Source organism: Lygodium microphyllum, chromosome 2 (assembly GCF_053477565.2).
Source record: "Lygodium microphyllum isolate KBCC chromosome 2, Lygodium_microphyllum_v1.1.10, whole genome shotgun sequence".
Classification (NCBI taxonomy): domain Eukaryota; kingdom Viridiplantae; phylum Streptophyta; class Polypodiopsida; order Schizaeales; family Lygodiaceae; genus Lygodium; species Lygodium microphyllum.
Window position 1 is genome coordinate 40,729,600 of NC_141136.1, and position 72,089 is coordinate 40,801,688.

General features: G+C 39.6%; 1 protein-coding gene across 5 annotated transcripts; it reads left to right on the forward strand.

Moving 5' to 3' along the window:
- Positions 1–5,196: 5,196 nt before the first annotated feature.
- LOC148039650 (flowering time control protein FPA-like) lies at positions 5,197–36,121 on the forward strand. Of its 5 annotated transcripts, none has more exons than XR_015693046.1 (7): positions 5,197–5,524; positions 6,487–6,828; positions 15,528–15,773; positions 27,922–28,964; positions 29,383–30,478; positions 35,405–35,443; positions 35,849–36,121. XR_015693046.1 is itself a non-coding variant. In XM_087692383.1 (7 exons), exons 2-6 carry the CDS (start codon positions 6,590–6,592, stop codon positions 30,443–30,445), a joined length of 2,496 nt encoding a protein of 831 aa, XP_087548509.1. In that variant the 5' UTR covers positions 5,197–5,524; positions 6,487–6,589; the 3' UTR covers positions 30,446–30,478; positions 35,405–35,668. The 5 variants fall into 5 exon arrangements, 4 of the variants coding, with proteins under 4 accessions (XP_087548509.1, XP_087548517.1, XP_087548492.1 ...); XM_087692383.1 differs by lacking the exon at positions 35,849–36,121 and having other exon boundaries at positions 6,487–6,621; positions 6,717–6,828; positions 35,405–35,668; XM_087692391.1 differs by lacking the exon at positions 35,849–36,121 and having other exon boundaries at positions 6,491–6,621; positions 6,717–6,828; positions 35,405–35,668.
- The last annotated feature ends 35,968 nt before the right edge of the window (positions 36,122–72,089 follow it).

Sequence of the window (72,089 nt, forward strand, 5' to 3'; positions counted from 1 at the left end):
AAACTCGTGACCTGCTACTGTAAAAATAGGTATAGATTCTGCATAGACCTACGTCGGGTTATTCAGCACATGGCTAATCATCAAGGAGCCTAAGGGGGGCACCAATAAGGGCCAAAAATAGCCTACACAAGCCTCAACCAAGTCATGGTAGGCATCAAGTGTGGTAAGAGGGGAGGAGCTACTAATGGAGTTTGAGATCAAGCTAAAATAGACCTGCAAGCCATCATGTGATGAGGCCTAATGTAGATCATTGTCTTAGGGCTGTTGTAGGTGTTTGCCAAAGGTTGGGGGGTGTTGTCAAGAAGCCAAAGAAGGCTCCAAATCAAGCTAGGTACCCATACCTCATGTCGATGCTGGGAAGAGGCCGGGAAGTACTTGCGAAGGACCCACTTTGATACCAGTTGAAGGGGATGCAATGGTAGTGAAGAGGAAGATGCGGGAGAGAAGCACACACAATGTAGGTACTATCAAGAATGATATGACAGCCTTATTGCACTATCTCATATATATATGAATAAAGAATATGGGTGGTCACTATACACAGGCAGGCCCAAGGGCCTTTTACCCCAACACTTCAAAGGCTGATGCTTGTAGCCATATTGACTATAGTAAGGAGGAGTCTCCTCTACCATATCCCTTTCATTCAGTTCGAGCAAAGAGCTCCTTCCATACTTGAAAGACGAATTAGATTGTATCTAAGCCCATTATTCATTTACCATAGGACAGTGTAAGACTGTTGGCAAACCCCAAATCATTGAAGTTCGATAAACATCTAGCTTGACATACTAGATGATGCATATTTGGTGCGATGGTTGTTTGTAATCTATCTTTTGCAATAGTTTGAAGCCCAACTTTCTAACCTTGGAGACTAGTGACTCCAAATCCCATCCACCATCCTCTTTGGTGGCGGTAATCTAAGGCCACCCAACCATGTGCCACCTCCTTTGCTCTCCATATCTCAAGAGAAATGCTCGAAAGAATCTCTCTACCTTGTTCCAATTAGCCCTGCTAAAGGGAAATATGGCTCCCACTTATAAGGTGTAGGAGGACATGATGGATTGCAGGATGGTGGTTCTTCCTTCTACCCCTATTAGAGCCCTTCCCATTTCTTGAGCTTCCTTGTTAGTCTCTCAAAGAACCACTGAAACCTTTAATTGAGAGTGATGACTTATTGGGGACCCAAGATAGCGCAACACATGTCTGGCCTAGATTATGCTAAAGCCTAGGTTTAGCAACCCGTTTTGGGGGAGAGGGTCCCAGCTAAGATACATCGGCTCAGGCTTAGCCTCACTAATCTTGGACCCTGAGGCTACTGAGAAATCATTGTATACCTTAAGTAATTGGCCGACAAAACATTTTGAGGCCTCCATTACATTGGTGTTGTCATCAACAAATAGTTGCACTACAAAGATGCTCTCATCGGGTAGTTAGATCCCTTTGATTTGCCCTCTCTTTGCCTTCACTTGTAAGGCTCTCAACAACAATTGGGTTACTGCTACAAACAAAAGGGGAGCTAGTGGACACCCTTGTCAAATTGACCTTTTAAGCTCAAAATCCTAAGAGAGAACCCCATTAATTGACATTTTTGCAAGGGCATTTGAGAATAGTGCTAGGATCATTTTGTGCTAGTTCTCATTAAAGCCCATTGGCCTTGAAGACCTTGAGAATAAAATCCCAGGAGAGCTTGTCATAGGCCTTCTCAAAGTCCATGTTGATGACTACATAGTCCCCTTTGCCTTGCATGGCTTAATCTATCAGAGTAACCAAGTTTAAGATTGGATCCTAGATTCCCCTACCATCTATGAACCCATACTATTGGGGGTGTATTAAATGAGGAATCAAATATTTGATTTGGGATGCCATAGCCTTTGCCATTATTTTATACGATGTGTTCAACATGGTGAGTGGACAGCAATCAGTGGTGGGTAAAGCTCTTCGACTCGACTTGGGGATCAAGATTGATTGGTACTTTTGTCCATCTCTTCACTTCAATGGAAGGCATTTAGTAAATTGCATAAATCATCCTTGACTGCCTCCCAAAATCTTTGATAGAACTCTGTTGGGAGACCATTAGGGTTTGGTGACTTCCTCTTTTTCACCTTCTTGATGACACACTCAAGTTCCAATTGAGAGAAAGGCCTCTCCATGATATGCTTTTTCTCCATAGGAATTGTGGTATCTATGTGTCCTAGCAGCTAGTCCATCCTTTACTATGTAGCATCAGTTCTCTTAGAGGGGAGAGCCACAATTCCTACTAGGTAATGGTCAAATGCTTTAGTGATCTCGTTGTCTTATGTGCATTGCTCCCCTCTATCATTTTGAATTGCAACTACAGAGTCAAACCTTTACTTGTTTTTTAATGCATCATAGAACAGTTTGTGGGGTCCTTCCCCTTCTATTGTCCGTTTGGCTCTCAACTAGACTATTGCTACTTCGATTCTTTGAGCATATTGCCTCTCCAAAAAATCTTCACCCCTCAGTATTCTTTGTAGGATCTAGCTGTTTGGGGACCTTTCAAGAGCTTTTAATACTGCCTCTTTGGTCTTGGTTGTTGCTGCTTCCTTTGCTTGCTGCCTTCTCCTCGCCTTGTTGCAGTCGTAGCTTTGGCAAAGCTAATCATAACTAACATGCACATGTGCCAATTCATCACTAGATCATCTTGTGGAGTTGGATTCTCTCTCCATATTCCAGTGATTGCATTGTAGAATGGTTTTTCCTACAAGAAGAAGGCATCCAACTTGTAGGGAGGAGGACCTCCCTGGGCCTGCACACAACATACGATGTTATATTAAGAGACAATAGGTATGTGGTCAAATTGTATCACCCAGGCAGCTAAGTTGACTCCTCTCTTGGGGCTTAGCCAACATCCATCCCCATTGGCATATGCCTTGTTGCCTGCCACGTGGATCCCAAATGGTGGTTGTTCCATGTTAATGTTGGCTTCTTGTTGGAACCTTTTGATCTAGCTAGATCAAGGAGGCCATGTGAAGCCACTAATGCCTCCCAAGCACTTCATTCCCCTCCTAACATTCAATCACCCCTGTGGGAGCGATCTCCTTTATTTAGTGTCATGTTCTAGTCGCTCCTTATCAGGGTTGGTGAGTTGTCCAAGCTCTGTTGCAGCCAAGCCCATAGCTTGGTCCTCTTAGTCAATGAATTTGGGGCATATATTGAGGCTATCATAACCTGTTTACCATCTATGTGGAGTCCGAGTGCAATTACATGCCGCTTTGCCATCTTGCCATGCTACTTGTGGTTTGGAGTAGCTCTTGGCAAACATCAATGTACCTCCTTTTCCTTATAGTAGGAGCTTCAACAAAAACCATATATCCATTGGGGGGAGCCAATAGCTCGCTGTCTGGTTTGATTTTTATCTCATGCAAAGTTACCACAACATGCTTGCATTGCTTGATTAGCTCAAAAGAGTCTCTTTTTCTCTTCTCTCCATAGTATCCTCTCATGTTCCATGAAAGGACTTTGACCTTCCTTGTGAGCTTATTCATCCTCCAACGCAATGTATTCCTCCTCTTGGGTCTTGAGTGGTCGATAGTTGTTCTTCTCCATGAGGGGCTACCTCGCCAATTGCTTGAGCTTAGGTCGACACCTCCTTTTCTTCTCGGTGATCCAACCTCCCTTACATGGTGTCTGGTTCTCTTGTTGCACTCGAGGCCATCGACTTCCTTGATGCATTAGGCAAGGACACTGTGTTTTCCCTTCCCTTGCTTCTTTTCTACTTTCTTTGAGGGTCTTTCACCTTGCAAATCTCCCATGTCCATTTCCTTTGATTTCCTCAGTGCTTCACCCTTGGCGGTTTGCCCAATGGATTCACTGTTTTCTTTTTCCTCGAGTTCCACAAGTCCACTGCCCTACTTTGTAGCATCACTAGCTACCTCTCAGTTTTGCAATTGCCAAGACCATTAGACTGTGGTTGAGCACCTCCTCCTTCTTCATCTCTTATGGGGCACGGCTTGTCATACTGTCCTAGCTCTGCAGATGTAGGAAGGAGGCATCTGGGAAGGTCAAGAAGCGGACTTGGTATGCATATTTCGATTCCATTTGCATCGAATAGCTCCAAGAAGTCCAGAATGTTGTTTTTGCGATCCCACAGAATGCATGCAAGCTTTTGCGTTCTGATAGCTCTCGGGTACACCGGTGATATATAAAGTACCTGCCACCCTCAAGCATCTCCGTCATAACTCTAATTTCTCCTTCGAGCCAATTAGGTAGTGACAAAAATTGCACCCATACTGGGCATTTGTGATTGAGTGTTTCTTTTGGCACAGAGGATGGCGACCACAGAAGGACATGCACGAGATTGCCTGCATATCCAACAATGCTGGCTAGAACAAAGTCATGATTAATGTTGCTTTCTAGTAGACTAAAGTGAAATCCTCTCCCTATGAATTTGTATTGTAGAAGCTCCGCTTTGGCATGGAAGGTGCTTGAGAACCACTTGGAAAACTCTTGTTTCGTGGGGATTCTGCCCATGAAGAAGATATAAACTCCAGTTGTGGCATATTGTGCGTACTTTGCCTTGAGCTTATGTAGACTAAAGGCCATTGTTGCTGTGAGAACCTTACATCTATTCTCGGCCTGTTGCTTGCACTTCTCATTGTATACTTTGAGGGACTCGCATAGCTCCTTCTCTATCTCCACAAAGTTGATCTCATACTTTTGGGCTACTTGTGCATAATCCACCTCCATTGAGTTTAGGGGGTTGCATGGATGCATTGAGGGGGCTGCCACTTAGGTGGCGACCACAATAGTAATGGGAATTAATCAATAGTTATTCACCTCCCGCGCGAGAATCATTTGAGATTGAAACTTAATAATAATAATATAATACAATGAAATCTTGGTAAATTGGTAATACAACATATTAAAATCAATCTAAGCATGTGAATTGTGTAAGGAACATAGTACATGGAAGAGTTGCATAAGGGCACTCCTCCAAGTTAGACAAGACAACAAGGGCAGGGTACACACTCCCGGGAGGGGGGAGCTTGGAATATAATGATCGGACGGGAGGGATTAACTTTTTAAGGATAGGATGCATCGGACAGCAGGCTTACTAATTCTAGTCTGCGGCTTAGGTTTCCATTCAATGGTAGTTTGTTTATTATATAAATATATAAATATAAAGATGGATTAGTAAAACATATAAATCCTTTTTACACACGTATGCTACCTGGGCAGGCGACACGATGGAGGCCAAAAACGCAATCGATAGACGGGGCCCTTTCTCTCTCCGTTGAGTAGAGAGAGAATCTCAGTGCTGCGAGAAGATCCGCACAGAGAGAGAGAGAGAGAGAGAGAGAGAGAGGCCTGGTTTCCCCCCTTTTTCTGGCTATTGGAAATTTGTCTCGAGGTAAAAACATTTACACACCATGTTCTTCTGCCGGAAGCCATAGCCACAAAAGAGAGAGAGAGAGCTCGCTTCCTGCAGCTGCCTGTGGATGATCCCGGCTGCCCTATCATGGAACCAGGTCGTGGCTTAGATCCCCCTCACCCTTCTTCCTCGCCGGTAAGCCCCGTTTCCTTCTTTCGTGTCTCGTTCTTCTTACTTGTGCTTTGTTATGGATCGTAGATGTTGTATGGCTGCATTTGCAGGGTCCTTTTTTAGTTTGCTATCAATTCCAGATGTTGTGTCGTTGTATGGTTACACTCTGGCATGAGGTTGCATGCCCCGTGTTCTGCCTTTCCCTGTCCTGTGGTTCTTTTTGCAACTCTACTTGGCCCTAGAGCGTGCATTTTTCTTATCTCAATCCCTGATGTTGCATGTAGGGATGAGCTTTACCTAGAGGCTGCATGCAGTACATCCAACCCTTTGCTTTGAAATGCTTTCGTGGTGTCTGACTTTATAGTTGCCTAAGAGCTTGACACTGGGTTGCAGCGGTCATAAAAAGAAGCTTCCCTTTAATCTCGCAAGGCGGTGTGGGTATTTGTGGGGGCAGCTTGTTCCTTAGTTCCTGTAAGGTGTACAATTTTGAACAGCTTGCTTGTAGTATGCTTGCAGTGAATCAGGTCGTTAGTTCCATTGTGCTGTTTAGCGGGTGGCAGCTTGTCTGTCTCTTGAGTATTCGAATCCAGATCTCTAAATCAGGTTTCAACGCTAGAAGCAAGCTTCTTGCTTTTCCTCCTTGTCACTGTTTCGTATCCTAGTCACTGCGTTTGACCTCTTTTAAAGCGCATAGGGCAGTACTGTATTTTCATAGGTTTGTTGTCTGTATCCCAAGTCCCTAGGAGTTGCAGTTGAAGACAGACAATAGCCCTTTACAGATCATGCAGTTTGATAAACTTGTCCTTATCTATGTAGGTATCAGGTGGGCTATCCTTTGTCTGACGTGTATAGTACTGCATATGTGGGTTGCCTGCCGCCTGTTATCTCAAGCAATCTGTCTATTTGCAATCTGTGAGCAAGTGAATAAGTTTTTGAACAATCATCTATTTTTGAAAGATCTCATTAATCCTGTTTGTCTGCTGCAGACAGCTGCTCCTTTGGCTGGTGGTGTTCCCACAGACTATGGGCCTCGTGTAGGAGAGTCTTGGCACTTGAATGTAGTGTCGGCTACTAAAGGTCACATGCACAATGACGATAACGTTCCATCCAGATTGCTGTGGGTTGGTAACATATCTATTGACTCAACTGAAGCAATCTTAGCTGAAGTTTTTGAGAAGTTTGGAACCATTGAGAACATGTCTGTTTACCCTCAAAGGAGCTATGCTTTTATCGAGTTCAAGTCTCTAGAAGATGCCAAAGCAGCAAAAGCAGGTCTGCAAGGAAAAGCTGTAAAAGGCCAAGCCATTCGTATAGAATTTGCAAAGCCGGTATGTTAACATCTTGCAAATCTCAAAGGCAACCAACATTTGAGCTTTTGCACATGCTATGCTTATGTTTTTGGGTTGGATTAACTTTAGGTGGGGAGAGGGGTTTTGTATTCGATTGCAGGAGGAGATTATGGCTTAACCAAATGAGAAACCTTATCAAGGCAAGGGCCACAATTGTATGAAGACGAACGTGCATGGTCTTAGCTAAGGGTGTAATATTGGGGAGGTTGGAGAGCACAATGGGGCTTGAATTGCAAGGGAGCAAGCTTATAACAAGTGGTTGAAGACAATGTCACGATAAACCTTATCAAGGCAAGGGCCATAGGATGGGCCTTGTTATCAAGAGGAACATGCATGGTTTAAGGGTGTAAAATGGGGAAGGGTCATGTAGAGTGCGATGAGGCTTTAATTGAAAGAGCATAAAATATACTTGAAGTAGCAAAAGTACACCTCAAAAGGAAGTTGATATTTATATACTGAAGTCTGATACATGACTTTAAAGGTTTGGGGATTATGACTCATGAGAGAGTGAGTAGAAAGAGTCTATCCTTATGGTTGCAAGGTTTGGTGATAGGAGATATCAAGGTGGAGATGTTGCATAGTATGGTAGACTTAAAATCTAGCGTAAAGCAAATAAGAAGGTTACTTATAGATGAATTAGCATAAACAATGAATTAGTAATTGTAAGTTCTTGGTCACATGTGTCCTATGACTAATGGTCACAACATGTGCCCTATGACTAATGCTTAATGTGGGGCCTTTAGATTTGAAGGAATAAATAACATTTCAAGTGTATTTCATGAATTTAATTCTAAAGTTGGGTGGTAGCTTTTTTGAACAACTTTCTTAAGGAACTACAAACAACTTTCTAACAAAATTATGTGCATGTATGATAACTTTTGTAAGCTTGTGATATTGGAAATGAGAACAATAACATTAAGTTGACACCCCAAAGGTCACTTATTTTCATATTTGCAATCAACATAAAACATAGTGTTAAAGCTGCTTTTAGATCACACATGTTAGAGCTACACATAGATGCAACTTGAAAACTTCATATCTTCCTTACTTAAAAAGGTGGTCTATTCTCTTTGAATCAATAATCCCTAACTTTTGTCACCTATACAATGTAATAAGTGAATGATCACATTAATGAGTAACATGACCTATGCTTATCTATTGCTAGCACATCTATTTTCTAAAACCTAGTGGTAATGGGATGCATATTGTATGTATGACAACACTTCCAAATTTGTTTTAATGAAAATGGGAACAAATGTCTCAACCTTAATAATTTTTAAATTCCACTTATAACTCTGTAGTCAGCATACAACTCAGTTGTAATACAACAAAAGCATCCTCATGGATTCATGTCTATTATGTCGTCAAGATAGTCAATATTATGGCAAAATTATCCCTTTAGCCAAGAAACTTGTATTTAAAGTCAGGGCACAAGAACCTTATTGATCTAATAGCAATGATTCACCATCTAGTGGTAGGTTGAATTACATGATGACTTCGAGAAGAATGGACAATATTTCTTTTTCAAACCCATGGTTACGCTTATAGTAATGGCTTAGATAACAAGTACTCGTTAGTTCTTGATGAATCTAGATGTGATTGACTAGCTTATGGTTCTTGCACCACATAAAGAACTAACAAGGTTATTTACGGATGAATGAGTAAATGTAAGTTCTTAGTCATAACATGTGTCCAATGACTACTAGGCCACAACATGTACCCTATGACTAATGGTTTGATATGAGATTATTGGACTTGAAGGCTATTAGCACCTATTGTGCACAACTTTAGGAAATAGTAGATTAGCCTTTGATACTCAATTTGTATTGTGGGACTTCAGCTCTTGTACACTTTGTGGTAGGGACTAAGTTTGATAGGTTGCAAGGTTGGTCCATTTCTTGCTTAGTAGCTAGGAAAAGCTCCTTCATTTGTCTATATTTTGGAGTTTTGAGTATTACTTGAGATTTTGGTTGAATCCTAGGCCTTTTAGAATTTAGACTATGTTCAATGGAAACATGGGACATGGAACAACCAAAGCCAAGGAATAGGGATGTGAAGGTGGGACCACATTAAAAAAGTCATTTGAATCAATCTTTGTGTGTGAAAGAAAATGTGAGAGGCAATGTGTGTTGTGAATACCACCTAGTCGGCCCTTGGCCATCCCCTTTCTTGTTCATGATGAGGGGAAATAGTCCTTAGTTCCTTGGTCTACCCTTGTTAGGGTTAGCATAGAGGATCTTCCTCCCAATTTTGGTATATGCCCTTGCATCAACTTCATTTTGAGATGGCATTCTAGCATCTTGAGGCCTTGTTCCCTCAATCCCTTGTCAATGCTAACGATCACTACCATGAACTTGACTAATGTAGGTGTATGCACTTTGCATCTCTATTTTGCAAGGCAAATGTATGTTGGAAGGTGGATTGCTCATACCATCCACTTTGAGGGGAAGTTGTATAGGTTTAGAGTTAAATTTGATCCTTGTTGACTTTTCTTTGCATTATTTGAAGATCTCTTGAGCCTTGGATTTTACAAGGAGATTGTCATCATGATTGTTGATGTGGATCTTTAGACCACCTTGAAATATGTCCTCTTGTTTGATTAAAATAGTGTGCATATATTTTTGTCTGATGAAAATGGGCTAGGATATGAATTGTTTTCTAATAATAAAGATTCACATTCATCAATCAATCACATATATTTGGAATCTTGGTTTGAGGTGCCTTTCATTCCTTATATTCTTTAGCTTTTTATATTTTTAGCCACGACTATCTTAGTTATCATATTTAAACACATGATTGGATACTTAGTAGCTATAGAACCTTGTTAGAGCATTTAGTCACATATCTAACCTATGTATTGCTCATGATTAGGGTTTTGCCTTGGTTGTGACTTGAAACCCTAGACTTTTGTGGGCAATGCTATATTTGAAGCCTCAAGGACAACACATGGAAAAAGGTCAAACATTTCATGCATGCATAAATGTAGTTAAGAATTTTCCCTCGGCATCTTCATAGCTCTATGGTCATTGAACCCATAATTAAATATGACAATCTAGATCTAATCATTGAAAAAATTGTGACATTTATTAGTTGCTAAACATTATGATCCAATATGAGGTCTAATTAGAGGGGTTTGTTTGACTCAATGGGTTCTACCAAATAGATTTCAAAATGTTCATTTCTAATCTAGAGAAGGCTCAAGAGTAATGTGCTTATGGATGTGCATGTGGTAGCAAGTTAGAGTTTAAATTGGATAAGTTTGAAGCACTAGAACTCAGGCAAGCCCAAAGGCAACCTCACACATTGGAAAGAAATGACATTCTTTTGGAAGTTTGTGCCTCACAAGCATTACTAGTTGTCAAGGTCTCCTCAATTCAAGTATCCACTGTGTTGAAAATAGGTCGTTTAATTTGAATCTAAGTTGGCCTCTGTTTGAAGCATTTTCCTTCTCCTCTTGCCAACTATCACATTGGATTTTGAGGTTGATGGACTTGGCAAGGCTCTTGTTCTCAACTTGTTTTTGCAAGATCTGGATTGTAAAAGCCTCTTAAAATCAATGGATATATTGTACCAGTAAAAGTCTCCTCCTTCATAAGCAAAGACCGTTTGAATGTAAAATTCCATGGATGTATCGTGATCAATAAAGCAGAAGCATCTCCCCTCCTCATTAAGCTGAGACTGCTTAGGAATGTAGGGCTTTGAAACCCCTTTTGATAAAGGGAAGCTGTATGTGTTCCATCAAAGTGGGACACTTCCTTTTTGGAGGACATGCACTGAAAAGGCATGGTGAGATGTGGTTATTTTAGAAGTTTGAAAGAAAGATAAGCTATTTGTCGAGAAATTGAAGTGTGATGGCTGGACATAATATGTACCAAGTTTTAGTTTCATAGTAGCAATCAAAACTGGGTTTTGATTCAGCATCACAAATTTGAGGCTTTTCTGAATGTACCATGTGAAGATATGCTAGGGTTTTCACGGAGAAAACATAGAATATATGAACACAACTAAAACACAATAACTCAAATAGAAAATGCAAAATACAAACAAAGAAGAAAGATAACTTGGAAGTAAATAAACGAATGCTGTAAATGAATGAATGTGTGTACAAGGTGCTCAAAGGAAGAGCTGTCCAACAGCCAATGACTCTCCTCTGAGTTTGGGAGTGGGCTGAGGGAGTAGTGAGAGTGATGTCCATCAGGGATGGATTTGGAGGGGTGTAACCACTAATTAGAGTTGAAATGATACTGAAAATGGAAGCACAGGAGGCCGGAAACCAAAACACATTAGTACGGAGGGCTGGAACTGGTAAACACAGCAATATACAGCGTGAAGAGGAGTGCACCTGGTCACATGCAGCAATAGAGAGCTGAGCGACAGCTGAGGGAGGTGTATCTAGTGCAGAGGTAGTCTGCAGTATTGCAAATGCATGCTGAAAATAGGCAAACACAGCAGTTTGGGACTCCAGAACAGGTAGCTGATGGAGTCAGCAGGTGGCAGCTGTAGACAGATCGCTAATTGATGTGGAAGGTGTGCAGCAGTTGGTGAAATGGTGGGTAACTGCCTGGTGAAGAGAGCTGATGGCTGAAATCTGCAAAACAAGAATGGAGGCACAGCCTCCTATTTATAGATTTGGACCCTCCCAAAGTTTGGATGTTTGTTTATGGTGCATACTTGAGTTTTGGGGCTGTTTCAATGAGCTAATTAATGCTTAATGCGTAATATGCCTTTTAAATCGTAATATCCCCTTTTAAGCCCCAAATTGGAACCAAAAAGGGATTACAAGCATAGCTCACCTATTTTTAGCGCAAGATGTTTCACCCCAAAACAGCTAGGACATTGGTCAATGGCTGCAATTGGCTACCCAAGAACCTACCAAGACTATAGAGATGATGGTTATATTATCTCCAAAGTTCAAAGGGCTATCCTAGAGAGGCCAAGGTATCATATGAAGGGTGCTTGTCGGCTACCTAGTGGCCTACCAAGACCTATATACACGGTGTGAAACCACTTTGAATGAGAGTGTGCAATGGAAGAGGAAACATGAACATAGGGAGAAAAGGGAAGAGATATGCTGCAATGAAAGAAGTGAATGGAAGGGGAAAATCTGCATTAAACTCCTAAAGAATGTTGAATACAAGAGTGGTTTGATCAATCTGTGTGCGCAGTCGAAGGCATCAGTGAGGGCAATGGATCAAGTTGATGATGGAAGGCAGCATTCGAAGACGAAGAAGAGTCCTTAATCGGATTGTGCGAAAATTTGAAAAACAGAATCTGTGTGAATAATTGGCCAAGTGTGGAGGATAGCTATTAATAGCTAAAAGTGCCAGAAATTGACCAACCCCTGCGTATAAGGGTCAAAAATGCGGGCTAATTGATCGACACAATAAAATAATCAGCAAAATGTTGATGCCATCATAAAATGCTGGCCACCTCATTCTCACCAGTGTGCATGTAGTCCGAACCCATTGAAAACCAAATGCTTTGAGTTGGAAAAAATTCATGCATTTCAAGGTCAGGATGGCCAGATAGAGGGAGAATCAACTACACCTTGCAAAGAGATGTTGTAGATGCTCCATAATGGAGGACAGTTGTAAATAGCTAAGATTGCCAAAAATTGGTCAAATGCTAACTGTAGGGGCCAAAAAGGCTGGCTGATTGATCAACAACAATAAAATAAGCAAGCCAATGTGAACACAATCTAGACCCATTGAAAAAGAAATGCATTGAATTGGAAAATAACTAGCTAGTGCAGACACTCCTAAATCCGATTGGAAAAGGAATGCATGCTCTAGAAAGAGTTGTCTTCTTTGTCAAAACACACGATAGATTGAGTGTCAGAGCTCCTAACGGAACTGTTTGACTTAAGACTGAGGCTTGCAAGCAGGAGATAATGTGCCAAACTCTCATGATTGCTAACACAAACATAGTAGTCTGGGGCTCTAAAATAGGTCACTAGCTAATAAGGGCAGCATGCAGCATCTGTAGATTGGTGGTTGTCAGATGTGGAAGGCATGGCAGATGTGGTTGAAGAGATGATTGATTGCCCGTTGAGGAGAGCTGATGGGTGAAATCTGCAAAATAGGAATGGAGGCAAATGGTTGGGCAGTCTCTTACTTATAGATGTGGATCCTCCAAGCGTTTGGGTGTTTGCTTATGGGACATAGAAACTTTGGTAATTTTTGAGTTTTGGGGTTGTTTTAGGGAGCTAATTTAGATTCAATGTGTAATGTGCCTTTTTTATCTTAACATGCCCCAAGTGAGCAAACTGCTCAAATGTTGGGGATGTCTCAAGGGCAAGCATGCTGTGGAGCAGAACACTGCATAGTAGAGTGCAATGTGATATGAAGTGAGAAGCTAGGGCCCTAAAAACATAATGATTGTCACAAGACTGTGACAACTAGTACCTTTTTGTTGATTTCTTTATTACATATTTTATTTGGTTTTTCTTTTTGGAAGGATCCCTCTTGAAATCTAAACGCTTGAGTTGCATGGCTAGTATGTGAAACGGACAGGAATGTCTAGTGAGTCAAGATTGGACAGTTAAGGTCCAGTACAAGTCTGGAAGAGACTGACGGCACTGTAGACTGACAAGCCTGGAAGAGACTTGTGAAAGTGTATATGGACAAGTGTGTTGAGGAACTAGCCTGGAAGAGACTAGTTCAAAGTGAAGATGGACAAATCTGCAAGAGATTAGTCCATATGGGGTCATCAATGGAAATTCACTTTCAGTTGAGCTACATTACAGATTTGGATGTAGCTATAGTCTACAAAGATGGTCAGAAGACTAGTGGGATGCAATGGAAGCAACTTCTAAAATTTAGGGAGTTGCTATTTTTGGACCCCAGAATCTGTTCGCGTCATTATCTTCGTTTTTGTATGAGGATTAATCCTTTGGTTTGTGCCGAGGTCAAATTTTGAACCGAGGATGGAGAATTTTAGACCGAAAGGTTTAAACAGGAAAATTGTTACATGTATGCCATGTGTCACAATTTGGGCATAAATTCCCAAAAGAGAGAGAGGGCAGCACAAAAACGAGTTTCAATGTATGGGGGGCTCATTTGGTGAAAGGGAGATGGATTGCTGCAGATGGAGAGCTCTTGAGAGCTGGTCTACCTTGTCTATGATGCATAGAGGCTTGAGCTTGCTTCCTACTCTCTCTCTTTCTCTCCCTGACAGTATGGTTATGCTACAGAATCAAGGGCCTTTCTTCTGATTCAGGTACAGCTGTGTGGAATATGCTGTTTTTGCATGAGGCAAGAGCCTCTTTTCTCCAGGAACAGGAGCAGTTGTTTGCTGCCCACAAGTAGGAACAGGTGAGGGTGGTAACCTCACCAAGCAAGTGTCTGAAACAGCATTAAATCAGTTCTGATTCTGGACTATTCAGAGGTTATTTCAGAGCCCAATTGATGTCAGAATCAAGGGGCACTTGGCCCAGATGATGCAGGACAGTGTAGGGAACAATATGAGCTGAGAACAAGTGTCAGAACAGCTCTGAACCAGTAAATACAGCAGGCTGAAATGGTCAATTCTGCACTCCAACCAGAAGATTCAGACTTGGGCAGAGTTTCCCCTCCTGGCCAGCTTGTTTTGGGTCAGTAATTGTACTGTTATACTGCCAACTTTCACCCAGAATTGGTGAAAGACAGCTCATTGTACTCTCTCTCTTTCTAAAAATAAAGAAATACCGCAAGGGGCGCCTAACTTATGGGCCAACAGGGTGTGTGTGTGGCAACAGGAGCATTCTAGCTTCTTGTATTTCTTCTTGATTCTGTGTCTTTAAGTTCAGGTAAAGTGGGCGACTGTGAATTGGGTGAAAGCATTTATATATTTTGGTTGTACACTACGGCCCTTCCCAGTGAACAGCGGTTACAATGATCAATGGCTAAGCTTGCACAAAGGGAAATGCCACAAAAAGATATGCCAATATGCCACTTTGGGCAAGTCTTTTGAGTATGTACCATAGTGCATTGACATAAGAGAGGAACAACACCTTGGAATAAGTGGCAAAGTTGGAAGAGAAAGGGTAGATAATGCCCAAGGTTGACTAATGAGGAGTCGGCTGGTCTGATAGCCTGATGAGGTCATTAACAGCCACATGCCAAATATGCCAGTTCACATTGCTATCAAGTCACATGCTGAACATGCCAGTTCACATTGCTACATGTCCGTTGTTGATGTTACTACTCAAAATATGAGATTTGTCTAATGTATGATGGACTTCTGTTCCTAGAATGTCTGGTTCCTTGCTGGGCTGTCTGGCTAAGTAGTATTTGATACTTCTGATTAGTGTGCTACTGCTACCTTGCCCAGTGCAATGATCCCTCATCACAATGTCCACAGTATACTATTTCACAGCTGAAGAAAGTGTTCTTGGTGATTACATATGCAAGTTGCAACTTGAGTCTTGAATATTCAAAGCAGTAGTGCTATTTTGTAGCTGTGAGTTTTTGTTCATGTGATCATAGCCATCTGATTATAACTGAAAAGGAGAGTGCTGTGTCTGTTTCTGGTGATTGTTAAAGTTTGGTTTGCAAAGGCTATATTTTTGCAATAGATAATTTCAAGACTTATGGAAACAAGTAAAATTTGTGGTGTGGTTATAGAGATGCCTATTATATTTAGTTTAAGTGTCTCCTTCTAAATAACGTCATTAAAATTTGGAATGCCTGAGATTTTAGGCAAAGCCCAGCAGGCACCTATGGATTTGGGGAGTGAGTGAAAATATAACAAAAGAACAACTTGAGTTGGAGTTTACCAAGTATGGAGCCTTGGAGGATTTCAGATTATTACGGGATCGCAACTCTGCTTTGGCAGAGTACAAGAATGTGGAAGATGCAACCGCTGCAAAGGAAGGGTTGAACAAAATACACATGGGTGGTGAAGTGCTTCGTGTTGATTTTCTAAGGTCTCAGCCTGTCAAACGGGTATGTTCCAACAACCCAGAAAACTTTTATGCCTCAATTACAAGAGCTTATTTACATCTGTAGCTGTAGTTGGCTTCTATTCTTTGTGTTGCTTGTGGTTTCTCAGCTCTAATGACAGTGCAAGACACCAAACTCTGCATTAATATAAGTACAAGTATCTACTGTTTATATTTCCTTTGCTAGTTTTGACCAGCTTGGTAATCAGTTTTCCACACTTTATCAGTTCTAGTATGTCACATTGTCCAACTGGTTTGTTCCGCATGATTGGCACCCTACAAGGGCTATCCCTCTTTAAAGATGAGGAATATAGTTCTTTTAACAATAGACTAGAGTGCTATTTTACAGCAGTTCATAAGAACCTGTCATTCTCTCTCTCCCCCCTTGAGAATAATCTGCAGAAACGGCCTTGCACACAGCTCTTTGGGTTTGAGATATTTTGAGATGCCACATTTAAAGTTTTGATCTTGACGAAAAATGTGTAATGCCATATTGTTGGTGTCAAGCCAATTCAGAATTTTGAGTTGAAATCCAGAACTTTTGAGTTGAAAACAGATCCTTTGATAGGCAGCAGATTGTACAGGTTTTATTTAACAATCCCTGTGGTAAGACTCTGCGTTGGTTGCTAATTTGTGGAACTGAATTACAGCTATGGACAGGGTAACAGCAGCTTAGAGCTTTCATTACTAGAAGGATGGAGATGCTATATACTTGTTAACATTCGGCCGAGTAGAGAATTGAGCTTCAGCAATCACATTCGGAAGATGGAGCAGAAGAACAGTGCCGTTGTGAGAATCCACAAGTTCTTTTTAAAACTGGGACAAACATGTTCTTGGAACTTTGTCGGGCATCGCACATTTGTAATGCTCTGCCCATGTTTACATGTAGGGTGTAGGCACCCTTTACTAGCCATTGAATTTGGGGCATTTCCATCGTCTATGAAGTGGGTAAAGGCCAATTAAGTGCCTGAATCAAGGGACAAATCAGATTGAAAACTTGCTAGTCACTTTGGACAGCAAGGGGAGTGTGGGTTTTGAAGGCGATTGAGAGAATCCCATAGTAAATCAACTTTTTCTTCAATAAAGCTAAAGAAATATCGAAAGGGGCATCAATTTTGGGGCCAATCGAGTGTGCATTGTCCAAGATCGGTAGGCAAATTTGTATTTTCAGATTTGCATTAATTTTTTGATGCTGTAATTAAGTTGTAATTAGGGATTTATCACCCATCCACAGAGGGCTGTCATGAGAACATGTATTTTTGAAACCTTACTTAACATGTGGATTAATTTTTAAATACGTGATTAAGTAAATGTTGCACATGTGAGGTGCAACTGGGGTTAAAGCAAATTTATGAGTCCGGGATCCAAGGAAATCACGGGATATCTAAGGCAAAAGTTGCTATAAATTATGCCGCATAGGTACTTGGTGGTATCTGGTGACAATTATTGGCCTAGGTGATTTATTTGCTCATAAGTGTCAGTTGGTGACACTAGAGAAGTGGCGTTTAATGGTACCTCATGCCAATCTGATGGTAAAAGATAGCGTAGAGACACTCGAGAATGAAAGTTGTCTAGCCAATTTAATTATTGGCCAGTCAGATAATTTTTCAGGACACCTAAATAATTATTAGATTAATTAATTTTTCAGTATTTAAAGATTAAAAATTAGTATTTAATTATGGATAAGATTGAAAAAACCATTTGGGAAGGTTGGCACTTGTCAAAAATGCCCATGCAAATTGAAAAACGTCTTTAGAGATTGGAGAGGCATTTTCAGTGTATTTAGTCTGTAAGAGAGAGGGAGGAGATGCTGTTGGTCTGATTTGCAGCCATTTGAGGATCTTTTGAGGCAGCCAGGGACATGAGACGACCAATCAATAGCAGGTGACAGCATCTACAAGCTGTTGAGACAAGGCAACAACAGTAAATGATTGATTTTCTTCAGTTCTTTGCATCTACAAGCTGTTGTGGTAGGGTAGCAGTTGCATTTGACTGATTTTTAGTCATTCTTGGCTACAAAACTTTGAATTTTCTCTCTCATCTCCCAGTCATTTCATAGCCTTGCTTCGAAGATCTCAACATTTGGACCCTTGGAGGTTGAGAAATTGCAAATTACTTTGTTGTAAATCCTAATGTACAACAGAAATTAGGGTTTAGCTGCAGTCTCGGGAAGCGTGCCAAAAATTGGAATCTCCAAAACTTGGAATTTTCAGGGCTGAAGGTGAATTTTAGCTAAATTCAGGTGGAGACTAGCCAACCATTGAATTTGGGGCATTTTCATCGTCTATGAAGTGGGTGAAGGCCAATTAAGTGCTTGAATCAAGGAGCAAATCAGATTAAAGACTTGTTAGTTACCTTGGACAACAAGGGGAGTTCGGATTTCAAAGGGGATCGGGAGAATCCCATTGTAAATCAACTTTTTCTTCAATAAAGCTAAAGAAATACCGAAAGGAGTGTCAATCTTGGGGCGAATTAGGTGTGCATTGTCCAAAATCAGCAAGCAAATTTGTATTTTCAGATTTGCATTAATTGTTTGTTGTTGTAATTAAGTTGTAATCAAGGATTTACCACCCATCCGCGGAGAGCTGTCATGAGGACATGTATTTTTGAAACCTCACTTAATATGTGGATTACTTTTTAATTACATGTTTAAGTAAATGTTGCGCATGTGAGGTGCAACTGGGGTTAAAGCAAATTTATGAGCTCGGGACCTAAGAAAATTGCAGGATGTCAAAGGCAAAAGTTGCTATAAGTTATGCCGCACACGTACTTGGTGGTATCTGGTGACAGTTGTTGGCCTAGATCATTTATTTGGTTATAAGTCTCAGTTGGTGATACTAGAGAAGTGACGTTTAATGATACCTCACGCCAATTTGATGGTGAAAGATAGCGTAGAGACACTCGGGAATGGAAGTTGCTTAGCCAATTTAATTATTGGCCAGTCATATAAATTTTCAGGGCATCCAAATAATTATTAGATTAATTCTTAGTATTTAAAGATTGGAAATTAATATTTAATTATGGATAAGGTTGAAAAAACCATTTGGGACGGTTACCACTTGTCAAAAATGTCCATGCAAGACTGAAAAACGTCTTTAGAGGCTGGAGAGAGGTATTTTTAGTGTATTCAGCATGCAAGAGAGAGAGAGGAGATGTTGCTGGTCTGATTTTCAGCCATTTGAGGACCTTCTGAGGCAGCCAGGGGTAGGAAAAGACCAATCAATAGTAGGTGACAGCATCTTCAGGCTGTTGATATAGGGCAGCAGCAGTAAATGACTGATTTTCTTCAATTCTTTGCATCTACAAGCTATTGTGGTAGGGTAGCAGCTGCATTTGACTAATTTTTAATCATTCTTCGTGACAAAACTTTGAATTTTCTCTCTCTATAGCTTTCTCTCTCATCTCCCAGCCATTTTATAGCCTTGCTTCGAAGATCTTAGCATTTGGACCCTTGGAGGCTGAGAAATTGCAAATTTCTCTGCTGTAAACCCTAATGTACAATAGAAATTAGGGTTTAGCAACAACCTTGAGAAGCGTGCTAAAAATCGGAAGCTCTAAGACTTGGATTTTTCAGGGTTGAAGGTGAATTTCAGCTAAATTCAGGTGGAGGACTAGCCAGCGATTGAATTTGGGGCATTTTCATCGTCTATGAAGTGGGCGAAGGCCAATTAAGTGCTCGAATCAAGGGGCAAATCAGATTGAAAACTTGCTAGTCACTTTGGACAGCAAGGGGAGTTCGGATTTAGAAGGGGATCGGGATTGAAGACTTGCTAGTCCCAAGACGAGTGAAGCCATATGTTGATAGAAGATTGAATTATGAATTGGAAACATAAGAGGGCTTGAGCGCAAGAGCTTGTATCTTAGTGGTATCTGGGGAAGAGAAAGCCAATGCAATGTCATCCACTTCATACAAGTGGACGAAGATTGATTTTGTTGTTTTAGCTAGTGTAGTGGACTTAAATTCCTTCACTTCACCTTGCACTCTAGATGGTAAGTGGCAGTATTTGTTCCAGCATTTCTCGGTTGGATGAGTGGTCTTCTCACAGGGAGGGTAAACCTTTGAACGTTTCATCCTTATCTTTGTTGGTTTGTTCTTGTTAAACACTTTTCTTCTCTTTTGTCTTATTTTGCCCATTTCTTGATGTCCTAGCAGCAAAAGCATGGCTGAGAAGACCTGCTCTTCCTGCATCCTTGTGCTAGGTCTCTTGCTTGAAGTTCATAGGGACTAACTCTTTCTAGGGCATGGAATCCTGCAGTGTGAGGCAAGAAGACTGGTATAGTAGACATCATATTTTGGAGGGGGCAGATGGGACAAAAGAGTCTCCATCATATCCTGACAGAACTGCCTTCCAAAAGAATGTTGAGGCACAATTCATCCCAAATCTCATCCATCTTGTTGATGTGATTCTTTAAATGATGAGACAGATGGTGTCAAAGCTTCAACCTAGCTCAGGCTGAGGCTTACAACTAGGGGATGACACATAGCAAAGATGTAAATGAATTCATGAGTGCTAACACATGTCCTAAGCAATTTGGCATTTGAGGGCTTTGACTCGGTCAAAGTTCTGGCACTGAAATTTTCATACTGAAATGAAACATGTATTTCTTTTATATGGAACATTTCGGTCTGAAATGGAACTGGTATAAATTGGTATGTTCCATACGGAATGTTTGTAGCACTGAAATGTTTCATTTAAAGTTCACACATGGAAGTACTGGGCTCTAGAGCCAAAGTCCAAAACTTCAAACACAATCTTCAAAGTTGCTTTTTAAATCCTAGCTAAAACTAAATAGTCATTCCAAATATGTATTCACTTGGATTTTTTCACATTAAGCCTTGGGTGTATAAGGAACACATTAATAGGTAGGAGAAATGGCTAATGCCCTGTCCACTGAACTGATTTTGAACCAAGTAAATATTATGATTGAACCAACTGTGTGCTGTTGGCAAATAAAATCTGATGACTTCAATATACAAAAATTACTTGAAAGCTTGAACTAAGAAGCAGAAAGCCTAAGCTAGCATTGTGTTTGAAACTTTGCCAACTTGGAGCTTAAGCTAGTAAAATTGTCTGGGTTTCATAACATGTTTGTTAGTCAGAGGAGATGAATTACTTTCTCTCTTCATGCAGGGTAGAGGTGGGATCAATTTGCTGCTTGTTCTCTCCAGTAGGTTCATTTCATCTTGAATATGTTGCAGCTTATAGTTTTATGAGAAGAAGCTGATTCTGTATTATCATTAATTAAGGCTTTTTCATGCATTGTGTTTAGTTGCCACTGGCTTAAGTAGCTTTAGGAAAGGTTTATCTAAAAGCCGTTCCAGTCAATTTTGGAAGATTCTGATTCGCTAGAAGAATTGCTTGCAATATCTTCAGTTCTGTGGGCTTGTTTTTCAGACTCCATTGTAGCATTTGGACTCTTGTGTGGTTTTGCAGAGTGATTGGCTTCTCTTGCTCCACTTTATTTTCAATATCGAGAATTTGGCAGAAGTCAACTTGGCATTTTGAATGAGAGTCCCAAGATGGAGATCAATGCCTCTTTTGTAAGGTCTTCTCGCCTTATTGTAGCATTTTTGTGTCTTTATTGCCTCGGATCCTCTTTTTCATTTTCACCTAGTGTGGTTACTAGTGTAGTATGTTGGCCATGCAACAAGCCAGATGATTCCTTGGCCTTGTTGTGCATATTCCAGCTCATACAGGCTGTGACTTATCTTTCAAAGGGACCCTAAAATAAGGCATTGGCACTTGCTTTAAGCTCTATTGTGTAGCTGCATCTCTGTGTGCGCGCGTGTTACTTTTCCCTGTGTTGCTTACTTCAGCTATTCCAGGTCCCCTTTTATTTCTGCATGACTTGCTGAAGGCACTACATGTATGCTGAAGGCACTACCTACATGTGCTTCTCAATCTTCAATATTCAATGGAACCAATTTGAGTTTGAGTGAAACTCTTTGAGTTTGAATGCATCTGGTCTTGATAGTTTGACATTGGTGCTACTTTGTAGACTTGTGTAGCTTACATGCCACATGCACATCTATGACTAACTATTGCAGTGAAGTTCCACCTATTTCCATGATTCCAAGTCTGAACACAATTTACTTATATTGTAAATTCTCTTTTGGATCACTTTGGAAAGTTAAAGACAATGCTTTAGACAAGCTTGTTAAGAATCCTTCAACCAAAACAGCTAGTTGTAACCTTCACACGCCATGTGTGCTGTGCTAATCCTTGAGGCTTGCAATCCTCATTTCAGCATTCATGTGCAGAGCTGCAGGTGATGCATTTGCCAGATGTCACATGCATCCTACCAGGTCCAGCTTGCTATATGTCAACATTGCTACTTCTCCTCTATCTTGTGGCTTCTCTCTCTTTCTCATCATTCTCCTCTCTCGTCATATTTCCTTCTCTCTCCCATGTTCCTCTCCCTTTTTCTATCCTATTTAACCTTTTTGGCTTTTGTCTCTATCCTCCATACCCACTCAGCCAATCTCCACACCTTGATCAATAACTCCGATTTTCTTTGATGTTTAGTGGATTATTTGTGTGCCAATCATCTTGATGGATGAATGTGATGCCTTGTCCTCTATTTGTGGAACTAACATTTAACTATCTGCATTCATGATGGGATACCATGCAGGGGCTCATCTTGATGTTCTTAGATTGTAAAAAAATATGGTGGCAATGAAGAAGAAAAAAAATCAAAAGACGACCTTGTTGCAAAGGCTTCTAAAGGGTACTTTAAGACCTTTTTCTTCCTTTTGCACCTATCATGCTGTTGTCAGATTTGGGGATGTATATGCACTTGGGAATGTACCTTAAATCAAGATTCCTACGACCTTCTGAGAAATCAAAAGTGTGCTTGCCATATCCAGCACCATCTAGTGTGTTTGGAGGTTGTTCTTTATTGACATGTTCACTGATTGGATTTATTAGTCCATACATCATGCCTACTCTACTCTCTTCTGACTAGAAGATTGACATTAACACCACCATGGATGTTCTTGATTGACATGTTCACCGGTTGGATTTACTAGTCCATACGTCATGCCTACTCTACTCTCTTCTGACCAGAAGATTGACATTAACACCACCATGGATGCTCTAGTATGATGTTCCTTGATCAACCGTGGTGCTATGGGATTCAGTCCTACCTCATTTGCATTGTGTTGTCAAACACACCACTTAATATCTAGGGGCCTTGGGAATCTCTGTTTTGGGAGGGGTATTAATACAAAAGTTTGATAGTACGGTTGTGCATCCTAGTAAATCTCCATGAAAAATATTTGTAATTTTCTTGCCTGATGGGACTAGATATTCCATTCTATGATTAAGGCCTTCCCAATGCATTTTGCATGTAGTCAAGGATTCGACACTGCCTTGGAAAAGGTAAGGCCATGTACAAATGTGTGTGAATGGCCGTTTAGTGTATGTGTGTATTACACCATGTGAGCACACTTGAGATGCATTAAATAAGGGTCAAGCTACTCTGCTGTACATCTTGGCCTATGTAAGTAAGGCCATGTATGTTGTGCTATATTCTCTTTTTTCATTTTATCAAGAAATGCTGGCTTGAGTCTGTCTCCCACTTCGAGTCTCATACCTTCTCCTCATTCCAACAGCTTGAATGTTTGTTTTTTTTTGTATTTAATAACCAGAAATTTGATGTATTTGTTACCGTTTCTGGTATCTAGGATTGTTTGAAAGGTCCAATGCATTCAACTGTACCTTGCTTCCTAAATAGAAGCAATAGGTTTACTGACTTCTTTGGATGTAATCAAAATTTTACTTCTCAAACAAGGGCTTTTGGTTCTCAATAATCGTTCAGTGCTATTCTTGTTAATTTGCTCTTAGGATATATTTTGAAAATTTGGAAAATATGAGCTGCTGATCTCGTTTTAGTTGGTAAGAAATAAAAATATCAACCACCTCTCCCAGTGATTTCCACTACAAATCTATAAAAAATAGGTTCAGCTGTGACTAAACAACAATTTAACAATGCCACTTGACTGCACTCATTTTCTGCAAATTTCTGGAGAAGACATTTGTCAAAGAGAAGTATCCACCAACATTACTTTTTTGAACTTCAAAAATTTCCATGCTTTGTAGTGGTAACAACCATGGTTTATCTACAAGACATTCAGCAAGACCATTATATAAGGAAAAAGATGCGTGGGTCTTTTATGGTAATCTGTGCCAATCCGGAGTCAAAGATATACCTGGAGTGATGTAATCTATGAAAAAGGTGGCGTGCTGCTTCATAACTCAAGGACTATTTACTTAAAAGATTCCAGGGGCACAACAAGTCAGCTGAATTGTAATTTGTGCACAAAAATGAAGCCACAAAGAAACATAGTTGCATGTCCTGGTAACAATATACTTTTGGGGGAAGGAATCAGCTCCTTAAAAGTAGCATAGGCACTTGCCACCAGAACTTTTATCACTGCAGTAATTTGATGCTTACATATTTTCTTGCATTTGCCTTCCTATCCTGCCTTACTTTCATACTGTCATCAACTGTTATGATCTCAGATCAATAAAGTTACCAAAGAGACCTATTATCATCTCAATTTTGCCTTCTAAAGAAAATGTATGCTTGAATGTACTGAATCCTACCCTGGAAGTCTATTTCTGGTCATGTCGCTGAAGGTAATAGAATGAATGGTTTTGTATATAAATTTTGTTGTGTTGCAGTTGTGCAGCCATGGCAAATCCTCTTAGTTATGTATTCGGAGGCCAAATTGACAATTAAAGTTGCAAAATCTTACAAATTTAGTGGTGTCTGTGTGCATCACATGTGTATGGATGTGTGCATATACTCTTGCTAGAGTTACTCCTGATCGTTTCAACTGCAAAGGATCTGTATTGGAGTATTAAATAAGTATTTTTCAAGTGTGGTCACCCCTCTGCTCAGAGCAGAGAACTTGTCTTGGAAGGTATACTCCTCACATTGCAGATCCTGTATGCCTATTTCTTAACAGGCTTTCTTTTGGGGCTACACTTAGGGCAACCCTGTTGATCACACAAATACGGGACTTCTTTTGGCAGTTCAAGTCAAAGAACTCAGACTAGAGTCCTTGGACATACATACGCTGTAGAAAATCAACCAAAAAGAGCAGAAATGAAATACTTTATTTAATGTGTTGTCATGCACAAATATACATACATAATACAAAACTTGACTTAAAAAGAATGCAAATGAAAGACATTATGGCGTGAGTTGTTGAGCACAAGTATAACATACATTGTCCACAGTTGGCATGCAACGAATGAAGTTGGTTTAGACTCTTTGAATTAGTTGACTTTAAGGTGTAAGTCCTCCATAAGGATAAAGTTGATGGATATCATACATACCATTTAATTTTACATACAATGTATATTATCAAGTGCAAAGTATACTGTCCATTATGCAATCAAACTGACGTAATAAATTGGCAGTGCAAGATTCTTGTAAATGAGTTTGAAAGTCAGCTATTACTGATATTGTGCAGTCCTTTCAAATGGAGAGCCTTCTTTGATACTTGAGTTGAGGAGGAGATTAGAGGGAATTTGTTCCTTGTCATATTATTGGGAAAATAAGGATGTTGCACGTGTGAATTCTCAGATACGATCTAAAAGTAGAAGACCAGCACATTTGTGATCTGGCGCATTAAAATTTCCAGGGTTAAGTCACCCTATTGTTTACTGATTGAAAGATGATGTCATCTCTTTAGTGAGCTTCAAGTGGAATCAACTAGCATCACTAGTTGGACTGCTTGTAATGGCAAGCAGGTGTGAGAGGCTGAGGGCTGGCATTGAGCACGTGAAGCACCATCTAATTGTCTTTATAGAAATGGGAACCCTTTCTAATTGTTAGAAAACTTTCTACACTCAGCTACAAGACATCATAATAATTTAAGTGCTTAATGCACGACAGTTTGTCAGCGCTTCACAAAATTAGTGCCAATATAGGGACATGCGAGGTGTCTATGCAGTTTGGAGGACTCTCTCTCTCTCTCTCTCTCTCTCTCTCTCCATCTAGTGGCCACCCTAGAGCTAAGCCACTTATTGTATGAACCCATTGACTTGGGTTCAAATCTCCTTTTTTTTACACCCATATCGAATGACCGCGCAGAATGTAGGAGTTGAATGCAAGACCTTTTGGTTACCATGCATTCAACTTAATCAATTGAGCCACATTTGTTTGGTCCCTCTTCTCTTCTTGCATAGGCTTTGGACCTTGTTGAGACAGATATACTCTCAGCTCACACTAGAGTTTTCTAGAGAGCAAGCATTAGAGGGGGATGCTGAGTTTTGGTATGCTTAGATAGAGGCATGGTTACAGTTACATGGATTACAAATGGATCATCTCCCACCACTACAGTACAACTTGGACTGCCCTCATTTGGAGCGCAGCCGAGAAGAGTTGAACCACATTATCAAGATGGACATTATTCAGATACACATAGCTAGGACATGGGTGACACCTACTGAGGATGTGGGGACAAAGATGGCTTTCTACTGGAAGCATCTTTTGCACATATCCCCTGATGGCTTTATTATCCACCCGAGATACATGGATGCACACTTGTCTCATGGTATACGATGCACTATTGGACAACTCCGTACATCTTCACACTAGCTTTGGATCGAGACAGGTAGATAAGGCGCAAACTTCCTCCCCCCGGAGGATAGGTTTTGCTAGCTTTGTCAGCCAAGCTAGAGATAAGAGGAGTACCATCTATGCAGATGCCCAGTGTACTACGAGATTCAAGGGTGGATGCACACTTGTCTCATGGTGTACGATGTACCATTGGACAACTCTATACAGCCTCACACTAGTTTTGGATTGAGATAGGTAGATATGGCACAAACTTCCTCCCCCCGAAGGACGGGTGTTGCTAGCTTTGTTAGCTCAAGCCAAAGATAAGAGTACTACTACTTATGTAGATGCCCGGTGTACTACGAGATCCGAGGGTGCTTCCCATAGTAGCATGGAATGGCTATTTTTTAGCTTCTCTCAATTCCAAACTGTTCTCAAACCGTCCCAATCTTGTTTCCTTGTTTGAGCCCCTTTGATGGTGACAGGGAATGGCAATTTTAGTCCCTGTTCCCAAAACCTGTCCCGTGTCACTATGGTGCTTCCATTGCTCGTTCAGAGAGGCATTTGGGCCACTATCCAGGGTTGTGGATTTCTCGGATTAGAGATGTCTCAAGCCCTTCTTACTGGCGCTACGTTGCCACAAAGAGCATCTCTTATGGACCTAGTAGCAGAGATGGAGCCACACACCAGTGCACACTCATAGAGGTTCTATAGAGCATCAACTACTCCCTCCATTATAGAGCCCTCATCCATATGATTGATGGTCCCACCATGGGGGACTACCCTGGACACAACCATAGAGAGATGCAGAGCCTATTGCCTGCACCCAGCCGGTCCACGCCCTTGCAGGAGGCATCCTTTGTAGATACAGAGGATACTACACCGTCACTAGGGGACCCTACCTTGCTGCTTCAGCCTCTCTATGCTAGATAGACCCATGAGAGATATCTGAGAATAAGAGTGCCTCTTGAGCAGTTCCACATTATATCTCGCTAAGACATCATTTTGTACTCATCCGCTATGTCTTGTTCACTGTTTATTTTCCATTTAGTTAGTCATAGCATTAGATGATAGCTATTTTGGGACATGGGAAATTCTCTGACCTTCTAGATGTAACATTTTTTTCTCATAGGCCAATTTGGCCTTTTGTAGACGTTAATATAACTCTCTCTCTCTCTCTCTCTCTCTCTCTCTCTGTAGTCTCTCTTTACCAATCATTTGGGTGGAGGACATTCTCTCTTGCTTGTATGGTAAGTTGGTCAAATCTTCTGTTTTAGAATAGTGATTGCAGCTCTATACAATTTTTGTCCCCATTTTGCACTGCATTGCCAGCATCCAGGCTTTGTACATGCATGGAGTTCATACTTCCTATGGGAGTGCCTGCCATGCAAGTGTGGTAAATGCCATGATACCTTATGGGGAGTAACAGCCAAGAATAAGCAATCTGTTAAGGAGTTATATGTTTTAATGTACTTAGAGTGAGTTTCAAGGAACGCATGTATGCAGCTACTTGTGGTGAGCATGCTTTCCTATGTTTTGATCTGCTGTTAAAGAATTTGTTTATATGTGTAATACAGTGGAATTCAGCAATGGAAGCTCATACACTGGATCTATTTGATGGAAAAGGAAAGAAGGAAGAAGAGCCTAGTGAAACTTTACGGATCAGCTTCCCATCATCTCTAAGGGTGGATGAGGAAGGTTTGCGAAGAGCTTTCATATTATTTGGTGAAGTAGAACACATCAAGATTTTTCCAGATCGCCATTATTGCTTTGTTCAGTTCAGGAATGCAGATGAGGCCACTCGTGCAAAAGACGGCCTTCAAGGCAGGCTCTTCAATGATCCTCGAGTTCAGATTCGATTTTCAAGCAATGAAAATGCCTTTAGGGGTCTGCCACTTCAGAGAGAGTCTGCTGTACACCCAAATTTGATGTTACCTAGAGCCCCATTTACTCCACATGATATGCTTAGTCCTGGCAGACCTAGAATTAATCTTCAGTTCCCAGGAAGACATGCAATTTTGCAGCATGATATCAGAAGCCGACCACCCATACTGGGGTTGGGAGGGCAAGGTGGTGTTCTTCCAAGTGGATTTGGTGGCAATTCCTTTATGAGAGGTGCAGCACCTGATGTAAGGGCTGCTTTGGAGAGCAACATGCAGCCCTTGAGTAGACCTCTTGCTCCTGCAAGTTTTGGAATTACAAGTACTGTTAGGCCGATGATGGACAGCCACATTATACCTGATAGAGATTTTGCAAGAGAGCATAAAAGGGCGAAAATAGGAAATCATGGACTGTTTGAAAGTGGTTCCATCATGGGGTCTCAGGTTGTGAGGGAAGGTTTCGAGATTAATCAGGCTGGTATACCCTTTTCAAGTGTTGGCGCAGAAAAATTAGATTCTTCATATCATAGAGTTCATACCCATCCTTTTACCCAAGCAGGTGCTGGTTTATTGGGACCAGGAACAATTGAGCCCCAATTTGATACAGGGCATGCCAACAGAATGCACATGCCAGAGCAGGCCATCAACAATTGGAAGTGGCACGGCACCATTGCCAAGGCTGGGACTGTTGTTTGTCATGCTCAGAGTTTTCCTGTCGGCAAAGGCATTGGATCTCTTTTGTAAGTAGTTTCCTTTGTGTTGACCTGTTTTGTTCCATCCCTTTCTGTTTTTCTGGTTTTGATAAGTTAAAAGGTTTTGTGGCATCATGCATGTGTTTGGGCTGCATGTAGTTGTTTTGATGACTGCCTGTTTTTTCTCTCTACAGTGATGCTAGCTCTTAATGCACACATTGTTTTTATGCACAGATTAATGCTATGCCCTTTTTTCTTGTTCTTTTAGTTTGTCCTTTTTTGTGTGTAATATTGGTGGAGTGACTCTCATGAATGGTTTCTAATCTGTGCTCCATAATTTCTGGCCACTTTAGATGTCTTCCTCCTGTAGAGTTCATATGCCTTTGCCTTCCTCACTGTCCGTATATGTAATCTGAATCATTTGAAGGGCTCATTCTGGACTTTACTTGTCCTGTATATGTTGCAGACCAAATGTGGTTAATTGTGTAGCTCGGACTTCCCTTGATATGCTGGCTCAACATTTCCATCAAGCTCTTGATTTTGGGGTCATATGTTTTGTGCCAAATGGGGACACTGAAAAAGGATGCTATCAGGATTTTGTTCACTATTTGGGTGATAAACATCGTGCAGGGGTTGCAAAACTTGCGGATGGAACATCACTGTTTCTAGTTCCACCTTCAGAGTTTACTGAGTCTGTGTTGAAGGTTCCAGGTGATCTACTTTTGGGTCTTGTTATCAAGTCCTCTCAACTTGGAAATCTTCCACCAGGCTATCAGCAGAATCAGCAGAATCAGCAGCTGACATTACCTCACGAACACGGCCAGCGGCAGCATATTGTGCAGCCTCAGCTTCAGCATCCTACAACAGCAGATATGGACACTCCTCCAAAGGCTGCTTCTCCACTAAGCTCATTGAGGGCGTCAATCCAGTCAGGAGCAACTGGTTTATCTTTGGCATCTGAGTTGGTTGCTTCTCTCACTTCTTTGCAAAGACAGGGCTCAAGTAGTGGAATGCCAAATGTATCTGGTCTGTTGGCAGTTCAATCTGGTAATTTGGACTTTGTTAATCATGTGACATCTCAAGCACTGGGACCTGCTCCAGATCATCAGTTGCGTCAGCAGACAGATGGAGGTTTGCTGCCTAGACCTCAAGGGTCCTATACTCCTGATGGGAGACAATCAGATGCAGCTACAGGTCCTCCTGGCAAGGATCTCAATCACTTGGTGGATCTCCTTTCACAGCGTTCACAACCCTTAAGTCAGCAGCCTCAGGTTTTACTGGAACATGTGTTGAGTAGCCAGTCAAAAACTGCTCCATCTGAAAACAGCTCCTCGGGTTTTGGATTGTTGGATAAAGAGTCACAAAAAGGTGGCCTGGGTGGTGTAGCTCAAAGCGGACAACTTGCAGATTCAGGTTTGGTTTCTGCCAAGGTTGGTCCTGAAGCAGAAAAGAGCAATAGATTTCAAGCAACTCTCCAGCTCGCAGCTGCTCTATTACAGAGGATGCACGATGTTGGAGCATCTGAATAGATTCCTGCTCTGTAACAGCAAAGTTCATCTCAGGTATTCTCACTTACTCTAGTGCTCATCATCAAGGTAGTGCTATTTTCGTTTGAAGTGCTAGAACTGCTCGTCTGTCTTCTTAAAGTCTAAAAGGCATACAATAAACAGAGATACTGAGACTTTATGTAGAGTAGGTCATTCGGAAGAGGTAAAGTGTTGGATATAAGGCAGGTTTGGATTATCATTAAATTGGTTAAGGGACGTAAGTTATGCTTGTGATTTGGGGAAACTAAATGACAATGGAAATAATCTGCTTGAGATTCTTGAGAATGAAGATTAAGGGCTCTAACCATGTTTTGGATGTGATCCTGTATTGGAAGCAACAAAATAGCTAAGTTTTGATTGGCGTGCTATTTGTACTGCCCAAAAATACAGTTTTCTTGGATTCTTCTGTACAAGTTGTGGGAACTCGTGATAATTATTTTGTCATGCACACGGCCACTCAACACTTGCTAAGCACCTACCGTTAGCATGTGTTGTACTAAAACCTAACGGCCATGAAGAGCAACTGAAAGCATTCTTCCCTTTTACTAAATGTTGTCCTTTTGGGTAACACTACGATTCATATTGATCAAATTGATTGGGCGCATATCAACAAGTACAATAATAAAGTACAACCCAGTAGTACGGAAACCTGATTGTCCAACCCACAGTATCCCCATGTTTCCAAATAAAACAGAAAAAAGACAGGAGATTGTTTGAGGCACAATAATGCTACATGTCTGGAATATGAGAATAGAGAATCCGTGATAATCTAGAGCAACAAACTAATCAAGAGCGCTCCAAGGAAATGTTAAAGAACCTTGGAACATAAGAAATACTAATTCAGATTAAGCTTACTTGCTCAGAAAAATCAAGGAATCCTGCTAATTATCATATTCTTAATGACTTAGTAGTCTGAAGTTCTACAAAGTTATTGAGATGAAGATATTTGCATTGCTCACCATCCTTAATGCCAGATTTGTTAACATGCAAGCACAAGTCAGCATAGCCTCCTCCATCTTGTCACTTGTGCTCCACTTCATATTGGATTTGAAGGCCTATATAATGCTATGTGTGATGGGTAAAGTAAATCTAACAAAGTAAGGAAACAATTACCTGAATTCTTAAATGGGTAAAACAGATAAACCTACATGGAACTAAGTAAAGGTGTACATTTTAGAACTAATCAAAATAAAAGACAAGCACCTCTTAACGGACCTGCAATATACTATGCTGAAGCTGATATGCTACAAAATACTAAGCACTCATGAACTAGAGTCTCTTTGAAGGACCTTTACTCTTGCAAGATAGAAAGTTTATGTACAAGAACAACTTACCAAGGCAAGATTGAATAAAGCAATCCTAGAATACACAATTCAATATTAACCCTAAAATGCCTTATTAGCTACACATTTACGGGCCATCCCATAGATGTATGTGACTAGTAAACCAACACAAATAAAACTTAAAAGACGAGCAATTGGGCTAACTACATCAAAGAGAAAATCAGCACCATATTTTTGAGTCAGTAAAGGAGCTTATTGCTTGAATTGCGAACTCACATGGATGAGATGAAACCAACTTTGAAAACTAATACCAAACTAAGTTTGTTACGCAATATACTTTTGTAGGTTTTGCCTTAGATCGAGTTGATGTTAATAGATTGAGGTTATCCTCGACAAGTTGTATACCCTCAACAAGTTGTGCTTAAAATGATTGAAATGGATTGCCCTTGAGACTTGATTAGCCATATGACTCTTTATGACAAAACAATGATCTTATTGTGGTTTTCTACAACTAAAGTTAATGTGGTAGTTACCTCAACCTTTAGGTGGTGCTTCAATTATGCTTTCTTTTTTCAAGTGTGTGGATTTGGTTCCATAGGTTAGCTTCAAGCATTTTGCTAACTTTCCTTTGACTTGGCATTTACTTATGTCCTAGATGTGTTGTCTCTCTAGTTTTGATTGCTTGGAAATTGTATGGTGCCTTGGGTGTGCTACCTCTTGTCAAATATACGAATTCACTTCGGTGTGTTAGCTTGAAGCCTTTTGCTAACACACTTAGCCTTCACCTTGCTTGAGTTCCAATGTTGGCATTGTAGTTTTTTGTCCAAATCATTAAGAATTTTTTTTCATGGCTATATTGATAAGTTGTTAATGAAGAGATTGTGGTGTTAATTGTTTGTGTATTGGTCAATTAGATCATGCTATTCATGTGTTGATGTTCCTTTTATGTATCATAAGAACTAGTTGAGATCACATGTAAAGTAGTTATTCACATTTTTGTGGTTCATGAGGATTTCAAAACCAGTGGAAAAATCTCACGATCTTAGTTTTTGGTATTGTTACACCCTTGCTAGATTGTATCATCCTAATAAATTGTATATTGTATCTTATAGTTTAATGTTGGGGTGCGATAATGGTATATTAGTTTGCTTGTGGCATTTGGTTATTTATTTGATTGTAGTACAATTATACTCTTATCAAATTTGAATTAATTAGTAAATGGATTCTCTATGTTACGTAGTATTGTACAATTGTCTAGGCAATTATGTTCTAGTAGTTGGGGTTAGATATCTAAATAATATGGCACTCTTAAATAATATCTTTGTTTGCTTCAGGGATTGTATATATAGAATTTTCTTGTTTTAGAACTTGACCATTAGGTTGCCTGAAAGGCTAATTGTAACTAGTTGGGATATATTGTAGATAATAGTTGGGATACATAATTGTAACTAGTTGATACATATCATAAGTAATCTTAGGTTATAATGCATAGTGCTCAACTATTGGGGTAAGGATTAAAAGGTCAATTGTAATCAATCAACATATTGCAGCTATCTAGGTGAGATAATATTACCAAATATAATATACGTCTTTGTGGAAAACAAGTTGCCTGTAACAAGTTGGAAAATATTGCCGTTAACTCTTGAAATGACATGTCTTAAGTCTCTTCTTATTTGCAATTTTCTACTTTTTAATTAAATTCTTATTGTAGGTCAAACATAATGATTCTCTAATTAGATCTTTGATTGCAACCAAAACAAGATTTGTAGAATTTGTTTTAGACCAAAAGGATGCCAAGCTTTCAATGAATCATCACTCATCAAACTTTTCTTGGAGGCTATATTTCTAATACACCATAACATTTATTTATAACACACATTGGCATTCAAGCTATTTGATTTGTTGATTTAAAAAAAAGAACCATGTCGTGAAAGGCAATTGACACAAGTTTCATATAACCTCCAATTGATTAAATTGAATGCATTTATCTAATTATTCTCTCTTTTATGAAGGAATTTTGTATTGCTATCTTGTATTGCTATAATTTAAAAGAGAGATTCCTATTGTAAAAACATTATTAGATATTACAATGTGCATATATGAGAACTCAACATTGTTACAAAAAATTGGTATGTTTGTATTGTCACAAAATATATGTCCAAAGCTCACATCAGTCTATATGATAGTTAGGTGACTCTATAACATAACTTATTGCAATTTTAGAAACTCAATTAACGGTTATTAAAATTGAGATTCTATAAAATGAAACTTTCAACATCCATAAATACCCTTTTCTTTTCCCATGCTAGATAGAACCTTGAGGATTTTGAAGGAGCTTGTGCATTCCTCTTTTGCTAGTTTCTTCAACCACCTTTGTTAGCCAAGGGTGTAGCTAGCTAGTTTTACTATGATAATACACCTTAGTGTACTAAAAAAAAGTTTCAACAATTATTAGTTGTAAACAAAAATGGGGGTTTATGCATATCCACTTTATAATATGATAAGATTTTTGACTTGCACAATCTTGTGTGTGGTAATGTAGAAATTTAACAGAGGTGCACCTTTTCAAGGTTATTTAGCTACAAAGTAGATAATTTAGAGTGATAGGTTTTAATGGGAACTCAATCACCATAGGCCTACTATTGGTACCATACTTATGAGAAACAAGTATAAAATATTTTTGTTATGGGCAATATGGTGTATTAAAAAGGACATTGCAAATAGGTATCCTAAGTCAAAATGAATTGGGCTAAAATATGTTGTTATTTTGCATTGGCCATGAAAAACTTCAATATGTGTGAATATTTTTATCTACAACTATATGTGTTAATAAGGTATTTTAAGATGTGATTAAGTAGGACTTTTATTTATTGTTGAAAATTGTATAAATAAAGTCATAAGCTTGGAATTATTTACCATAAACTTTGAGATAAGTAGTAGTTGCACCTTAATATAGTTCACAATTGAGAAAGTGAAGTATGATCATACACTTGGAACTTTTGATGTTTTTGTAAAGTTTGAAAAGAGTATTCTTGCCATATTTGGTTATTTGACAATTTGAACTTCGAAATTTTGATGTTCAATCCTTGCTATGGCAACAATCTTATGCGTTGATTAGGGCTTAAGTAATATCAGCAAGGTAACTAAATGAAATGTCTTAAAATGTTTAAATGTAAACAGGAAAGGATTGAAAAGAGAAATGATACCACCCTTAACATAAACCTTTTAAAGATGTGAAATGATACCATCCTTAACATAAATCTTTTAAAGATGCCTAATGCCCCTAAGGCAATCATGGTTAAAGCTTGGGCTCATTCACATCGTCTGATTGTGTAAGTTTGTACTCATGCACTCCCAACACTCAAATCATTCTTCGGGAAGGGTCATGTGGATGATCATAGTATTATCTTGCATAATGTGCTATATCTCATTAAAGGCATAATGGTAGGTTTTCATATAGAACATTTTAAACAATGACGTTAGAATTTTTAAAATCGTTTGTTTGACCTTAAATCTATCAAGATCAAGATGCACACATAATGGAGGGTGTCACATATGTAAGGTGGTGATAATTTGGGTAGGTCAATTTGGTGAAAAGATGTTAATACTAACTTCTCACAACTCATTTTGATCAAAGGTTTTTTTTGCATGTTTGTAGGCTTTCTACTCCAAAGGTGAAGAGTCTTGTAAAGCTTTGGTAAGTTTCATAGATTTAGTTTTGCATCAACTTTCTAATAGAATCTCAATTTCTCTTAAAGAGATTCATAACTTTAACACCTACTTTCTAAGTAATCTTGTGTTCGATTCATAAGTTGATCGAATGATGAATCTACTCAATCAAAGTTTGTGCATAAGCAATGTTTTTGCAAGCAATCTTATTTGTTTCCTTAACAAGTGGTTCGATACAATCGTGATCTTTTTATGACATTCCTATTTCGTTTTTAATAACTTAGTACTCATAATTTAGGGTGATGTTATGTTATACACCATGTGCATTTGGTGCAACTTTGTCAAATATTATACTTTTATGCTAGTTGTTGACCCCAAGTAATTCTTTATATAACAAAGGCGTTGATGTAGGCATGTAACTTGCATTTTGTAGGTGGGAGTTAGTTCCACCAAAGAGAAAAAGGGAGCTCAAAGTTTGTAGTAATTAAACATGGGTACTGAGAAAGCAACATAGATTGGTGATTTAACTAGTTCCATTGTCATACCTTTGCGTATAGGTTACATATATGTGTGTGTGTGTGTATGCAGACATCTCAATTAACATCATTAGGCCAATTAGGTTGAATCAAGCAAAAAGTATTTGTAATGTATTTGAAAAAGTGAAGCATAAAACTTAGCACCAAGATTGTAAATGGAGAGCTAAAACAATAAATAAAAGATGGTTTGAAATATTCCACGAGGTCTCATGATTTTGATTAGACCTTGATCAATTGGTAAATATTGGTACAAATGATGCTTTCTATTAATCAATTTGCTTAACTCTCACATTTACCACTCCCTTATATATTATTGGTGGCTTCATTTAAAACTCATACAACTTAGTGAATCAAAACATGCTTTTAATGATTTAAAAGACTTAGTGGATTGAAACATAATTAAGTATAAAATAATTTAAAAGAAGTTATGAATCGAAGCATGTTCAACAATGTTTTAGTAGATTCTAAAGATGTGTGGGAACAAAGAACCAACCCAAAGATTTATCAAGCATGTTTTGACTTACTTTTGCTCTCATCATCATCGTATGATGGCTTATCATTATTAGTTTTTGTTTGTAATCTCTCATCATTTGTCACATGCCATGTCTTAACTTCTACCACTTTCATAGATGTTAATTATTTTAACATCATCTTTAATGGCAAGTTATGCTTTAAGTTAGCTCTCCATTTAGTATGGAGTACAATAAAATTGTGCAAACCATAACTTATCAATACAAGGTTAGGAACGAAGAGTTCTTATTAGAAATTATCAAAAAAATTATTTTAATACATTTGGCAAAATGGATGGCTAACTTCTTTGACATGATTGATATAAAATGGAAAAATGCACTCCTTTTTGTTATGTCATTGTTGGTTGTGCATGCTTGTCAAAGAGTACTTGAACTTGAGGATACATAACCATAATTTCTAGTGTCAATAGATGCCAAGTTATGAGTGTTTCCCATGCATGTTTTATTGCTACACAGATGTGTGATGAGTATGGGTACATTATCATTGTTGTATAATAAATAGGGGGTATAGCATAGGTCAAATGGATGTTGTCCTATGCACAAGTCAAAGGGAAAAGCAAGCACTATCCTTGTATAGATGTATTCGTAAATGTAAAGATGGACTATTTAATGGGTTGCCTATTACAAAAATGCAATCCTTATTTTGCACTCATATACGGATAAGCATATGTGGGTACACTTTAATCTCTAAAATTGAAGGATTAATTTTGTTCTATACAATAAGGTTGTAATCCTAGCTCATACTATTGCAACCTTTCCATATTGAAATCTTGATGTTGCAAACATATTTGAGTGTGTGAGAAGGTGAGGCCATGATGTTGAATATACGAAACCTTGAGCTCCCTAGCCAAATTTTCTATTTCAAAGTTATTAATAGATTTCATAGGATTCCTTTAATTATTTGATGCATCATAATACACATCATATATGATTTGTGAACTAGTAAAAAAAAAACAAAGTATTGGTTAAGATGAAATTCCTCACCCTTGGTTGTATCCATGATTTATTCAATTTGCTATCCTTTAATGATAAACAAGAATATGATATATTAAGAAAACCTATTCTTTACGTATTAATCATGGTTCACTAGCATTGAGTATAAATTTAGCTAAACAAATTAACCATGACGAAAAGATTGGAGCCAAGGTGTGAAAAGTGGCAAATGTTTACCCTTAGTGTTACAATGGTTTACTCATGAATTGGCATATTAATGAGTTGTATGAGTAACGTCATTAAAAGAAATAAAATTACAATCGAAAAATATAATATGCAATAGAAGTGTGAGAAAGAGAATAGGAAACATAGTCAGTGTTTGCTAAACTACTAGTACAAGCAATTCAATGGGATGGTTGATGAAGTTTCTCAAATCTAAATTAATGCTCGATACATATTATTGTGGGGTGTTTTATTTTGTTAGAAAAAAAAGCACATTGCATTTGATTGATATAAGAATTTGCTATACAAAGCTAAAGCTAAGATGGATGTAGATTAATGCTTTTTGGAGGATTGTGAGTAGTTTCTTAAATGGAATACTTACTTGCTACATTAGGAGCCCCCAGCAATGGATCAAGAGGTGTCCTAGAAGCACTAAGTGTGACTTTGGTATAGTAATAGTTAATAGACATAGATTACCATTTCTAGTTGGGATTGATTTAGTATTTGAGTTATGTGGGATACATTAAATGAACATCAATCCTTTCATTGCTTCCATGAAAGTTTGAAAGGTCCCTTATGAGTTTGAAGCTATGCAACATCTCCTTGATAGGTTGTCATTGCCATAACCTAATGAGAACATGTATGGTCCATATCTTTTAGATTTTAATATTTGTTTATGCATATTGTTCAACTTAAATATTAGCATGGATTCTCTAATGGCTTTGGATTAAAATGAGGAGTTTGAAACAAAGGCATTCAATAATCTTGGTTATATATAAGATGGTAGGTTACATTGTTTTCCTCAAGGATTAGTGTGGATTGTCAAATGACTTGGGATTGAATTAGGGAGTCTAATATTGGATCCATAAAAGATGGAACATGGATACTTATTTTTCTACATCAAATATGGTTGAAAGAATCATTGGAGAATAGGGACATAATTATGTAAGTACTTAAAGGGTACACTAAATTATGGAATCACAAGAAAGTGAAAAGGCCTTAGCGAGGCACGATGACCTAGGTGAGGTTGAAGGTAGTGATACTAAGAAATCTTTGAGTAGATATTGCTTCTTGATTGGATAATTTATTTTCTCTAGGACCAATAGGAAGTAATCAATGCATTGTAATCATGTTTAATAATGTACAAGAGCCATAATTTTGACTTCATGAATTTTAGAGACATGGGATTTGGTTGACAATCTTGAAGTAAGAAAATTGAGATTGCATAAGTTGTTGCCAAGAACCTTGCATTTGTGAATGCAAAAAATGTAAAAATGTAGTATCATTAAGTTTACTACACTATTGAGGACAAACCAATTTTTTTTCATCAAAGATCAAATCTTCAATGGTTCAATATTGGGCTAGATAGATATGTCACCTTTAGGTCGTCATTATTGTCAAGAATTGCGTGGTGGGGGGACTTGCTTGAGTTGCTGTGCCAAACACACACTGTATACACAAGAGGAAGCTCACTCAAGAACACAAAAAGAGAGATGGAGGCCAAAACGTTTTCCCGTTGATTTCTTCCTCTTCTTCCACACACTATTAAATGTACACGAAGTATAGATACGATACAACATAAAGGAAAGTGGCCTACTAAGCCAAACAATGCATAACAGACTACACTAATTGACTGGCGCTATATCTTTGCTAGCTGTAGGTAGGTGTAACAAACTAAATATAATAAGTGATAAGTCAGTGGCCATGTGAGTATCGTAATGACCACCAACGTGCTAAGTATAGACGTGTGGACCCATCTAGTCAGACGGTCCATCATCAATGTTCGCACATGTTGAGCTTGCCATTTCAACACTTTCCCTCAAGCTCAACTCTATCTTTGCAACTCCAAGTAAGCTTTGGAACTTTTGAAGCTTCTCTGCATCCACTGCCTTTGTGAAAATGTTAGTTATCTGATCCTGTGTGTTGAGATATACCAAGTCAATCTCTCCTGCAAGTACCTTCTCTCTCACAAAGTGGTAGTGCACCTCAATGTGTTTTGTCCTAGCATGGAACATTGGATCCTTAGCTAAATGTATGCTGCTCATGTTGTCACAATGAATGACAACTGGACCATCTCCTTGCACATCCAAATCACCTAATAACTTTTGCAATCATACCATCTCACATGCTGCCATAGCAGCACCTCTATACTCGATAAGTAAATGCAGGTTGCTTTTTGCTGCTCCATGTAACTATTGCACTATCAAGGGAAAACATGAATCCACTAGTAGATTTTTTGTTTGACATGCTACCAGCCCGATCTGTATCTATAAATTCAAAGATATGTATATCCTTACTTGCCTCATAAAAAAGTCTATAATATAAAGTGGACTTCATATATCTCAATATACGTGTAACTGCATCCAAATGAGGCTTTCTAGGCATCTGCATAAACTAATTGACAAGGCAAACAACATAGCTCGTGATAGTCATGTAAATCAAACTCCCTACTATCCTCCTGAACATAGTAGGGTTTTGTATCTCATTTCCAATGTCGACACACTCAACTTCCCATTTTGCTCCAATAGTACTAAAAGAGGCTTACATGCTATTATACCATACTTGGATAACATATCCAAGTCATATTGCCTTTGGGATAGCCATATACCATCATCATATCTGATCACCTCAATACCAAGAAAGTATCTCAGCTCACCCAAATCTTTAATCTCAAACTTCTTCTTCAAGAAGACCTTAACTTTAGCAATCCCATTGTCACTATCACTTGTAATAATCAAGTCATCCACATAAATGATTATGATGATTAAACTTGCATCTCCTATTCTCACATAAAGTGAGTGATCAGCATCAAAAATACAAAATTCAATATTGATAAGATACTTTCCAATCTCGTTAGATCATGCCCTAGGTGCTTGCTTCAACCCATAGAGCACCTTCTTTAACCTGCACATATGTGGGATGCTCTAAATCCTCATAACTTGCTAGCTGCTCCATATACACGTCTTTTTGCAATTCACCATGCAAGAAGGAATTCTTAACATTCATTTGCTAAAAACTTCAACCTTTGATTGGTGCCAAGGCAATAACACATCTAACAGTTGCCATCCTAACAACTAGACTGAATGTCTCTTTATAATCTATGCCATATGTTTGAGCATAGCCTTTTGTAACCAGCCTAGCCTTATACTTGCTAATGGAACCATCTACATTATGCTTAACTTTGTAAACCCACTTACAATCAATAGATTTCTTACCCTTAGGCAAGGGTACTAAATTCCAAGTCTTATTGGCTTATAATGCAACCATCTCCTCATCCATTGCTGCATCCCAATGAGCATGACCGACAACATCCTCAAAACAAGTGGGCTCAACATCCTCAACTAGTTTCACTATATAAGCATAATCATGAGTTGCATAACCTTCAAAACCAAATCTTTTAACAGGATATCTGACCTTGCTAGACCTGCGTACCACTAGATCACTCAATGGAGTCTATACATTACTATGAGCTCTCTGTACACTTGGTGTTCTGACTGAAGGAATACCAAGCTCATCATCCAAACTCTCTGAACCACTAGAGTCTTCATCAAATCCCAAATGACTAGTAGATGCATCATTACCATCCAACACTTTTTTCTTTCCTTTGTCTTTTCCTGTAACACTTATAGTTCCACCTGAAGATGTGGGGACTACTCCTTAGTCTCCTAGACCAAGGGCTGACTGTAGGTGTAGTACCAGATGATGTTTATGGTCTACTAAGACTCAGTGATTCTTGATTTTCTTTCTGCACATAGCTATCATGATCATTATCATCTAATACATCACCAGCAGGTGCATACCAACTGCTCATCTAATAAAAAATAACATCTCTGCTCACTCTGAACTCACCTGTGATAGGTTTATAACAATGATACACTTTCTACTCTAAAGAGTATCCAATAGAAATACATTTTTCAGCCTTTACATCAAGCTTCTTCCGTAGCTCATCTGGCACATAAACATATGCAACACAACCAAATACCTTCAAGTGTGATACATCGGGCTTCTTGCCAGTAAAGCATTCTTTGGGAGAGCCATCCCATGAACTACATCTGTGGGAATTTTGTTCATAATATAGATGTCAGCATGGACAACTTTAGACAAAAAATGTTTTGGCATAATCTTTTCAACCATTAATGACCGTGAAACTTCTGCAATATGCATATTTTTTCTTTCTGCAATTCCATTTTGCTGCGGGATATACCTACAAGTAAATTGCCTCTTTATCTCATGAGTCCTCAAAAAGCCATTAAACTCATTAGAGAGGTACTATCCCTCTCCATTTGATCTCAAGAACTTTGTTTCAACAGTTACCTTGAAATATTTGAAGTAATCAAATACATCACTCTTTTCCTTCATGAAATATACCCATAGCTTCCTTGAACAGCCACCATCAATAAATGTGACAAAGTATATTTCTGCTCACTTCTCTGTCATGCGAGAAGGGTTGTCTTACATGCTTACCAAATTGGCATCTTCATAGACTTTATGAAATTTTGTAACTCTAAAGGAAGGCAACCTTGTAACCAATCCTCTAGACTGCATTAATTTCAGTCTTTACACATTTGCATGTCCAATACGTTTATGCTATATTTCAACATTTGCAATCACTCCTTTTCCTTTAGCATACATAGCAGTATCCATTGCAAGAATTTTAGCATCTAAAGTGAACAGGCGACCAACTCTACTTCCTTTTGTGATAAACCTGCACTTATAATTAAAGTCTTCTATAAAACAACATTTTGCATTGAATCGGACATGCAACCCTTGCTCTACCATTTGGCCAATAGATACTAGATTCTTTGTGATTGAAGATACATATAATACATCCATCAAACTCTTTGTTTGGCCATCATGCAAGGACAAGGGCCTTTTCAATGTGTGAAATTGGGTGGGATAAATCATCACCTATCTACACATAACCTGGATTTTGTAAGTCGTGCATCTTTCCAAACCATTCAACATGACTGGTCATATGATTAGATGCATCTGAATCGATATACCATACATCATCATGTGTCCTCTTTCCTGTAACTGCATTCATCATATGTTGCATAATAAAAAAATGCTCATTTTTATATTTATTCTGTTGCGAAGACGATACATAGTTTCCTTGTTGTAATTTACCACAACGAATATCATCCTTCTTAGCATAACAATGGACTGCAATATGACATGTTTTTCCACAATAATGGCAAACAATAGTAGAATTTCCAGAACTTCTACTCTTTCATCCACCTCTTCCTCTAGAGCTCCCCCTACCTCTAAAGTTTCCTCAGCCTCTTGAAACTTGTATTTTACCAAATTGTTGAATGAACATGTTTTGCTGGTTATCACTAACATGTCCCATACTACGGCCTCTCGAAGAGGATCTACCACCTCCCCTTCCTAAACTTGAGTAAAATGCCTAGACATGTTCACCATTTCTTTCAGATGAGTCACCCTACATATTGATCTCTTTGGTAATCATGACAGAGACCGGCTCATCAAAATTTAGAAATGGCTTCCATACGTATACTGAAGTAACAAATGATTTCCATGCCTTCTCATTATTAAGGCCACTCAAAGTGGATGAAACCAAATCATCAACATCAGACATTGCATCAATCATTGCTAAAGCATATGCAATGCTCCTCACCTTCAAAACATACTCATTGACAAACATTTTTCCTTTCTTCAAGGTATTTAACTCTTGCTTGAGTTGAATCTTTCGTGTATTTTTATTTACTAAAAACATGTTCTTAAAAATTGTCCAAGCTGCATGTGAAGTTTCTGCATTCCTGATATGTCACAGCATAGTATTATTAATGACTGCAGATAGCTAGTACATCACCTTTTTGTCTTTTGCATTCCATTCCTTTCATGCCTTTAATTCATCTATAGTCAGAGGGATATCCAGCTCTGGCTCCTTTTCTTTACCTAAAACAAACTCATAAAGGCCATTTCCAATGAGGAAGTTCGTCACACGGAACTTCCATGAAGGGTAGTTGTTCTTGTCGAGCTTCTCAATAATGGGATTTCCATTGTTCTGCCATTATCACAAAAAAGGATACAACATAGCAAGCTAGTCTTTTGCAACCTTTCACAACAAGTGCACAACAATACACCGGGTAACCTTTTTTCACTGATTGCACAATAGTACATGCGATCTGCAACGTGTTTGCAGATAAACCTTATGTTTTCTTCCTGGTAAACACCTAAAAAATTATAGATTCAAAATCTGTAACCTGTCCTCCCACTTTCGATCAATACAATCGAAATCACAGTGTACCTTGAAACTGCTGTCCACAACCTTGTGGCTCTAAAATAGGGCATGAAACGGCCTCAAATGCCCAAAAAAACTATGTTAAAAAGCCATAAAGGAAAAATATGTAGAATATATAGTGCTCCGCTCTCGCACACCAAATCTTACAGCAATTTGAGATTTTCACTTTACCTTGCTTTTGGTGCCTTCATAGGCACTATCCGAGAGAAAGAGTGGAAGAATGGGAGAGCTTCTTATCTATTGCTTACTTTCTCGAACCTTGTTTCTTTTCCTTTACTTCAGCCTTCAAAATCAGCCTCTCTCAGTGGCGGGGCTCTGATACCATATTAAGAATCACGTGGTGGGGGGACTTGCTTGAGCTGTTGCGCCAAACACACACTGTATACACAAGAGGAAGCTCACTCAAGAACACAAGAAGAGAGATAGAGGCCAAAACGTTTTCTTGCTGATTTCTTCCTCTTCTTCCACATACTATACAATGTATACAAATTATAGATAAGATACAACATAAAGGAAAGTGGCCTACTAAGTTAAACAATGCATAACAAACTACACTAATTGACTGGTGCTATATCTTTGCTAGATGTAGGCTCGTGTAACAAGCTAAATATAATAAGTGATAAGTCAGTGGCCATGTGAGTATCATAATGACCACCAACGTGCTAAGTATAGACGTGCGGACCCATCTAGCCAGGCGGTCCATCATTAATGTCCGCACGTCTTGAGCTTGCCATCTCAAAAATTATGTGGGGTGTTGGAGTTTGGTTAAATAGCCACCTCTTCATTAGCCACATGTGCTACAAGTGATAAATGTTATAAGGCTTCCAATATCAGAATTTGACATTGATAAGGTCCCCTATGAAATACTATAAGGCATACAGCTAAATTGTCAAGTTTCCATTTTCCCATGTATTATTGCCCACACATTGAGGTGCATTGGGTATTGGAAAGATATATGGATAAGTTGCCATTGGTATTGCACTTATTGATTAATCTTTGCATGAATATACCACTTTGGGAAGGCTAAATGCTATTAGGATAGTTGAATATATTAGCAAGTAAGCTAAAGTAATTTATTAGTTTCCTAGCAACAATGCGAAGCTTGATTAATGTAGTTTTCTTTCATAAATTCCACAATTCTATAGGTTCAAACCTATACATAGTATTCCATTGTATGGCATATCAAAAACATGGCCTTACACATTAGAAGTGGTAAGATTGGGAGAAAGGTTGGTGATCCAAATGGGTAACACATTACTGCTAGAGTTGAGTGTATGTAGATCCAACCAAAGGAGGAGAAAATTTAAAGTTACTCCAATTCAATTCTTTGTGTATCAAGGCTATTCACTTTCAATGCAAAACCTTGAGTTTAAGAGACACATGAACTCCATGTGTTTAAACAAGTCCCAAGCCTAAAGTAACATTAAGCTGAGCTCTCAAGGAGGGACTAAGATCACAAAATGCAAAATGCATTGTCTCTCATCTCAACTCCTCCTTATAGCAAGAACTCTATAAGGCCTTTGGCCTAAATCTTGATGCATTACAATCCCTCCATATTGGTAAATATTTTGTCCCCAAAAAGTATGGTTGAGAAGGGATGAAAGGCCATGCAAAAGTCACCCAAGGGATGTAAAGAAGTTTTGATGCTATTGCACAAAAGTATAGGACTATGAAGTGACGTATAATGTGCAACTACAAAGGTGACAATCATGAGTACCAATTATGCTTTTAGGGATGTATACAAGCTCACTACTACTATAGTGTAGGGGGGAAAATAATTCACATATAATTCATGATTACATAAACTATTCGATAATTCACATAAAATTCATGATTACATAAACTTTTCGATAAGTTCAATTGAACTTTCATGATCATGCAAATTGTCTTGTATGATGCCCCTCTTTATGAGTGGACTTACAAGGATGGAGGAGTGGATAAAATTGTATCCTAGAGGCAAGTGTCTATTACCATAGAGGGTGTTGAGAAGCCCCATAGTATGCTAGAGGAGTGGGCTAGAAAATTGGCACGTCTGATGGGATATGGAGAGGACTCCTTGAAGGAGCTCAACTAAGAGCCTGAGAAGACAATACATGAAGTGAGGTAGTATTTACATGAAACTACAAAGCCAAATGAGCAAATGCTAGTTGAAGGAGAAAAGGTAGAGTTTGTGGAAAGATGGGGTCGAAAAATTTTCAAACATCTACATTAAAATTTTGAGGGAGAAGAAGAGAAAAAGCACTATGTAGTGACTCACTCCAAAGAATAAGATTAAGGTCATCATAGAGTCAGCAATGCCCTAATTCAGGAGCTAAAAGGACCAAAGCATTCATCTCATCAAAAGAATACTAACTTTTGAAGATCCTAATATTAAGCCCCCCAAACTAAAGTCTCAAAAGAAACTCTTGTAGCCTCATTTCAAGCTCTTCGTAACATTGATTGCTCTATAGCCTTTTTATAGCATATGGTGTCATTGTATATTCTTGTTTGATATGTAATTTCAATTATAATGGAATGAAGACTTTTTGTTTTGTCTAATGGTCATTATTGATTCACATCCATTTATTATTGTGCTTGTGTTGGTTTTATGGCCATAGGACACATTTCAAGTTTAGTTTTTTCCCTCCCTCTCTAGTTTCCAAAGACAAAGGGGTGGTATGCCTAAGTGGATAGTCATTGGAGTTGAAGGATATGAAATAAATGCAATGGATAATAGTAGTTTGAAAGGCATAAGTTTGAAAGTTTTTAACAATGCATTTGAATCTTGAAAGCAATTCAATTCAAAAAATAATTTAAGTTTATAGTATAAGTTGATATAATGTTTCTCAAGGCTTTGTGCAAACATACATTTATATATGGAAGAACTGCGTAGGATAAAAAAGACCATAACTAGAAGACAAGGTAGATGAACCAATTGATGATAGTCAGCACCATATGTAGCCAAGTGAAGTAAGATCCAAATGCTTTGGATTGTTGTATGTGGTTTCAAACTTGGGGTTTTTATATCCATAATCATCAACTAGAAATGTAAAATAAGCTTAGAAAATAGTGGCTTACCTAGAGCCTCCTTTAAAGCATTCAAAATCACCTAAAAAATTTCACTTTTGACACTGCGTGTTAGAGAAAATATCTAGAAAATAATAAGCCCTATTATTGAAAACCTTTGGCTAGCATGACTTCATGATGAAGTGAATGTTATGCATAGATCATGAGCTCTAAATCATCACATCCACGATTCATCTCAGATCCCATAGAAACTATTGAATATCCTACTTATATAATCCTATAGCTCCTTCACGAGTCTTGTAAATTCAATGCACCTTAAAATGGGAAGTGGGGTTTTGTAATTACCCTTATTTATTCATTTTTTCTTGAAAAATCTATGGATAAGTAGCCCATTAATATCAAGAATGATAAGTTTCTTGATCTTATACTAGAAAAAACTACATCACCCCTCCCACTTTTGATCCCTTGGATGAGGAGTAAGACCCTTACTACCTCACAACATGCTCTTGCCAATGATTGTGCCAATGAGCAACAATCCCAAACTCCTTGCAATATACAAAGAGTATCCCACTCAATGACCCAAGGATCATTTGTTCACTTTGGTTCATAATGAGTTTATATTATTGTAGGATGGTAAATGAAATGTACTATGATCTGTAGATAGCATGTAATGTATTTCTCTACAATATGTATACTTTTGAATACTTTATATGTATGTGCATCATTCCATGTTCTTTGAATTCTAAATGTTTAGAACTACTTTTGGGTAATTTTGCACCACTTTTGACTGGTGTGATGGTTTTTTCAAAGTAGTTAATATTTTTTACAACTTTGAAGTGTAATACAACACCACTGCATTGGTGTAGTATTAATTCTAGACATTAATTCTAGATGGTACATCACCACTAAAAAGTTATATCACTTTACTTTTTAGTGGCATAGAACCACTTTTCAAATATCCAATACTACTTTTTAGTAATTCCACATCACTTTTTAATGGTATTGTCAGGACGACACTAGCTGTAAGGCTCTAGTTGGGCTCCTATGCTCACCAAATTACCCTCACGGTCTCATGGTCAGGAGTGTCTGGAAGCTATACACTACTCTAAATAAATAACGCATTTTGTATCGATTTTTAGTCCAAAAAATTTTCCCATCCAAACTTTGACAGAGGGAGTGTCCCACACATACAAGTGATCAACACCTTATTGTATACACATACAGAGCAGCTCCCAGTAGTACCTGATCACTATGGCTCCTATGTCTCTCCTACACCTCGAGGATTGGCCCTAGGATGCATTGTCTAAATATAAAACACAATCGTAATATTGTCCACTCTTTTCATAAAGCGTTCCAAGAGATAATTTCATTTTTTCACATAAGAGTCCCCAAAGAAAATCATAATATCCTACATCTCAAGGATCCTCACACCCTTATTGTTGGTCAATAGTTTTAGCAACCAATTGCAATGCATCCAGGAGACTTCCTCTTTCTTGATACCATGTATAAAATTGCAAATGCAAGGTGTAATGCCATATAGTGCTCAAATAAATTAACCACAAATCAACCAACATGTCATGTGAAAAATATTTTTTCAATGATATTCTTTCTAACAAAGTTCTTCGTTGCTTAGAAATAACATCGAACTAATTCATTTAAAAATATTTAAATGAACTCTATATACTTCATTTCAATGCATAAGCACTTATATTTCCATGTAAAATTCTCATTTCAGCTTCTTTATGTGTTCATTTATTAAGTAGGGTATTTTCTATATTTTATGATATTTTTATCATAAAAACACACTCTAAATGACCACTTTAACACATAAATGGGTGTAGATTGAGACCAACCTTATTCTCTATAGCGGTTGTACACTCACGAACCTTTCCCTAAATTTTAGTGATTTTTCTCATCCTTAAACTAACTTTTTTAATTAAAAAAATATTTTTCATGATTTTTTACAATTTATCTTAATATTAATTTTTTTAAAAAAGTTTTAGATTTATGAAGCTTATGTGGATTGTGATTCAACATTATATTCAATGTACTCCATAGGAACACCATTTGAATCATAAAAATCCATGAAATTATCAATGTGTGTTTTACGGTTTTAATTTTTCTTATATGAATTGCTGGAAATTACTGATTATTGTATAATTTCATACATATCTAAGCATATTCAATCATATTCAATATTTTTTTGTCACAAGAACAGAAGATTCATCATAAAAATTTAATAAAAGATGCTTGTACTATAATTTGCTACACACGCATCATATTTAAAAAATGGGAAACTGTTGATGCTCTTTTATAACTGTTGATGCCTCCTTTGTGCTTCCTTTATCCATCCCTCACATTTTGTCATGAATCTGTACCCATTTCCCCTAATTCTCTCAACCCACATGAACCACATTTTTGGTGAGAGAGAAAGACTAAAATATGATATTTTCATTCAATGCATCACTTGTGGTTTTGAGCGATTGACAGTGAAGAAATTGAGGAATCCATGTTTAGGAGCATGCAGCCTTATGCAAAGAAATCCCATTTTTTCATTATTTGAGGGGTCGCTGAAAAAATGCAGCCCTCCCCTCCCCTCCCCCCTAGTTTTCATGTTTTTTGAGTTTTCTCTTCTTAATCTATGTTAACCAATTAAACCTTAAAAAATTGGTTCAACCCTTTGCATTTACATTGTATTGCAAGTGTTCGGACCAAACAGAGGAGAAAATGACCTCGGATTCACAATCTAATTGGATGGGTGACTTTTTGGTATCGAAATCTATTATCTTGGTCTTCATCACGTGCTTTTTAGCTTTTGGATCTCGTAGTTGCTTTATAATACCAAACCTTGTGGCCATTAAATGGGAGGTCAAATGGTCTCCAATCGACAAACGGACACTTGCATTGGATTCTTGGCATCAAAATGTATCCAGGAAAACTCCAACTCTTTGATCCGTAATCGTTCCATTTTTTGCTAAAAAAGTCTCTTTTATGATGCTCAGGCCACTTTTGTGCTTTAAATTTGGCTTTAAAATTACCTCTCATTGGCAACTGTGAGATAAGATGACTCAGCCCATCGAACCCACGAATTGATATGCACAAATAGAAACCATAAAGAGCATCAAGATGCTACAAATACAATACACAATAGAGCACAAATGTAGGTCTCACCCTACCCCCCCTCCCTGATAAAATCAATGCATGAATTCCATGAGGGATATGCTAAGCATAATCTGAGAAAGATCTGGAGCTAGTCGCTAATCAAATGTGCCAATATGGACTGGCTAAAAAGAACTATGGAAGAAGTCACTCATAATAAGTGGTGGTCTGATCTGCCTGCCTAACCTAGGACAATTGGACCAAAACTCCTACTAGGTGAGGACTCCTATAGACTAGTCTAAAAAATATCACATACTTTTCCATTCAACCACATTTTTTCTTTAGTACTTTATAATTGGGTGTATAAAAAGCAGAGAGTTGCGTATTGTGATCCGAGGAGAACAAAACATCAGTCCAGTCTCGGTACCCAATAATCTACCAAGATCTCACAAGACAACAGTGTTTTCCTTTTTCTTCGTCCTCACTTTTATTTTCGCTTCAACCATCCTTACTTATTTCTTGGCAAAATGCCACCCTCAGGAAGACAAGGCATCATGGCCTTGGGTCTAACTAACTCATCTCTAGGAACCTACCAAGCCGTCGCAAGGAAACGATCATTTGCTCATGGAAATTTTCTTTCTTTATTTTCTTATTTTAGGGGTTAGAAACCCCTTTTTACACACCTCCATATTTTATATATTTTAGATATATTCATTGTTTGTTCTCTTTTATTTTGCAAGCTTCCTTAGTTGCTTCACACTAATAGGATTCTTAGAAATAGTTGCCTAGTAAGCGAGTAGAATAGGGTCACTAGGACTACCCTCTAAAACAGCTCTTAGAGTGCTTGACATTGTCTTTAGATGAGGCAACCAACTACTCAAACCTCCCTAGACACACCTAACCTAACCTTGAAACTTCATGCCTTGAATGCTATCCCCAACAAAACAAAAATACCCCATATACATGTACACATAAAACATAAAGGGAAAGAACTTGTAAAGAAAGGACATCACCTAGACTTGGCTAAAAGAAGCTTCATTATAGCAAGAGGCTCTCTCCAGGTACTTAGTCGAATTTGTTTCGTGCAGCACTAAAACAAAAACCATTAACCGCACTTGCACTAAATAAAAAAAATGGCCCTCTTGGCCTAATGAGATAAGCCATTTTATTGCAAAATAAACGACCCTCTTGGTGTAACAAAATCAAACAATTCCCTTTAAGAACAAAGGGCCATTTTGGCCTAATGAAATGTAGCCATAAAGCACACCATTCAACAACCTATTGCTAAAATAAACCCTTGGTCCCCGCATAAACCCTAATGAAGCACAAAACTAGACCAAGGGGATGGCCATTTAGGCCCTACATTAAATGCATAAAATTATTAGCTAACCCCCTTGCACAAATGGCAAGGGGATGTTTGACGAATATGGCATTGAATAATCAGACACATCCATGAAAAAATAAGAAAATGTTAAATTGCTACTTGGCTTATAACCCATACTAACCATTTACGGCCAAAACAAGACATGTTAAGCAGTCCCCATAGTAGCCTTGGACTAACATCAGGATGCAATTGTAAAAGCACTGCAGGACCACAATTAAGAAAGGTATCTTCAAAAAAGGTATACTTAGCCATGGAATCTACAAAGTGATTCCACTGTTGGGGAATCAGCTAGCAAGTCATTGTCTCAAAGATCTCAAGGGTGTCCAAGGTTGCACGATGGTACATCCTTAGAATGGGATCCCTCATACTGCAGGTCCCATTCAATTGGTTGATCATTAAGTGTGAGTTGCCTTTCACTAATAACTGGTGAACACCACCACATCTAGCTAGATTTAACCCCATAAGCAAGGCCTTGTATCTTGCCATGTTATAAAGTAGTTCCTAAACACACTCCCATTTTTAAAACCACTCGATGACAGGGGTCTTTAATAAAAACCCCAACACTCGCATGCTTAGCAAGTCCTCGATAAGCTCTATCAAAATATAATATGTAAACCATAGCTTTATTGATATAACCTACCATGGCAATCAACCTACTTATACTTATGATAGTCAAAATCTAATAGAGAGAGGGGGTATAAAATAGGTAAAATCTCTCCTTCCTCACCAAACTCAAAGGGGATGCTAGTAAGAACTCTATGATAGCGGTGGCAATATACTCAAATATCCCATGTGAAAGAGCCATCTTGCCACTTAGTAATGTGATAAGCCTTATTCCAATAGATCCCTTTGCCTTAGTGGTAATGCCGCTCTAAATATGGATGCTCAAGATAAGGAATGACTTTTCCCATCCACTAGTCGTGGTATCCTCTGCAAGTTTAAGCTGAATCTTGAAGGACCTAAAAAGCCACCAAGTCCAATGTCAACTACACATAATAGGGCTTCAATATTTTGAAGTTTTCTTTAGTTTTGAACTTCTACCCTTTGCAAATCTGCTAAAAGAGCTGTAGAGCCATTTTTTCCTATACACATAATCTTATAAGGACCCTCCCATTTGGGTTTCAATTTACCTGGGAAGAGCTCACCACGGCATTAGAATGTAGGACTAATTGACCCTTAGCAAATTTATACTTCTTAGCTTGAAGATCATGAAGTATTTTCATCAGCTTCTTTTCTACTTCTTGATGTAGCAAGTCTTGCAATTGAATTTTGTCAAGTGCCAACACAATGATACGACGATTTTCTGTAGTTAATGAATGATGTATAGGTCTAATGAAATCAATGCTCCACTTCTCAAATGGTAGTATAACAATGATAGGAGTTAGTGGGTGCTTTCTATTCTCCCTATTGTTATGTCTTTGACATGTATCACATCTCTTGACATACATAAATGCATCTTGGAAAATGGATGCCCACCAATATCTAGCTCTCAAAGCTTTCTATGTAGTTAGTCATCCAACAAAGTGCCCTCCACAAGTGGAGTCATGATACTCTTCCAAGATAAATGGAACCTAATTAGACATTACACATCAGCGATAAACATCATCTCTATAATCAAGGTAAATTTCAAAGCTTACTGCCTAATTTTTCTCTTTTTAGCTCCTTTGATAAAGCGGCTCTAGCCTCTCCTAGAATAAATAGTGCGTTATGGCAACATACCAGGAAGGAATGGAGACCATATCAATTTTGAATAAACCCTTGAGGTCATTATCTTTAGCCAAGACTTTCTTCTGCTCCTTGATATCCACAAGACATTCAACAATGCCCTAAAACTTTGGTGGCTTACTCCTTATTTCATGGTCAAACTTCTACAAAGTGATTAGCCACTTCGCTAGTGTAATATTTTTGCAATGACATATTAACGACCCTAGATCCTGCACATCCCGTGCAAGAGCAATTTTGAGTGATCTCCAGCAATGAAAAAACTTTGGGCTAAGTGCTCCCTCCGCATGCATCAACAAACACCAGCCCTGCGTCGTGTATAGGACGTCGTGGCTAAAAATCATAGCCCACGTGGGAACACCCCTTCAAGGGGAAAAAGAGATAATGGATAATTTTTGCAAAATTTTTTAAATGTAAAAATCCCTCCCCTTCAGCCGTTGCATAGTGAGGAGAGGGAGTATGGTGGAACTTGAGTGGTGGAGGCGCATGGGGAGGGGGAAGCATGCAATTGCCACTTGTGGCTACCCCCCCTTTCTACTTATATGAACCCCCTCCCAAGCTTGAGAGGAGGGAGGGAAGGATCGTGTGCTGCTGCCACCCCCTGTGTAGCTGCCCTCTGCTGTCGACGACCTGCTGCTGCCCCTGCCGTTCTGGCCACGCTGCCAGGCTGCACCTGCCCCCATCATTGTCATCATCATCATCATTACTATCATCATCATCTTCACCATCAGTGTCATCGTCATCTTCTCCATCATTATCCCCACCTCCACGTCATCTGCCTGTGGACAGAAGCTTGGAAGCTTCTATTAAGGCTTTCCTAGGCCTTATTCACCTCGTGCCTCCGATTTTTTTCAAAACCGTGAACTACAAGGCCCAATTCTTGTGCGGAAGAGGAGAATCTTGGGCAAAGTGACTTCGAAACGTGTAAGAAAGCCTTCGCTGAGTCGAAAGCTACTGCGTCAATGCCTCCAAAGCAAAAGTCGAGAGGAGCACACACGGGAGCTTCCACCTCGAGTACGAGAGTGGACAACGCCTCGATTCTTAATGCCCAGGTTCCGATAATATTCTCGTATGAAAAGGATGCATTAAGCATGTTTTTGATTCTCGTAAGGAAATTTAAATACATTGGGAAATTTATTTGCTCGCCCGATTTACAAAATTTAGTTGCATGTCAAGTATTTGCAATTGCTTGCACTTTCGTGGTTAAGGGTAGTTGAAATTCTGAATGTATGATGCATAAGTAAAAATACGAAATTGTGCAAAGGCATCTTTGTTGCATCGCACAAAGGACAGGGCATATAACACATAATGCACTTATGTAATAATTTCTTGGTTGTGACTCATGAATGAGATAATCGTAGACGACCCTTAATTGATGTCCGAATAGTTGCAATGCATGGAAAGGATTTATGAACTTTGCAAATTGCATGTGATGATAGTTACATTCTAGGCTGGGTTAAGTGCTAAAGGACGGATTAAGTCAATGATGGACTCACGGCATTCGCTCATGCATGGAGTTCTTTTATCAAAGTTTGAATTTGGGAAAGGTTGCACCTTCATTAAAGTACTAAAGCTTAAATTTGATATATCAATGTGGGGTTTATAAGAGTTAGATCTAAATGCCAATCATTATAGTATAGGGCAAGGAAAATAAAGATCACTATAAGTTGCATAAAAGCAGAAGGTCTATGGTTTTGAAATTGCATATTCTCATGGAATGATACATCTTGCAGTTACTTCCATCTTTTAAGGAAAGTCTTGAGAACTCTAGAAGAAAGCATTTGCATCTTTAGAGGAAAAGATAATTTTTAATCGTGGGTTGGTTAGATCAACTAAGTAATTCGCGTGTAGATGAGTAGCCTACATGAAATTCATAAAGTTGTGATTAGTTAGCATATGACGGCCACCTCAATGTGCTAGGTAGGGTTAAGCTACGATAAAATTCTGCCTAGTATCGCACTTGGGATGCTGATTTAATACTTCCAATCTTAAGGGTCCTACCCACATCCACGAAATGTTAGGATTATCTAATCACCATGCAAGAATGATCTAGGGTTCCTACCCTCAGGATCAGTTGACCAAATACTAGACCTCCGCAAGGAATTTAGCAACCCTAGGGCCAAAATGACTATCAGCCTAGTAGGGTCAAGGTTTTGGATTGGGTCAATAGGACTCCCAAACCCTACATCTTGACCAAAGGTATCCTTGACCAAGGAATACCGTGTGATGAGAAAAATAATCCCACAAGTTAGGTGCTGACACCTATCTCGTGCAACAAGTTGCAACGTCGCATAGTTTTGCGTCTAAATCACAAAATAGTATTGCCACTACTTAGAACAAGGTTGGCGAGTTCTAAGTACAAGTCTAATTTTCTAGAGGATGAGTAGTCATCTTGCTACATCACCCTTCCTTGGGGATGATTTTCCAAGTTAGGGGAGTTACAAATTTTCCGAGAATGCAGTTGATCAACCAAGTTAGGGCGACGAGGTTGCCCAGGATTTATTGACCTTAATATAAGGAAACCTAAGGTATTGACAATTTGGGTCAACAGAGTATAAACCCTAACCCAAGGAAAGAGGGTAAACAAGCAACTTAGCTTACGAAACCCTTGGGATCTTGCCAAGTTGCGATTGATCCAGGATCGAATGTTGGAAGCATTCGGGGGGAAGGAGCCACACCTTGGCAGTTGGCCGTACAAACGACCACTGGAATGCTTGTGATTGTACACTTAGGAGCACTGTTTGTACTTCTTTGCTCAAGGAACTAATGGCGGGTCAGGTTGAAATCTTGAAGGGAGAGGCAGTATAAGTTACCTCCGACTGTTTGCCTGATCCTATCCAAGGGGGTTGTTGGCCGTGCTGGGTACGTGGACCGAACCTACCGCAAGAGGTCTCTCTCTGGGTGCTACTTGGAGTAGGAGGACGCTTGGGTGCCAGGGGCGGCTCTGGCCATAAATCCCTTGCCTCCGGATCCTGCACAAGAGGTCGACGTGACTCGAGATGGGATCTCAAGGCCCGCATACTAGTCAACGGGTGGAACTTGGAATAGCGATCCCTGAGGATTGCTGGAATAGCCTTCGACCTGGATATTTGATGTATTCCAAAGACTGATAAATAAAGATGAAATGTTGAAAAGGAACTTGCTTGACATTGTTTTTGTGTCAGTGACTAAGTTACATGAAGGAACCGGTGTCTAATTGGTTAATTAAGGAAGATGTTATTGCTTGTCAAACTAAATGTGGTAGGTAGTTAGATAACTAAAGCAACCTGAGGAAAGTGCGGTGGATGTGACCCTGGGTCCGTCCTATGGAAGGGTGGTCCCAGTTGGACGGGAACTTTTCTCAAAGGAATTGATAGCGAGGTAGCAATGACCTAGAATCTTTAGAGCTAGAGTCCCGATTTATGTTGTTTTAGGGGAACGGAATGGGACTATGCCTTACGGGTAGAGAGATTGAGCTTCGCATCCCTCTCGTTTCCCATTCTCCTTGAACCAAGTGTAGTATAAATCCGCTTCAACCCTAATGTTTCTGCGCAAAGTAGTTCGTTACCTCCTAGGAACATGACTATTAGGGGAACCTGTCCTAAGTGGGAACAGCCAGATGCTTCTGCTTCGTTGCAGACTTGGGAAGACCTAGATCGCAAACCCCGTGACATTCCTTGGGCGTGCTGGGCGGCACTTTCTAGACTCTTCCCGATGGGCTGCTAAGACGTGTCCTACAAGTGGATAGGGGGACACATTACATCTAGGCAATGAGGTGGCTGTAACTTATTCAACAATAGCCTCAGCTCCTCCATCTTCATATAAAATACTATCTTTTCATACAAGATGTAGTGCCTAAATTTATTTGTTGTAAAGACTATACCAAGGCATAGTTTCTCTGTGTAGGTAGTATAATTAATCTCAGGTATACCCCTAATTTGGGACTGACAAATGCAATCAAAATGATACCACTTCTCCTCCCAAATTTGGGCTAAGCAATAGCTAATACTATACATCATAACTGCTAAAAATACATAAAATATCTCACCCCTTTTAGGTGCTTTCAGGACTCACAGTTTTGTCAATTCCTCCTTCACATCCTCGAAGGATATTTAACATAGATCACTCCAAACAAACATGTAATTAAAGGACAATAAATTCATCAAGGGCAATGTTCTCTTAGTTAGTGCATTAATAAATCTTCGATAATATCCAATCGATGACATAAAGCTATGCACTTCTTTAGGAGTACATGGTAGACCTATAGTGATGACAATGTTTATCTTTTTAATAGGATTGGTTGCGATACCCGTTGAGCTAACCACATGGCTCAACAATTATCCATAGGGCACTCCAAAGATGCATTTTCTTGGAATGAGAGCAATGCAAAACTACATGCACTGTTCAAAATATTTTCTTAGAATAATCAGTTGTCTCTTCCTTGTGGTGGCTACCCCTAGATCATCAGTAAAGACTTTTAGCTCCTCTAGAAAAACATCACCAAAAGTTTTATTAGTTGTACATTGCCAAGACCATGGCACATTGCATAATCCAAAACCCATAACATGATACACAAAGGTATCAAATATAGTGAGAAATTTTGTTCTCAATTTGTGTAGCCATTTGGCTATAATTGGCAAAGTAGTCCATAAATGAATAGATATTCCTACACACTAGTTGATCTAGAATCTGATCAATAAATGACAACGAATACTAATGTTTGATCCCATTTATTTATTGAGCTCCCTAAAATCTATACAAAGACAGATTCGAGTATTTTTCTTTTTCTTGATACTACTAATGAATACCATTCCATGTGTTGTATAGGAAATATCAGACAAACCTTAAACAATTTTTGTAGCTCCTCAAATAGTATGTTCCTTAGCTCAAAAGGCATACAAATCACTTTTTGTTGATATGAAGGCTACCTTCCTTCAAGGGAATAGTATGCACAACCAGACTAGGAGGATTATCCCTAAGCTCATCATAGCTCCATGCAAAAATATCAGGAATTCTTAGATCCTTGACACATAGTCCTTTCTCTCTTCTAGACTAAGCATATATCCTTATTTAATCAGTTGTGGCTCGTCCAATATATCGAGATCTATCTCAACCACACCTACATCTCCGATTCTGTCTTGAGCTTCTATAGGCTCATTCAGAGTCAGATGGTAGATATATTCTATAGTGGACCCCTCTTTTGATTCATTGCTGGATGAAGTCTCACTGCCAAAAGGATCCTCTAATGCATCTAATTCTATCAAAGATAAGGGTACTCTCTTGCTTTGAGGAGATTTAGGATATGCATCCACTATTACAAGCCTAAAACCTTTGCCAAAAATTAGAGGACCCATGGATATATCAACTTGATAGTGAGATTTCAAGATCCATGGCCTTCCTAATAGTAGTTGATAGCTTGGTTGCCCTACAAACCTAATAACCCTAAAATCCAAAATGCATTCCACATTAGCAATAGTCACATGGACTTTGGTAATGCAACCTTTTAGTTGCCTTGAATTATCATCAACCCCATTTGGAGAATTGTGGAGGCATCCTTTTGGATTTCTAGTCCAAGCCTTTTCATCATTTCTGAACTCATAATATAACACTATATTAGGGCATTTGGAAATTCTCATATAGTTTGGGAATTCCCAATATAGTTAATATTTGGCCACATGGTCAAATCTTGTCTCCTTACTTGAAAGTGGAGTCTACCCTAATTATTATATAGGTTGTCTTTCCAAGTCCCACTTTGAAGCATGGGTTAAGATTTAGCCACATGGCTAAATCTTTATCCCTTATTTGAAAGTGGGACTTAGAAGATTCCCAAATTCTCTAATATGGTGTTATATTGATAAAGGGTCCCATATCCACAATGGCATGATCCACTAATATACTGTCAACATATGATGCCACCCTTGGACAATACTTTTTAGTATGTTCAAAGTATTCATCTCCCACACGGGCTATTCCCAAGGGTTTGACAATATACCAGCGCAAAGGATCTTCTTAAACTCTTTACGCACTCCTGGACATAACTTGATTAGTTGTAGGAGATTCATATTAGGTTTTACCTTGTAAAGAAAATTTGCTAAGTCAAATTCATGATAATTAGCAATGGTTCTCTTCTCCTACCAAACCATTCTTTCTCTTGGTCTCACCGGATAGGCTTGGATGCCTCTTTTCTAGCCTTTAGATTCTTCTTTGAAAACTCCTTAGTGGAGTCAGATTAGCCATCATTAGCTTTTAGGGGATCGGCTTCCACATCAATATTAAGGACTTGCATCCCTTTATCATCCTATTTAGGGTTTGCCTCAATAGGTTTTATATTATCCCTATCACCTTCTTTAACCTTTTGTCATCTTGTAATGGCTCGTAAATTGGAAGCCTTAGTGGTATTGATAGACATAGCTTTGATAAGATTGACACCACTACCATTAGGCATCTCTTCTACGATAGCTTTTCCTCTTTGCAATATTTGCTTAAGTTCCTCATCCTGCTAAAGATTATTTCCTTGTGCTCGATGATTAATCAAACTTGATTGGCTACTCCCTTGTTGATGAAGAGAGCTAATCTTACTCCAACAAGTACTAGCTAGATGGCCAAACTTCCTACATATGTTGCATCTGACATTAGGGAAATTTCTCAGAAAGTGCTAACCACCACACCACTTATAGCTAAATCTTGATGGACCACCCTCTTTAAGACGTTGACTTCCTATAAAGTTTTGCTACTTCTTTAGGAAATTAACATCTACTTCTATTTGTCTATACTGTTCCATTATCATATTGGTATAATGCTTCATTATGTCCTTGACTCTGCCAAGACAATTTACCGCACTAGACTCATAACCATGATCATCCACTTTCCGTTCAGTTGGTCTAACCACTTGATTAGGGGTTAGCCACTAATTAGCTGGTATAACATTATGGTTTGCCATTTGGCTTCCATTATTTAGTGGAACCATTTGGCTACCCATTGGCATAACACCATTAAGAGGAGTTGGCAACATGGACACATTTTGCATTATGCTTCCTCTTCCATTCTAATTGGTCATAGGTGTACTAATCACACCTTGACTTCCACTGAACAATGCCAAATTATTTCCAAGACCTAGACTCCAATTTAGGTTTGGCCTAGATGTATAGACCGCTTGTAAGCACGACTCTACCTCTTCTACTCATGTAATAGCAATTCCATATCAACAAGAGCAACACTACTCAACTGCAATTGGATATTGAAGTCTAATCTATGTAAAAAGTACTGGATTTGGACAACAACACATGGAATAGGAATAAAGACTTGCAAGTGTGTGTTAGAAGAGAGAGAGACAAAGAGAAGGGTTGGAGCAATTGAGAGGAGCCATATGCTCTCACTCTCCATTATCTTCATATTCCATAATCCATATATCTAAAAGTGAATACAACACTCTAAGGTCTATAAGACCATTCACACATAGCCTTAATCCACCGACTTATTTAATGTCCCACACTTGCTCATAAAACTAGACCCAGCTAAGACTCTGTAAGTCACACACATGAGCTTGAAGTATCAACACTCCCCCTCAAGCTCAAGATAGCCTCTGCACACCAGGTAGCTATTGAAAAACACTGAACTTATCTTTACCCAAAGACTTGGTAAAGATATCTGCAACTTGTTCATCAGTCTTCACATGCATAAGATTTACTTTTCTTGCAAGAACCATCTTTATGATAAAGTGGTAGCGTACCTCAATGTGTTTAGTCTTGGCATGATAAATCGGATTTGTTTCCAGGATTACACTACTAAGATTGTCACATAAAAAGGTCATTGGAGCATCCACCTGTATGTCCAAATTAGCCATAATCTTGAACATCCATGCAATCTCACATGTGCCAATGCAGCCCCCTTGTACTCTACCGCCCTAGCACTAGACAATGCAACCGTAGGTTGCTTCTTGCTGCTCCAGCCGATCATTCCGCTTCCAAAGCCAAAAGCATAACTACTCGTAGATCTGCGATCATATGAGCATCCTGCCCAATTTGCATCTATGTATCCAACTAGTGTTAAGGGCTTATCTTTCACATAGAATAGCCCATTATCTACAGTGGACTTGACGTATCTCATAATCTGCCTAACAACATCCAAATGTGACTTTCTAAGCTTCTACATGAATTGACTTATGAGCCCAATTGCATAACTCAAATCAAGCCTTATGATGATTAAGTAGATCAAGCTTCCAACCATCTGCTTGTATATAGTCACATAATCAATTTCAGCTCCAGTGCTAATGTCCAACTTGATATTCTAATCAAGAGGTATATCCAATGGTTTAAATTCAGCCATGCCATATTTCTTCAGCATTTCCATGGTATAGTATTTCTGCATCAACCATAAACCATTTTCAGCCTTGATCACCTCAATACCCAAGAAATACTTTAGTTCACTTAAGTCGTTCATGTCAAATTTAGATTTAGCATCTGTATAATATGATGTATCCCAAAGTCATCATCACCTGTGATTATCAAATCATCAACATAGATAACTAGCACTACCAAAAGTCTTTTTTGTAAATAGACTATGATCAGTCCTGCCAAAAGTAAATCTCAAACTCTGCAAGTAACTATTGATCCTTGCATGGCAAGCTCTTGGAGCCTGCTTCAGCCCATACAATGTTTTTTTCAGTTTGCATACATAATGCTAAAAATCAGGGTGTATATACCCTTCAGGCTGATCTATATAAACATCCTCTTCCAAGTCACCATTGAGGAAAGCATTTTTCACATCTGTCTGCTACAATTTCCAGCCTTTAGCAGAAGCCAATGCGATCACTGTTCGTATGGTTGCCATCTTGGCAATAGAGCGGTTGAATGTTTCCTCATAGTCTAATCCCCATATTGCTGAGAATATCCTTTAGCAACCAGCTTGGCTTTATACCTCTCTACATTGCCATTTGACTTGCATTTAATTTTGTAGACCCATTTGCAGCCAATGGTCTTCTTTCCTTTTGGCAGTGGCACAAGATCCCAAGTACTATTTTCAGCCAAAGCATCTATCTCCTCATACATAGATGTGCACCAATTTTTATCCATCACTACTTCAGCAAATGTAGTAGGCTCTTTGACCTCTGCCACCTTTTTCATATAAGCCAAATTCTTTCCAAAGTAACCATTGTAAGTTAGCCTATCCACAGGGTACCTGACTCTCTACAATCATCTAAGCTATGTTGCACTACTCGATTCCCCTCTCTCATGAGGCAGAATGTACCTGTTTTGCCTAGTACTAGGCATATACGGTGTCAGATTACCAAGATCACTATCTAGACTGTCAGTTGAGTCATAACTTGAAGTCATATTGCTAGGAGTCATCACACCAGATGTATCATCAACGACTTTTTCTTTTCCTTTGCTATCCATCACATCATATCTCCCCCTCATTGAAATAGTGGTATCAATGGATGGTGAGCCAGAGCTCCTCAATCTCCCTATTCATGGAGATACCATCGTACCACTAGGGCCTATCACTACAGTACTCTGCCATGAATCAACTGTAGATACATGTGTAGAATGCCTATTTGATGGCACTGTAGTTGGTGATCCATACCAAGAGGCCATCTCATCAAAGATAACGTCTCCGCTAGGTAGTGTCTATTGAGTAGCTATTGAGTAGAGGGATCATAACATTTGTATGCCTTCTTCTCTTGCGAATATCCAATAAAGACACACTTATGTGCTTTCAGATCCACCTTCTTCCTCTTCTCATTAGGGATATGCACATAAGCAAGACAACCAAATACTTTCATGTGACTGAGATCAGACTTGCAGCCATACAGCTTCTCAAATGGTGTCATCTCATGAATACTTGTAGTGGGAGTCCTGTTTAAGATATACATGGCTGTCATAATAGCCTCAACCCAATAATAGAGTGGCATACTCTTCTCATTCATCATTGCTCGAGCAACTTCCATCAATACCCTGTTCTTCTATTTAGCTACCCCATTCTGCTGTGGAGTGTAGTTGCATGTAAGCTGCCTACGTATGCCATTTTCAACCAAAAAATTGTCAAACTCATTTGACACATACTCCCCACCACTGTCAGATATCAAGCAATAGATGTAACAATCAAATTCCTTTTCAACCTACTTTTTAAATTATTAAAAAACAACAAACACCTCATCCTTTGTTTTCAGTATATAAACCCAAGTATAGTGACTGAAGTCATCAATGAATGTCACATAGTACCTAGAGCCTCCCATAGATGCATTATGGGATGGCCCCCACACATAAGGGTGATCTAACTCCAACGGTCACGTACTATTTCTTACATGCCTAACAAATGGCAACCTTGACTATTTACCAAACTAACAAGCATCATATACATGACCAATATCTGTATATTGAAATTTGGGTAAACCTGTCAAGCTGTTTTTTTTGCATCATTTGCAACAACTAAATATTAACATGTCCCACTCTCTTATGCCATATTTCCAAGTCTTTAACTATGTCGGAGCCATTGGCAAACATTGCTAATTTTAGCAGTGGCAAAGTGGCATCAAGAGTAAACATCATGCCATTCCTATGACTATGAGCAATCAATTTGGAGCCATTACCAAACTCCTCAATAAAACATCCATGCTTGTTAAATCAAACCTGCATATGCTACTCAGTTATTTGATCCACAAACAATAGATTTTTAGTAATTGATGGGACATGTAATACATCATGTAAGTTCTTCTTCCTACCATCATGGATTACCAAAGGTACTTTGCCTTTATGTTTTATCTATATTGCGTGTCATCCCTTGTGCATACATAGCCATTCTTCTCAGGAATCATATCTGTAAACCAGTCACCATGAGGTGTCATATGATTTGATGCCCCCGAGAATCAATGTACCAAACTGCATTCTCATGACACTTCTCAGTAGCCCTGTCTTTCACATATGTCATGGCAAACAATCTGTCCCCAGATGCATGTTCTGCCTGATTGGATGTTGCATAATGTCCATGCTGTTTGCCTCTTTGATTGCCTTGCTTCTTCTAGCAATCCTTGGCAATATGAACATACTTTCCACAGTAGTGACAATCCTTATTCTTATTAGGATTTTGTCAGATGGACACTGCTACTGCCAGGAGCCTTTGCCTCTAGGGCTAGATCTCCCCCTGCCTCTGAAATTTCCATCTCCTCGTGCATTTGAACCATGCTGGTTATTATGACCATATATTACATTTTTTTAACCTCCTTTGCTAGAACCATAACCTCTACTACTACAACTACCATGGCCGCGTTGATTTGAATAAAATATAGCATCCTTGTACTTTGAGCTGCTAGAACCTGTAGCCAATCTAAGTTTAACCTCTTCATGAATAAGCAATGCAACCAGCTCATTGAAATCTAGCATTTCAACCCACACAGAGATGGAAGTATAAAATGACTTATATTCAGATCCCAAACCATTTAATGTCACAGCAACCATGTCTTCATCCTCAACATGTGTGCCAATGGATGCCAGCTGATCTTAATCTCTGTGACATAATCCTGTATAGATCTGCCTTTTCTCTCCATGTTTTTGAAGTTTTGCTTCAACTCTATCTTCCTAGCACTGGTAGTTGTGCCATAGTACCTGATCAATATTTCAATGCATGTGCTAGTGACTTATAGTTCATGATCTGCATTACCATAGCATTCGAGATACACAAAGATAACTAGTGTAGCACCATGTGAGCTCTTTACAACCAAGCTCGGTGCACTTGTCTTTGATCAGCTATAGGATTCCTCTCTAGAATTTTAGGTTCAGCTTCAACACCTGTCACCAAGTCCCAATATCCTTTTCCTATCAGGAAATTCTTCATGCAGAACTTCCATATGGCATAATTATTGCCATCAAGCTTTTCCCCCACTATCTAGGTTATATTGTCGGTTCTGTCTGCATTTTCCATTTTGCAAATAATGCTTGACTACCTGCAAGCCAACAAGTCTAATTGACTAACTGCATTCTTTGATTGTTTATGACAGTTTTCTGTAACAAATTCACTGCTGAAAAAACTAGAGTATTTTAGCCCTTTAACATATTAAAACCATCCACAACATGTGGTATAACCTGTAGGTACATCAGTCAATACATAAACCATGTAGATGTTTTAACTTTGTCTCATGCAACCTTACTATTAGAGTACATACATGCAGTCTGAAATCTATAAACTGCCAGTGACCAGCAGCTAATTCACAACTAAAAACAATATGTATACATAACATACATGCTCCAAAACTTCATAGACATCTATACTACATATAGCAGTCCAAATATGACCACATGGACACAAATCAATGCATAACCAGTAAGTACAAGTGCCAAAACTCCTGTTCACAGATTGCAGTCAACAAATATTCAGCAAAGCAAGGTTTATCTAGCTCCAAAATCTCTTAATCAGTTCATACATTTACTTCAGTGTGTCATGGTCAATACATAACCATATTGTGGGAGCTCTCGCTCAACCGCCAAGACCCATGGACCGCTTATTGTTTCAAGCGTTCCAAGCGAGCTCTAATGGCTACCTCTCACATAGTCGATGCACCTTCAAACCTACGAATGTATTTAGGTTACCTCAATGCCAAAATGAGTTGCCTTCTCCTTCACACACACCGGTAGCTCCACGATCCTTGATGCTAGCTCAAGCACCCTCAAGCCTCCTCCATCAAGCTCCATCCACCATAGTAGTGCACGTGCGAGCAAAGAGAATTGAAGAGAAGAAGAGAAGTAGAGATGGTGAAGAGCTTCACCCTCTTGGTCCCTCACTCCCACACACTCACTCCCTCACACTCTCATACTCCCTCTTTCAAGAGCACACACACAAGCAAAGAGAGGAGAAGAAAGGAGGAAGAGAGGTCTCTTGTTAGCCACACCCCAAAGAATGACCTTCCATTCACTTTTTTGAACTTTATATACAAGCCCTAAAATTCCATGGGCGGCCATCCTTTTTTACATGACCGACCTTTGTAGCAAGGTCATTTTTTATATTTCCCTTTTCTTGCCTCATGCCTTAAGCCTACAACTGTCTATTCCTTTACAAATGGCACAAGAGGGAGCCTGACACTCTTTTAGAAGAGTTTTTAGAGTTTTTTGAGGTGCCTTCAATTTAAAATTGCGCTTTCGCCTCAGCTTAGCTTTTAGGGATCGCCTTTGCTCCTTTGCTCTTTTTCTATTCTTTTTTCTCTTTTTGCTTCATTTTTTTGCCATCTTGAACTGATGTTAACATTACCCCCCTTTGAGACGGGTGTCAATCCCATGGCACTTCAAGGTCTCTGTTGTGGAAGGGTGGATTCTGGGCCAGGGCTGGTGGACTCATTCGATTGGGAAGTTTTGAGAATGATTTGGGTGGAGAATTAAAGGTGTGTCTAGTGGATGATGGGGGCCTCCGAAGTTGGTGGTTTGTAGCATCTTGTTGTACTTGGGAGGAGAAAGTGATCGACCTAAGGGGAGTGTTTACTTCACCGTGCAATGCTTGGTGCTCGTGCTGGTGGAACAGGGAGTTGGGTCTAACCCTACACTTGAGAGCCCTGTTCGTGTAAAGGGAGATGCAGTGTGTGTAGCTTAGGGTGACAGGTCTAACCATAGGCGAGTGTTATCTCGTTAGGTGTTTCCTGCCCTTGGGGTGCCCTAATGCACTGATTGTGAGCTATGTGCCGCAATTTGCATGTGGATATATCGCGGGCTCCTTACCTTTAAAAAAAGTGGCCTTGCTAAGGTACAGGGTTTGGTAGTAGGTAATTGTTAGTCCTCGTCCTTAGTAGGTGGTGATGAAGGGGATTTAATGGAGCGACTCAAAAATTTCTAGCTATGCATGAAATTCTTAAGGTTTAAGCAGACCTGGAGAGGGGTGGTGGAGAGGAATGGATGGTTGCAATGGGTGAACTGGCTGTCACTCATATCTTCAAGAACAACGAGGCAGAAGGAAGGGAGGAGGATGGCTCACATCATTAGGTGGGTCATCACGCATCTATCAATGGCATTAGGATAAAAAAAGAGTGGGGGGAGGTCACGTTCTGCTGGGGTGGGGTCCTGTCTAAGTAGGATTTTTAATAGCCTAAGATAGTTGCAAGTGGTAATGAAGGTAGGATCTGGACAAGAGAAGAAGTCAGCAATAAAGCATGTCATGGTGGCATCCAGGCTGTCGGAGGTGAAGGTGAGGGCTTAGGCTACGGTGGTAGTACATGGGTTATATATGACAGGGAAGTCATAACGGCCATGGGTGTTTTCATCAAAGTCTACTCCTACTCTACGAGGGTACGCCATGTAGGTGGGGTTGTTCCTCTCAGAAGGGAGAGTGTTACAGAAAGCCATCCATGTGAACATGTTGTCATCGCAGAAGCGTCTCCGCCACAGTGGGCTAGCACTCGTATTCGAACACGGACCGAGGCACTTCAAAAACTTTATTTTGTAAGTATTCCGCATCCTTGGTGCCCCAGAGGGAGGGATTCTTCTCTCTTTCTTTCAACCACTGTTGGCTTAGCCGACTTTCGACGTTGATCACCTCGTCCACTTTTTTAGGGGGACGGACTCTGCGCAAGGCATTGGGGATGAGGAAGTTGAAGTTGAAGGGCTGCTTCTCTTTTTCCTGTCTCTCCCAAATTATGAGTTCCGCATGGAAACTGGCCGACAGGTCATTTGCGCATGGTGGGAGGTGTATAGACAATTGTGCCACAGGGTTAGCCCTCAATCTTTTTCTGGCTTCTTGCACCAATTTCCTCCTCTTCTCCCGCAGGGTGGTTTTTCTTTCTGCAGATGCGTCTGCTGGCTGCCCCTGCCCTTCAAAATGGGGTGCAGGGTGTTGTGGGATCACTTCTTCTTCAAATCTGCCTAGGTCGATCTGCAGTTCAGCCTCACTCCCTGGGTGCTCTTGCTATTGTACCTCTTCTACGAACCCCAGAGCATCAATCCCTTGAGGGGTTAGGCTGGCTGATACTAGGTACCTACGTTGTTTATCAGGGCTTAGCCCAACTACAATGGGTTGGGGGGCATGTGTAGCCCTACTCGTAGAGCTCTGCGCGCTATGCTTGGCTTCTTCTTTACTGCCTCTAAGGACTCCCCTTCCTCTGCATGAGTGGCATCCATCAAGGTATTCATGAAGATTTGTTGTTGAGTATTGAAAGCCACTTGGGCTGCCTCTGCTCTGCCTTCTGCTAGAACTTTCTCTTTTTCCACGAGAGCTAGGTGACGTGCCAAGGTCTTCACTCTTCGTTCATTTTGGCATGCCCACTCTTTGGCTCTCTTTTTCATTTCCTCCATACCTTCTCCCTATCTTTGCACTAGGGCCATGAGCCTTCGCTCCTGGTCTTCCAATTCCCTGTTCATTCTCTCCTGCTCCCCTCTTTCAAGGCTCAGCTTTCGATCATGGTTTCCATTTCTCAGTGGTGTTGTTTCTCTTCTTGCTTCCTTCCTTCTTCCCCGAAGAAGAGAGGAGAAGATGGAGAGCTTCTCCTCCTCGGTCCCTCACCCTCACACACTCACTCCCTCACACTCTCACACTCCCTCTCTCAAGCACAAGCTCAAGCAAGTAAGAAGAAGAAGAAGAAGAAGAAGAGGAGAGCTACTTTTGGCCACACACAAGAATGAGCTTCTCATTTACTTTTCAACTTTATATACAAAACCCTAAATCCCTTTTGGGCGGTCCTCCCCTTTTTCCCCTTTTTACATGGCCGGCCATAGCCTAGGCCCTTTTTCCCATTGTCCTTCTATCTTCCTAGCTTCCTTTCCACCGCCCGTCTACATTTACAAATTACACGGGTAAGAGCCCGGCGCTCTTTTACAAGATTTCAGGGTGCGCCTTTTTATTTTAAAATGCGCCTTTCCCCTTTTGCCTTTGCCTTGGACTTTTAAGGTTGCCCTTGCGCTTTTGGCCTTTTCTCCTTTTCTTTCTTCAGTCGAGCTACCTTTTTTTCGCCTTTGCCCTGCATCTTTTCCACTTCTTTTTGCTTTCTTCGTGTTGGGGTTAACATTATCCCCTCCTAGACGAGTGCCAGTCCCATGGCACTCACCGTCGTAGGTAGCAGGCTATAGCATGCACGGAGGACGTGGGTGACAAGGACGCTTGTGGTTTCCGTGGAGGAGTGTTGGTGGTGGTGTAGCAGAAGGTCTTGGGGGCCTGTTGGTGGCCAAGGTGGCTGGTGGAAGGTTGTTGGAGTTGGTGGTAGCGCTATGCTGTGTTGGGGATTGCATTGATGGCCATCACGTGTTGGTTTGTTGGGGTTTCTGCACATGACGATTCTTTACGGGCTTGTTGGATGGTAAGGGACAAGTATCAAAGTTGAGTGTTGATGAAGAGCAAACAACACCTTATACCTGCAGTTGGAAAACCTCACCTGTGATCTCTCCTTAAGGGGTAGTGCTAGGCTTCTCATCGTGCACAAGACATATTTTGATTAGTTTGGGAGACAGGTCGAAAGCCTAGAGTGTTGTCGTGCACTTGAGGACCCAAACTGTGGATATACTTTGGTGCAAATATTATGTGAGTGCTCGTGCATACTTAGATATTACATAGTTAGAAGACCGTGGGCTAGTTTCTCATAACAATTCGTGGATGAAGCAAAGTTGTCCATGTGGAGAAGGAGTACGCGTGAAGGCATATGAGACATCCTTTGCATTGTGACTGCACGATGTAGCATAATGGAATACAAGGACACCGCACTTGTAGTAGCTGGAAACTATTGGACTTGCTTGATGAGTACGGTGTACTTTTCATGGCCAATCGTGCGGTGCTTATCATTACTGATTGCAATGGTACGAAGGCAGAGTGCAAAAGAAAATTGTGCAAGTGGGTCAGGGTGACAGGTCTAACCCTAGGCGAGACAAGCTCCCCAGGTATGTCCTGCCCTTGATGTGCCCTGAACAATTGTGGGTGAGTGTAAGGGGCTAGGGGACTAGGGACGAAGCCGGTCGACCAAGGTCACCAGACGTACCTAATTTGAGGACCCCTAGGTGCTGTGCTGTGATCGTGGGTGCTTTTTATTTTTCCATTCTTTTTTTTTTTTTTGCCTGAGTACAACCATTACAATATGTTGAGGCTATCAGCCTTTCAATGGGTTGGAAAATGTCAAGCTTCGAAGGCTCAAAAAATGAATAGTACAATGATGATGGTGCCCTAGCCTCGTTGTTAGAGAAGCAGTTGGCGAAAGGGGGAGATACACTTGAGATATTGCAACCGTCCTTACGGCACATGCGATGTGGGTACAATTGAGGTAACGATTGCCGTGAGCCAACTGTAGAGCTTGACCGAGAAAGGGGGCGTGGCCCAGGAATGTTTTGTGGGCCATGCAATTTGGGCGGTTGGCAAGGGTGCTTTCGGCAGCGTGGCTTTGCCACGGCTCGTTGTGGGGTTGTGGGTGTTGCTGTGATTTGGGCATTGAACATTTTCGCACAAGGACCTGTATTATCCTGCATCCACTTGTTGCTTCATGAGAGCATATGCATTGTGTATGCCGCAACTATAATGAACCAGTGCAGTGCAAGGAGACATCACTTATTTGAATTCTATGGTGTTGACTAGACATTTATCACCTGCGCTTGATTAGCTTTTTCTTTTGCTAAAGGCGTAGCATATATTAAACGCAGATATGATAAGTTCATACAAGTCAGGAACATGTCAACACTTAACAAGTCGAGAACACTTAACCATTTAAAAAAAAAAAGTCCTGGCCAGTCATCATGTGATAAGCCCTTTATGCCTTATGGGCTACTCGATTTGTACGAGGCGGGACGAGTCTGGATGGCCGGGTGATTGGGGCTCTGCTGGTGTGGGGCTCCCACGGGGGTGAGCAGGGAACATGTCGGCCGGGACATGAATGGTGTAATCCCGGCCCGCTACCGTCTCTAGAATATCTTTAAATAATTCATTAAATTCTTCTATTTCCCGAGCTGCCCTTTCTGCCTTTGAGCGTCTGGGGCCCGAGCGGGAGCTGGGAGTGCGTACCACTAGTGCTGGCACCTGTTGTGTGTTTCGAGTCTCAACTTTCTTGACTCGAGGATTCTTCGGCCTTTGCCCTGGGCAATGTCGCTTAGGGCCTCGCTTCTTGGCATACCTCTTGATGGTGGGCACGTAGCGCTTCGGTGGAGGGGCGCGTGCCACATGCTCCCGTCTCTTGCGAAGAGCGTCTTTGCATGCCAGATCCCCATGATTTTCCACGCGTTCTGCTGCAAAAGAAAACCTGCAAGACGCAATCCAAGGGTTTAGGCCTTGATACATGATACAATTGGTTGCACGGAAGGGATTTTAGTGTGGTTTATGAAGCGCATATGACAAGAAGGGGAGGGGTGAGGCATGCAGTGTTGTTGTAGGGGAATGGTCCCCATGCTGATGTTTGCATTGCCTCCAGTCATTAGCGGATATTAGTTTATGCTAAGTCACGTGGACTGGTTGTCGTGGAGTGGGACAGGGTACATCCTCCGGAGGATAGACCAAAAAGGGAAGAAGGTGTATAGGAAGGGACTACACCCTGTCTACACCATCAGAGTTGTTGGTCAAGGCCTCCTATGGCGGCAATATGGGTTGCATGCCCTTCACTTGGAGGTGGGGCTGGTCACCTGACTTTTAAAAGTGTGATGTGAGGAGGACCTAAGGAGCTTAGCCTGTCAAACCCGACTCTTCTCCCTGCGCTTGACTATCATTGCTTGTGTGTGTTAATATTGTTTATACATGGTGACACAAAAATCAGTGTTTATTTATATACATATCTATGAATCCATGTCACATCACGAGGACAAGAACCAAGTGTAGAACTCGGGGTTGTACCGGAGTGTGGCACATGCATCTAGTATTCGTGGCAGTTGACTTAATACTGATAGATATTTTGCCATGTCGAGTAGCATGGAACCTTGACCGAGTCTACTAGCAATATGTAACTCCTCCTCGGTGAGAACCTTATCAATCAAAGGGCCCTGTAGCCTAGTCCCAGCTAAGTCCGTACCCCAAATGTCAGTGAGTACTCGAAGGGAAGTTGGTGCCACATAGGTTGGGTCCCTTTGGGA

What these genes read in the sequence shown, in the direction of transcription:
- LOC148039650 (XM_087692366.1), top strand. Translation starts at nt 5,477, where the DNA reads ATGGAACCAGGTCGTGGCTTAGATCCCCCTCACCCTTCTTCCTCGCCG. An exon ending in GGTCTCAGCCTGTCAAACGG is followed by an intron (nt 15,774 to 27,921) that starts GTATGTTCCAAC and finishes TGTGTAATACAG; the next exon opens with TGGAATTCAGCAATGGAAGC. An exon ending in AAAGGCATTGGATCTCTTTT is followed by an intron (nt 28,965 to 29,382) that starts GTAAGTAGTTTC and finishes TATATGTTGCAG; the next exon opens with ACCAAATGTGGTTAATTGTG.